Source organism: Ambystoma mexicanum, chromosome 2p (assembly GCF_040938575.1).
Source record: "Ambystoma mexicanum isolate Mex_15411 chromosome 2p, UKY_AmexF1_1, whole genome shotgun sequence".
Taxonomy (NCBI): domain Eukaryota; kingdom Metazoa; phylum Chordata; class Amphibia; order Caudata; family Ambystomatidae; genus Ambystoma; species Ambystoma mexicanum.
In genome coordinates, this window is record NC_090923.1 from 221,489,951 (window position 1) to 221,562,039 (window position 72,089).

At 43.8% G+C, this 72,089-nt stretch overlaps 1 long non-coding RNA gene across 1 annotated transcript; it reads left to right on the forward strand.

The window, feature by feature from the left end:
- Positions 1–13,001: 13,001 nt before the first annotated feature.
- LOC138565863 (uncharacterized) lies at positions 13,002–40,686 on the forward strand. Its single transcript, XR_011301667.1, has 2 exons — positions 13,002–13,061; positions 40,411–40,686. It is a non-coding gene; the product is annotated as an uncharacterized lncRNA (long non-coding RNA).
- Positions 40,687–72,089: the final 31,403 nt, after the last annotated feature.

Below are 72,089 nucleotides of genomic sequence, written 5' to 3' on the forward strand. Positions count from 1 at the left end.
ATCGGACACAGAACTATCTGGTCCATTCAAATTTTCAAATGAAACTGGTGTAAGTTGCTTCGCAAATGTAGCAATGAATATTCTATTTCAAACATGCACTCTCTGTAACAATGTACCAGAGGAACAAATCCCTAATGAGCGATTTGTGTATGTATCCATACCTAATTGTGAATTCATTCAATATCAGCAACTTCTACAAAATGCAAACCATGTCAGATTACGTACTATCTGCAATTCAGATAATCGTTCAACCTTACTGATACAAACACATAGTAACTACATAATACTATTGCTTCTACTGTACAATGCAGATGGTACCAAAAACAACTGCAAGCTGACTGGATTCACACATGGTCAAGTGTCACTTAGTAAGAAAACCTTCACAACAATAGGTATAATCTACCACGCAGGAGCCACAACCAATGCAGGTCACTACACTGCATATATTAAAAAGTAATGTGGATGGTTCGAATGTAATTATAGTAGCATTACTCCAAAACAGAGATTACCAGCAAATCTTACAAATGCGTATTTAATCTTCTTAAAGCCAAAATTTAATAACTAATGTGTTCTTCAACATTAACAGAAATTCAATTAAAAGACTATAAACAGTTAGAATACGACAACAGATATCTAACTGCCCAAGATTGGATAACAACCACACAGATAAATGAATACCACGGATTTGTAACCTAAAATACACAGTTAGAATACGCCAAGAGGTATCTAACTGTTTAAAAAATCTGCAACAAGCCAACATACAGAACATTATTCAGAAACAACAAGTGAACACTCAAAGGGAATAAATAAATAGTTTGCAGCATAACAAAGAAAGGGATTTTTTAATCCGACAAGGATTTATTTTCCCCCAGACCCAATGATTTGAAAAACAAGCACAGAAACTGAGCAAAATGCACAGTACACTGGTTTGTAAACTAAATATGAGGGTAAAAATAAGCTAAATTGTCTATTATGCAATGTAATAAGTCTTTAGAAAATACAAACACTAACATGCTCTTTTCTTTTATTACAGAAATTGAAAATGAATATTTCCTCCAAGTACTAAAGTCATGTAAGAAATATATCGAATCTGAACAAATTAAACAGTAAGTATAATTTCACACAAGACTCTAGGTTCTGCCCACAACCACCACAGCATATCACACCCATGGTGGCTTATAAATCATTAGCACACCCATAGAATGAAACATTTTAACTGCAGCATAGACTCAATTTGCACCCAGGACTCTAGGGCCTGCCCACACCTACCATATATATATTTGATTGTATGGGTGTGATGTATGAATGTGATATGCTGCAGTGGTTGTGGGCAGGGCCTAGTGTCTTCAGTGTATGGCCTATGGCCTACAGCCTGCAGCCATGCACCCAAAACTCTACGTCCTGTCGCAACCACCGCACTATATAAAATGCATGGTGCCTTATAACTGCAGTGCTTATAACTTTGTTCTGGGGTGCATGGCCTCTGGCCATGCACCCAAGACTCTTGGCCCTCCCCACAACCACCTGATCGATGTTCGATACTACGGGTGTATCTATAGCTGTGATATGCTGCGGTGATTGTAGCCAGGGCCTAGAGTGTTGGGTGTATGGCCATAGATAATCAAATCTATGGGCGTGCAGTATATGAAACCCATGTTGGCTTATAACTTCAGTGCTTATAACTTTGATCTTGGGTGCATGGCCTTTGGCCATGTACCCAAGACTGTAGGTCCTGGCCACAACAACCACAGCATATCACACCCATTGTGGTGTATAACTTCACTACGTATAGATTTGGGCTTCTAGGCCCTCACCACAACCACCTGATCGATATGCAATACTACGGGTGTATCTATTGGTGTCATATGCTGCGGTGGTTGTGGCCAGGGCCTAGAGTCTTGGGAGTATGGCCTACGGCCTATGGCCTACAGCCATGCACCCAAGACTCTAGGCCCTGGCCACAACCACCGCAGCATTTCACACCCATGGTGGCTTATAAATCATTAGCACACCCATAGAATGGCACATTTTAACTGCAGCATGTGCTCAGAATTTGCACCCAGGACTCTAGGCCCTGCCGACACCTACCAGATAGATATTCGATTGTATAGGTGTGATGTATGAATGTGATATGCTGCGGTGGTTGTGGGCAGGGCCATGCACCCAATACTCTAGGCCCTGGCCACAACCACCGCAGCATATCACACCCATGGCGGCTTATAAGTCGTACCACACCCATAGAAACAAAAATTTTAACTATGGCATGTACTCAATTTTAATATTTGCTAACACCACGCGTGTCCTTAGAACAGTTTCAAGTTGCCTGCACACAGCACGGACGGAAGTATTATCCTTATGAGACCCCTCATTTTCAATAATTACAGACATCCCGGACAAGGCGGGCATGGCGAATACATCATTAGCACCTGCCGCCTAAACAAATACAGTATTTCACCCATCTCTTACTCTCTGAACCTCCCCAAGCACTCTGACACACCAAAACACTTTCTGAAACAGTATTTTGCCTCTGGTCGCAGACGCGCTGTCAGGGAATCCAAGCATCCAAACAATCAGACGCACATGACGCCTCACTCCAGCCAATCGGCAGACATGTCGTGTGTCCGTGGTCATGACGCGAGCCCCTTAGCCAATTGGTATCTTGTCCGCGGAGCGAACAGGGAAGTATGACCGCGGAGCGGACATAGATATCACTAATTTTTTGAGACATACGTTTGGATCATTTTAAAGAAAACTACTGGACGGATTGGTGCCAAATTTACAAAAGCACGTTTTTCCCCATTCACTCTATGGGAAAAAAAGACGTTTTGGGAAACCCATATAACTTTCCCCCCCTGGACCAAACATCACCAAACTTTGAAAAACAATTCAGAGTGGCCCATACACTTTTTCTGCAAAGTTTGGTGAGGATTCGTCCAGGGGGAGCGAAGTTATAAGCCGTCCAAAAAGTGCTTTTCCTATGGAAACAGCAACTTAACCATATATATATATATATATGTACATATATATATATATATATATTCAGTGAAAAAAACTTTGTTAAAGGGACGTTATGGTTAAGTTGCGCTACTAAAAACCAATGAAATTCAGTGAAAAAACTTTGTTAAAGGGACGTTATGGTTCCAAGTAAAACCGAAAAACCCTTGAAATTCGCCAGTTATGGTAAGCTAAGCAACCATAACTCGCGCCACCACCGTGCACTGCTAAGACTAACACCCAGGACATCAAAGATGACATCACAAAACACATATTCTGTTCCACAAAAACTAAAATGTTGTAAAAGAAAACTAAATCAAACAGAAATGCAACAGGACGTCACTGCAAATCCTCCAAAGAGAGTAAAAGAAACTAATACTTCATCAAGTACCACAAACAAAAAAGAATCAATTAGAGAAAGTAAACCAGGTACTTCTTTAAAGAAAGAAGACAAACTCCAAAAAAAGCAGTTAGATACAGAACTACCTGGACCATTTAAATTCTCAAATATAGTTGGTGTAAGTTGCTATGCAAATGTAGCAATGAATATTCTATTTCAATTACCACCAATTGTTGACAACATTTACTCACACAATGCAGACCCATTGTGTTTGCAAATGTTAGTACTTCACAGAAATGCAGCAAACAATCCTGACAACACATATAGTGTTTTTGGAATAAGACGACAATTGGACTACTGTGCTGGAATGGTGAAATTCACTATAAACTCACAGGAAGATCCACAAGAATTTCTAATGTACTTACTACAAGTACTGGAAAACAAAAACATACCTATAAATGAAATATTTCAGATTTCATACATGTTGAAACATACATGCACTCTCTGCAACAATGTGACACAAGAAGAAATCCCCAATGAACGCTTCATATATATATCAATACCAAATTGTGAATCCATTCCATTTCAGCAACTTGTACAAAATGCAAACCATGGTAGATTATGCTCTACCTGCAATTCAGGTAATCGTTCCACGTTAGTAATACAAACACATAGTAAATACGTAATACTAATGCTTCTACGTTACAATGCAGATGGTACCAAAAACAACTGCAAGCTGACTAGATTCACACATGGTCAAATATCACTTGGTAAGAAAACCTTCACAACAATAGGTATAATCTACCACGCAGGAGCCACAACGAATTCAGGGCACTACACTGCATACATAAAAAAGAAATGTGGATGGTTTGAATGTAATGATAGTACCATTACTCTAAAGCAGAGATTACCAGCAAATCTTACAAACGCTTATTTGATGTTCTTAAAACCAAAATTTGATAAATAAACTGCATTTAAAGTAAATTTGTGTTACAAAAATATACACTGTTAGAATACTCCAAAAGCTATCTAACTGCTCAAAGATTCTACAACAACTAATCAGATAAATGAATACCACTAAATTAGGCCAAAAAGAAACACAGTTAGAAAACGCCAATTGCTATCTAACTGTCCCAAAATTTAACAATATTCAAATAGGTAAATGAAAACCACTAAAATATATTAAAAAAATAGACAGTTAGAATACGCCAATTGGTATCTAACTGCTCCAAAATTTTATAATATCAAAAAAAATGAAGAATCTGTTACTGTTCCAAAAATAATACAACAAAGCAAAGTATAAAGCATTAGACAGAAACAACAAGTGAACACTGAAAACAAACAAACAAATAAACTGTAGCATAACAGAAAAAGTTTTTTTTTAAATCCAACATGGATTTTTTTTTCTCCCACAGACCCAATGATTTTAGCAACAAATACAGAAACTGAGCAAATTGCACAGTACTTTGATTTGTACTCTACTAAATATGAGGGTCGAAAAAAAATAAAAGTATATTGCTTATACAATGTAATAAGTCATTACAAAATACTAATACTAACATGCTATTTTCTTTTATCACAGAAATGAAGAAGAAAAACATGGACTCCCATTACTAGACCAAACAGTAAGTATACAATAATAAGGACAACCATAGCAGCACATCACATCCACAGTATCTAATACCTTTGTTCCTTATACATTTGTTTTTCACCCAAAGTTATAAACAAATATGAATGTGATATGCTGCGGTGGTTGTTGCCAGGGCATAGAGTCTTGGGTGCATGGCCAAATGGCCATGCACCCAAGACTCTATGCCCTGGCAACAACCACCGCAGCATATCACATCCATAGAGTCAAACATTTCAACTATGATCTATGGGAAACTTTTAATGTCCGCGAACAATGTGAGTGTTCTTAGAACACTTTGAACTTGCCAGCGAACAATACGGACACCGTTTTCAGGACACCCCCTACGAACATTTCAGAACAACGCGATAGTTCTTAGAACACTTTCAACTTAACAACGAACAACTTAATACGGACAGCGTCCTAAGGACACCCCCTACGAACATTCCAGGACACTGGGAGTGTTCTCAAAAACGTCTTCAGAACACCCCCATCTTGTTTATTTGCGAACATTTCAGGACACCGCGAGTGTTCTTAGGACACATTCAACTTGACAGAGAACAATACGGACAGCGTCCTCAGGACACCCCCTACGAACATTCCAACACACCGGGATTGTTCTCAAAAATGTCTTCAGAACACCCCCATCTTGTTTATTTGCGAACATTTCAGGACACCGCGAGTGTTCTTAGGACACATTCAACTTGACAAAGAACAATACGGACAGCGTCCTCAGGACACCCCCTATGAACACTCCCCGGACACCGAAAGTGTTCTTAGAAGCGGCTTCAGAACACCACCATCTTGTTTATTTGCGAACATTTCAGGACACCGCGAGTGTTCTTAGGACACATTCAACTTGACAAAGAACAATACGGACAGCGTCCTCAGGACACCCCCTTCGAACACTCCCCGGACACCGCGAGTGTTCTTAGAAGCGTCTTCAGAACACCCCCATTTTGTTTATTTGCGAACATTTCAGGACACCGCGCGTGTTCTTAGAACACATTCAACTTGACAGAGAACAATACGGACAGCGTCCTCAGGACACCACCTACGAACACTCCCCGGACACCGCGAGTGTTCTTAGAACAGTTTCACTTTGCTTGCGAACAAAACGGACACATATTGACTCCTTAGAACACCCCCTAGTCAGTTTATTTAGAAAATTTCAGAACACCCGTGATGTCCGCAAACAAATCGAACACAAAAAGAACATCTAACACATAAAAAACACAACTTTCATCCTATCTCACACACTCCCACCCTCCCCAAACACTCCTACACACCAACACACTCTACAAAATACACATTGGAACAAAGTTTCACCGCGCTGTCCGGGGACGTCCGCAAATCCAATATGGCGGGCACTACCGAAAAATCTGACGCGCTTCACGCTCCACGCCGTCCAATCAGCGAACACTTTGCATGTCCGCGAACATCACGCAAGACAATTGGCCAATCAGGACACTTTCCGCGTAGCGAACAGGGAAGTGTATCCGCAAACCGAACACAGATATCACTAATTTTTTTTGACCTACTTTTTGGTCATTTTAAAAAAAAACTACTGGATGAATTTTCACCAAATTTGCAAAAGCACGCTTTCGGGACCAAGCCGCTGCTCCTGGTCCAAATTTGGTGGAAATCCGTCCAGCGGTTTGGCCTGTAGACGCGAGCAAAATTTTTTCCCATTCAGTCTATGGGAAAAAAAAAGTTTTGGGACCCCCCTATATCTTTTCCCCCCCTGGACGAATCCTCACCAAACTTTGCAAAAAAATTCAGAGTGACCCAACTACTTTTTTTGCAAAGTTTGGTGAGGATCCGTCCAGGGAGAGCGAAGTTATAAGCCACCCAAAAAGTGCTCTTCCTATGGAAACAGCAACTTAACCATAACTACATGGCCACTACCGTGGCCATGTAATATATATGTATATATATTTTTTTTTAAGAATCTTCATGCCTGGGCATTCTGACACACTTTTCCTTTTGCTTTTACATTTGTTTTGGTGTGAGGTGACAGGTTTTCTTTTTCTTTTGTAATAAAAATATGTTCTGACCCCCTGAGATTTTTGCCATGTTGATCAGTGTAAAACTGTCTAGGTAAGAGGATGGCAGGATACATGGGTCATATGGGGCCTAGGTCATGTGCGAGGTAGTAGCGCTGCATGTTGGTCTTCTTCTCTTAAAGGCTGATATTCTATTTCTGTGCTCAGTTATGTTTTTCTTTCCCACAAAATGGCACTAAGCACATCAAATGAATATTGATAATTGCATTGGGTGAAAATGTAGGGTGCATAAAAACAATATATATTATATAACAAAATCAAATATGTGGAACATAGCTATTACAAGAAGAGCATTGAGAGTCCTAAAAAAGTAAATGTGAAGGAAGACATAAAAGCAGCCTCAAATAGTTTATTTTCTAGGTTGATGTGCTGTGAAGTGTGTTGTCATTCTGATGGGGTAATTCTTAAAGTGTTACTGTGAACGAATCCACCATTTCCTAAAAAGCAATATGCTATATATAACTATCATTTTTGGAAAAAGACATATTTCTTCACACACTTAGGTTCAATATAGGTGTTACACAACTCCTATCATAATTGAGTTCCCCAGTCTTTATCATGCACAGTGCTAGAGAAAACCGAAAAAGCGCTAGTAATGATGTGCCATCCTCTGCAACATCGTCATGTGAGTCAGCACTGCAGCAGCAGGAATATGTTCAAAGTCTCTCGCATGTGCTTGCTCTAAATCCTCCTCATCTGGAGCAGTGCATGTGTGCATTAGGAAGTGTTGTTTCATCTTCCGTATCATTATCACTCCTACCTTTCTGTCTAACAGACTTGTCCTTCTGTCTTTAATGATCCCCAAGCTGCACAAAAACATGCTCAGAGTTGACGTTGGCAGCAGGGCACCATAGATATTGACTGCCATCTTGCTTAGCCATAGCTATGATAAAAGAGTAAAGACTTGTCATTGATAGTTAGTTGCGCCTTATCTCCAGGATAGCTTTATTTGACTGTCCTTCATGATAAGGGCATTTGTTCTTTTGCTGTGTTATGACAACAAATTAGGCTGAGCGTTATCAAATGGGTTTCTGAATGAACTTGCAAAGTTCTGCAGAAGAAGACAGACTTGCACTTGTGCTGCTGTGCTCACTGGTAGCTGATACAAACATGGGCAGGGTTAGTGAGTGAGGCAGCAGTGGTGGAATTGGAAGAACAGGGCATTAATCCTGTTCAATATTCTGGGCAGTTGCAAGTGAGACCTCTCTCTTATTTGCTGTAATGTGGTCCAGAATCCATATCTTGCGTTTCCCCATAATTTGCTTTTTGCCACTCTCCAGATGTGGCAAAAGGAGACAACTAAGACCTGTAGAAAGGATTTAGAAGTGTGTCACAGAATGTACTCCTTCAAGCCAACTATCTGTGATGAAATAGCATTTGTTTTTACGCACCAGTGTGTGACATTGGTCACACCCATAGTTTAAAACGCCTCTTCTTCCATTATGCCCCTTATTTTCTGCCCCATCATCATGATCTCGTATTTGAGCACATGAAACAGATAGATCACATCACTGATAGTAGTGTTATCATTGCTGACAGCTTGCACAGCATCTTCAAAAGATTCTAGAAGCTGTATCAGCGAATGCAGGAACCTTCTTCACCTTTGTGTTGCATCCGATATGTATTCACTCATGTCTTTGTGCTGTTCAAAAAGGCATCAAAGCATATTTCGGGACGATTTCCATCAAGTCGAAATCTCCTCCCAGTGACAGAGATGGGCTAGGTTGCAGTCTTCTGAGCACCTTCTGATCTTTCACAGAATGGCTGAAATGGCAACACATTTTGCAGCCTTGTAATTCATGTATGGGATTTAGAAAGTCCAAATCTAGCTGAGAAGCAACATTTCTCTGTACAAAGGGGTTGCACCCAGGCGATTTATTATAAATATGGTTGCAGTGTGATCAGAAACATGTTGCTATTATGTTGACATCCTTTATGTCATTTTACAAGATGGTATGTATTATGATACTTGTAGCTGGTAATACATCACCATGATTCTGCTCCTGACATTTTGAGTTGGTCATCACCTTGTCCTTGGCCCCGGTATTCCTTCTCTTTTGCTTTGGCCCAGGTTGCCTTGCCCTCCCTCCTGACAGTATGCACACACCGCACTCCCGAGGCCATGTTTATCCTCCTATGCTCCGCCCATGGTCCGTGGGAATATCATGGCTCTACTTGGCACATTTAGTATTTAGGATGTTGTAATGAGTGATATCTAGTTCGAGGAAATTTACCACTCACTCCAAATTTCTTTTAGGAATCCAGGACATGCCAAGTTTACAGTATTGGTTCCCTACAACGTCCTTTCAGGACAAGAAATACACAGAGTTGCACAGGGCCTCATTACGATACCGGCAGTATCCCTGCTGGTGCTACGACGGGTTGCCACCAGACTCGTAATATTTTACCACCTCCTGACTTCTGAGTGCCGCCGGGAGAGTTCAAGTACGGCTGCCCGGGAAGTCAGGTGCCAGTAAAATGTAAGTCCCCATTCCCATAGAGTCCTGCAGGACTCTATGGGAGTGGGCACTTGTAAGCACCTGCACCTTTGTTAAGGGTGCCAGCGCTTCTGTGAAGAGTCTGCATACCACAGGGTGAGACATATTGAGCGCAGCAAACACGGCAGGAAAACACGTAGTTTGCCAGTACAGAAACAAGGGTGCTGTGGAGCTTACTGGCACCCTTGTTCCCAGACCTGCAATCTTGTAATGAGGCCCAAGTCTATTAATTAATAAAATAGGAATAATCAAACCAATTGAAAATATTACAATTTTGTACATGCTTTCCATTCTCTATGAAAACTCAATGTCAATGATTACTGCAATGATACATGGTCATATACTGGTTAATTGAATTGTCAAAGCTGCATTTAACCTGAAAGTAGAAGTTTCACACATATCACCACATTTTACATTAGATTTAACCTGAGCCAAATTCACCATGTGCTGAACAGTGAAAGAGGATTCAGGACAACAGTTTTTCATTTGATAGAGTACACAATTAAACCAGAATATTCCACTCTATCTAAAGTTATTTCCTGATACTGCTTGTCTCTGCCCTGTTTTTTCTCTTCCCGTCTGTGAGTCTTGTGAGCACTCTGAGGCCTTCTGGTGTGTGGCACTATGTAAATAACAAAGAGCAATAGAAAAAGAAACCAGCATTGTAGGAAACTCAATTTAAGGACAGGATACTTGACATTCTGGTGTAAAAATCGCTTTCAAAAAGGAAAAATGTCTATTTAACGTGTAGATTTCCTTTATGGTATTTCTATTGCATTACTGTGAAAAAAGTGTTCATTTGTCATTTTTCAATGGGCAATTTCAAGTAGGAAAATAAGTGCAAGTTAAAAGTTCTCCAACTGTTGCCTTGAGTGGTTCAGAGCTATTAACATGACCCTGCTCAGTGATACACTCAGGGAATTAATTGAATTAAATTATTTGTTATAAGTGTGTGCAATGTGAGCTATTATATAGCTCCCAGTGTGTACTTGGCCTTTGTACAGAAAAGGAGTCAATGATCTTCAAAACATACACACCATTCTTTTTAATTAAATCCAAAGTTTTCAGAAGCATTTACACTTCTGAAATATTTACTAATTTCCCAGGATGTACAGTCAGTTGGTTTATCCCCTCCGTACTTTCACAAATAAGAAGGACTGGGATTCAATCTCAATCTATAGCTGTGGAGTTCCCCAGGGGTCTAACCTCTCTCCCTGGCTAGTCAACCAATACCTGGCACCTCTCGCCCACCGCATTGCTGCTCTCTGCTCCAACTTTCAGTGCTATTCCGGATGACACTCAGCTCGTTTTCAGGCTCCCCTTTGCCACCTCTTCTCTTTCTCTCATCTATGAGTGTCTGCTATCCAGGAGTAGTGTGCCGCCAACAATCTCTGCCTTAATGCCAGTAAAACAGAGATTCTCCTCATCATCACACCTGCACCCTCCTTTCCGGACACTCTCTGTCCGGCCTCCCTTGGCCATCTTATTGCTCCAAACTGTGAGGCTAAGAACCTCTGGGTCATCTTTGGCTCCACACTTTCCTTTTCTGCTCACAACTCTGACGTCTCTAAGAAGTCAAACTACCAACTGCACCTCCTCAGAGGTATTCTTCCTTCCCTCTAATTCCCCCAGAAATTCACTGTCTCTAGAGCTCTGGTTCTCTCTAGGCTGGACTACTGCAACAGCCTCTTTCTAAATCTGCCTGCTTCTACTCTCCGCAGTCTGCAACTTATCCAGAACCGGACTGCGAGACTTGTCCTTGGCCTCAAGCCCAGGCATCGTATCTCTCCAGCACTGAAATCTCTGCATTGGCTCCCAGTGGCTACAATGATTAAGTTCAAGACTCTGTGCAGTGTCCACAATGCCTTCTGGGGCCTGGGTTCTCAATACCTCCAACTCTCTCTTTGCAAATACCTTCCTACTCAAGCTCTTTGCTTCTCCACCTCCAACTCAGGGTCCGTCGCTTCTCCAAGCAATGAGTTGATGGTAGAACTATTTTTTTGGGCTGGGGCCTCCCTCTGAAACAGCCTCCCTGCCTCTAATGAAACTTGAGGAGAACCATCTTCAGTTCCGGAAGCACCTCAAGACCTTCCTTTTTGCTTCAGCCTTTTCTCTTCCTCTCCCCTGCTGATTTCCTGTCTGATACTGCACTGGTCACCTGGCTATCCTCTGATTTCAGGCCCAGGTCTGTGCCCACCTAGTTTCACACCCGCACTACCTCCCGGCAACCCTTGCACATGGGTCTGTATCTGTAAGCCTATAGTCCCCCTACTTGCACTTTTGGACACCTGCTGTCTGCACTTACCCTTGCACCCGCCACCTGCTGGCCGCACTTCTTGGTATTGTTTTGATCCCATGTACAGCACTGCCCCCTCCCCTTCCCCTGTCACTTTTCCCCTCCCTCATCCCATGCACTTGCACAATTACAATGTCACTTGGCCTAGTAAGATCTTTGTCTCTGACCTCCCACTGTTCCCCCTTCCTTGCCTCGTCGCAGCTTGAAACACTTGTGTATAGGCACATTACAAATGCCATATCATATCATATAATATAATTATTCCCCTTCAAAGCATAGAATAGTATTTACGCTCGGCATTATACTTACATTGGAATTTCTTTTGGCTGTCCCACGGACAGGTGGGTACCCAGTCAATGACTGGTTTAATTATCCCCATTTAATAACTGGTTTGCATCAGTCAGCAAGATGGGTGAGCCTCCCTCCACTGTTTGAATTCTCTACTGTTGTCTTGGGTCTGGCTATGTCCTTTCCCACTGAGGAATAATGCCATTCTCATCACGATACAACATATGTGTGTATGAGAGATTTTTTATTTTCATTCTCTGATGCTTACACTCAAAGATTATCTTTCCATCTCAGAATAATAGCCTACCCGGCATTGGTCAATAGGATATATGAATCACTGACTTGCAATGTTTCTTTGCAAAAATATCTACATTTGCATAATTTGCATAATTAACAAATATTAATAAATATCGTTTTACATCCAGCTGATAATGTAGTTCATCTTAAAAAGTAAACAAAGTAAGTTGCTATGACATTCCTATCAAAAGATATTATAGGAAATGTGATCCCATATGGATTCTTGGGAGGATAGCTCAGGGGCAACGTGCTCGCCTTGGAAGCAAGACGGTGCAGAGCAACACAGGTTTGATTCCCGTGTCTGCGCTGTGCTTAGAAACCTCTGGGTAGTACGCGCATTATAAATAACCAATTACAATATTTAAAACTGCAATTGTTTTCCTTCCGATATGACTGCTTAAATAAAATATGAGTGTTATATCCAGTTCCTGGCCTGCAACAGGCCATGGGGTATCGGTCCCTTTGAGGCTCAGAGCTGGGCAATTTATGACCTCTGAAAGGGTGGTTGTCATGGGACTCTTTGTCAGAAAGGTCTTTGAAGGTCAGTCGCTCAGAGTAATCACGTGAGCTCGATGTCACAAATGCCAGATTTCATGTTTGAGTAAGTGTAATGGAAGCCCTGAATGATGAATGGTGCTGATTGGCGAAGACCATTGTGAGTACACTTCTAAGGATATATTTCTCTGAATTTCTAGGGAAGTTTTGATAGACCAAGTGACAAATTGAGGTTGTAATTTAGTAGCATTTATTTTCCTTGTTGGGCCTGTTTTTTGAGAACAAACATAACATTTGGTCCTTTTCTGTATCCAGGCAGTCATAAAGCTTACTGCTCAGCCTCAGAGGGTGAGTTTTAAATTCCTTGGGATGACATCTCTCCTGCACTGTGGCTTTAGTCAGATAAAGTATAATTTTGCTTTCTAGCCCAAAATTGCTGGTTTGATTCACAAATGTAGTCTTTAAAGTAACTTTAGTTTCTATGCTGTAACTGGCTCTTTAAACAGGGGCAACATTATAATAGTTTTGCAATAAAGCTCCGTTCAAAGAGTGACACTTCAAATATCTGTAGATTTTAGTTTTATAATGCTGATTCTCAGTGCTGTAAGTAAAAATTCAGAAATAATGAAAGACTCAATTTGATTTTTACTTTACTGTAACATGCTGTGTTTTGTTTTTCCTCTGAAATGTAACTGTTCTCCCTTTATTAAAGGTTGGTGGGAGGATTTATTTTGGGCATTCTCATTTATTGTGGGTAAACACACTATTGTTGGAGATGGCTTGCTCACATCACAATATTTCCTCATATGTATTTCTTTGGAACGTGTTAAATAGGGACCATTGTAAGGAATTGCCACCTGGCAGGAGTGGAAAGCCCTTGCATTTTTGCTTTTTATTAGTACATAAAATGATGCAGATTATTCCATCTCCAAAGGGGTAATCTGCTATCCATACCCCCTTTTGTCGCAACTCCATACCAAAAGGATAGTGTACTTGTGCCCTGCTGCATCAATAGCCTAATCTGCAACACCTGCGGGGAGTAGACATATGTACTGGGACGAGGAGGAGTAGGGCACGGAGCAATTAAGATTTTCAGTGAAATTAATGCATTTATTCCAGACCCCTCTGTTAGTTCCCACTACTTACTCTTTAAGAAATATACCATGATGCTGAAGCACTTTCCACAAAGAACACAAACTTAAGGCAGATTGCACACTCATTTGGGATTTACAAATGTAAAATGAGAGGAGCTAGCGCCTGGCTTAAATAGATCAACAATAGAAGCCTCTCTGACCTCCTCCCAGGAAGCTGTCATCCCCTGAGTTGAGCAATCCAAGATAACAGATGAACACTTCACCTGGAACAAACTGTTTGCATTGATATTTCTATTTTATTGGATTTCTATAGCCCTTGACACCGAAGAGCTTTGACAAAAGAAAATAGATGGTCCAAGAAATACAAAAAAGCCAAATCACATGATTAATTGTGTATGAAAAAGTAAATAGGCCTTGAAGCAAGTGCGGAATAGAGAAAAGGCGGAAGAAGATCAAATATCCAGAGGGAAAGTGTTCCAGAGCTAAGGAACTATAAGTGAAAAAGAAAAAGACCGGAAATGAGATTGAGCTCAGGTGAGATGGGGGACTGTAAGAAGGAAATGGAACTAAGAACGTAGGGAGTGGGATGGTCAATAAAAAGAGATCAGGGAAGAAAGATAGAGAGGAGCCATACCGTGGATACTTTTCAAGACAATACAAGAGGCAGTATTCAAAGAAAAGCCATTGAAGAGATTGAAGAGCAGAAACAATAGAATCACGAGGAAAGAGTCGATAGAGGAGACAAATTCATTAAGCAATAAGCCCCGAGCCGCGGGGCATTACTGAGTCAGATAATGCACCGAGGCTCATAGTTATAGGCCTGAGCGAAGTGAGGGCCTTAACGATGGCCCCGGGGCATTACCTGACTTGGTAATGCCCCGCGGTGAGGGGCTTATTGCTATTAGTACCCCGACCTGCAAGACCGGTGGGTACTAATAGCATTTTTTCTGTTCCAAAATGCTGCAGTGTTTCGGGCCCAGAAATTAAAAAAATGCTATGTAAAAAAAATGGCCACCGGGAAAGGGAAAACAGAGTCTGTTTTCCCTTTCCATGGCGGACATCGGGAGTGGACGCGCTGGGGACAGAAGTGGCCCCAGTGCGTTCGCTCCTGAAAACAGAGAAAAAAGAAGGTAAATGGGGTTGAGAGGACAGGGAGGGGATCATTTGCAGGAGAGGGGAGTGGAAATATTAAAATGCTTCCCTGAATCACTGGCGTGGGACAATGGCAGCCTCCAGCCGTGTGGAGGCTTGGAGCGGGAATCGCCCCATTTCGAGCCTCATTGGCTGATGGGCTGCCACGCCCCCGGCCAGGAACAAAGGATAGGAATCCCGGCCGAGGGATTCCTGGTTGGGTATAGCCCTGGCGAGGGCCAATCAGAATGTTTGTTACATTGTGATTGACCCTCGCCGATTACTAATAAATATACATAGATATGAGAGGAGGTAACTGATAAGGAAGGAGAACATGTAGCAGTGATGAACAGTAGATGAGTCGAGAGAAGATGAGAGAGGAACCAAAGATTGTTATACCATGAAAGGAAAGAAAGGAAAGAGCATGTCTGATATTAGAGCTACTCCTCATCACCGGAGCATATGGATGTCTGCTCCCTCCCTGCCAGACTGATTGGACGCCTGGAAGTTGTGCCTGCTGCTATTCCACTCCGGCACAGAGGTAGGAGGACCCAGAGAGGAAGAAATATCTCACATATTTTTTTTAATTGAATGAAGAAAAAAGAAAACAACAAAATTTAATTTGGGATATACATCTTTTAAAAACTGCAAAATTTTTGCAGCGCCGCCTGGTATCTCTTTCTTGTGCCCAACAACTCCCTGGGCCGTGAGTGCTGGGAAGATCCTAATCTGTTATTCCTTTCTTTGCCATCCTCGTGGCATTTCCAAGATGGTTGCCGCTTTTGCCGAGCTGTAAAGGCTGTTTGAGTGCCTCCCAACTTGCCTCACTGCAAGCCTATTGGCCACCGGGAAGCCTAAACTGTCCAACTGGGGAGTGGTAGGCTTTAGCCAGACCCCTCCTCAAAGTCCCACCCTCTAAGGCCCATTAATGTCTATTTCCCCTGTCCGTTGCCTGGCTGGGTCTGTGGGTCCTCTCCTACACCCCGCTGCCCACATGCACATGGAGGCTGAGGAGAACTCATCACTTTCTAGACACACTGAAATCAATGGAGCATCTAACATTTCTCTGAACACCTTTGTCACGGCGTCCGCCAGAGAGACTCTAACTAATATCCTCTTCTTCGTTAACACACCAGACCTATGGACCCGCTACATAGTTCTCTCTCCTATCGGCTCTTCTCCCATTAATGGTGGCACTCGCTGGGAGGTTCTCCTTGACCTCTTACCCATTTCCAGAGTCATCATTAATGTCTATTTCAATGGAACCTTCATGGTTCAGAGTCCTCAACCCAACCTTCTTCTCTTTGACAGGCTCCTCCCTCGCCTCTCTAACCTCACTCCTCCTGTCGGGCAGACTCCTTTGCCTTCTATACCTTCCTCCTCCTCTGCACAGCCCCCTTGCCTACTGTGCTGTAGAGAAGGAGCTAAGTACCCTCAGCTCAATCCCCTGACCCATAGTACCTATATGTTGGGAGCCAGAGTGTGAGACACATGCAGTACCAGTGAAAATACTGATACCTAGGAGAATATGGGAAGCAAGGTTCCCACTGACGAAAACATACCTGCATACGAGACAGTATGATGGTCATTTAAATGAAATTCCGGAAGAAACATGAAGGTTAAATGACAAAGACGAAGGGTGACGTCACACGAAGCAAGACTGGCGTGCATAGAAGAGATGCAGAGAGTATATAGAATGCAGATATTCTATAAAGGCATCAAGAAATTATCAAAGATATGTAACATTTTGGGCTCAAGATGAAGAGGCTTATGTTAGAGAAATGTTGAAGATGTAAAGTGATTTCACACGTGTACACCTGCAAAGAAACACAAGCAGACAAAGTATTCTTGAGGCTAACTTCATAGTGAATAGATTGTGGCATGCACCAACCTATTGGAGTCAATAAAGAATGAATGTTGCCACTACGTACAATAGCAGAGCTGAGCTAACGAAGGAAGGCCCTCTTTTCCAATATGTCGCAGTTAAAAAACAAGTGAATTAAAAGCGAATCTCAGAAAGGCGAAGGCTGGATGAGCCAAGTAGCCAAGGCCATATGAGGCTGGGGTGAGCAGACATAGGATACAAATCGTGTGAAAGGTGAAGCTCCTGTTCAGGAGGCATGGACAAAAACAAGAAGACGTCGGAGGTCTAGTAGAAAAATCGTATTTAAATACACTAAAAACTCGATTTTGTGGTCTTCAGTCACATGGGGAGAAGAATTTTGACGAGCATGGTGGTCACACCTACACATGAGTGCAGAGCGTGCCTTCACTCCCCTGAATTCTCCAGAGCACAGAACACTCCCAAGGACAAGTTCAAAGTCTTAATTGACAACAGGCCACTGAGGTGATGATGGATGAATATGCTAATTGGTGGGAAGCTATGGTTAAGGCAAGCTCACCAGCACCGGGACGGTCAGCCTGCGTGCTACTAAACGTAGGTGGAAAGGTACTGATGGAGGTTAGAAGCCAACCAATGATAGAGGACCGCACAATGAAGGGTCCTATAGTTGTATAACCAATGGACATTGTGTATTTGGTGACGTTCATAATGTCATATTTTGGGGTAGGGCTTAGTTGCCCCACCTGATGTTAAAAAACCTATCACCTTCCTTCACCCACTTAGACGAGTATGGATCATATACCTAAATGATCCTTTTAGACCCTATCACACTCGCCATTACATTTTTATAGTTTGCCGCGTAGGATGACGTTAGTAATATGTGGGTTAACGTCACCTATGATGGTTTTTTGCTTAATAAGAATGCTTTTTGAGATCGTGATGAGAAACGTCCATTGACGTCTGTTGTACTCCCTGTTTTAGATAATTAATATGAAAACACTTATCATTTGCCAAATGCCTGAGTCGCTTTCTATTATTGATGTTTGAATAATTTTTGCATCCCCATCCATCTCAAGGATATAGCTATCTCATCTTAAAGGGGTGGGGAAACCTCCCGGTTCAGTGCCCTCCTCCTCCTCCTCTGCACAGGCCTGCTTGCCCACTGTGCCTTCCTCCTCCTCTGCACAGTCTCCCTTGCCCACTGTGCCTTCCTCCCCCTCTCTACAGGTGCCCTTGCCTTGTCGTACTGTCCCAGCTCCCTTATTGTGCTTGGCTCGTTCACCTTCCTCCACTATCCCTCTGGCCCTCTTTCCACCCTTGGGGGGACCACCATCCCCTGTGCCTCCCAAGGAAGACCTTCAAAGATGGCAAGCTGCTACACATTGCCACTGTCAACACTCATTCCGTTGTCAAACATTTGTCTGACATCTGCAACCTCCTTGAACTCATGGATTTTGATGTGCTCGCCATCACGGAGACATGGTTCTAGGATAGCTCCATCACTAGCTTTGACACACTCCTCCCTGAAGGCTACAAAATCCTCTCTGTGCCCAGGCCTAAGAAGACAGGTGGGGGGGTGAGGCTTATCTTCCCAGAATGGATACCTGTGTCCATCATCCCTACTCAGGCCTACTCCTCCATCGAGTACCTAGTTTGCAGACTCTTAATCTCTCCTAAATCTTCTCACCTTATGGCCACCAGGACAGTCCACTCTCTTCCTCGCAGAATGGGCTGACCTGGCCTCCTCTCTACTTTCCTTCTCCTCTCAACTCCTCCTGATGGGTGATCTTAACATCCATCCGGACTCTTCTGACTCATCAAGTACTTTCTTCAACCTTTGCGACTCTCTCTCCCTTGTTATCCTACCCTCTGGTTCCACGCACACTACGGGCCACACTTTGGATGCTCTCATCTCTACTGACTTCCCTCTCTCTATCCCTCTCACTACCTCTCTCTCTTGGACTGACCACTCTCTTCTCTCAACACTCCTGAAGCTCTCCTCTCCTCTTGCAGCAGCACACCCGCACAGCCACTCAGCTTCAAAGTCACCAGACCCATGAAAAAAGTGACAGTGGCTGCCTTTGCCTCCACTTACTCTCCTCCACCCATTCCTGCAACTGACTCCCACCCTGACACAGCCCTCGCTAACCTGTATCTTTCTCTTGCCAACACTCTTGATACTCTGAAGCCTTCCAAAAAGTGCAACTCTTGGTACGACTCTGATCTGGCCGCCCTTAAACGCAAATGTAGGGCAGCTGAGTAAAAATGGAATTCATCGGCCGAGCCATCTGACAAACTGGCCTACCGCCTCCTTCAAAGGTCATATCGGGTCTGCATCGGCTCCAAAAATTGAGTCTTTATTCAAGACTGCATCTCCGCGGCATCAAGCAACACTGCTGAAATTTTGTCTGTAAGAAACTGGCCAATCCAAGAGCAGCCTCTCTTCTACCACGCCAACCCAGGACCTTTGCTCAGCTCTGGCTGCACACTTTATCACAAAAACCCAAGACAGCCTTTCCTCCCTCTCTTCCACACCACAGCACACACCACCACAGGATCCTCTCTTGCCCTCCCTCCACTCCACTCTCTACTCTCTCACCTATCACATCCGATGAGGTATCCAGACAAATCTGTCTGAAATCTTCATCCAAACAGGTGGACCCCTGCCCCTCAAAAACCATTAAGGACAATATTGACTTCTACACCCCAGTCTTGGCTGATCTCCGCAATCTCTCCTTTTCCACTGGAATGTTCCCAACTGCTCTTAAAGACCCCCTTGTGCACCCTCTGCTCAAGATACCCTCTGTGGACCCCTCCATTCTGACAAACTATCGCCCGATCTCTATCACTCCTTTCCGAGCCAAATCCTAGAGAGGTATCTCTCAGCTGACCCTCCACACTGAATCTATTGGTTGCTTCCACGACCATAAGTCTGGCTTTAGAGCATTTAGAGGCACGGAAACTGCTCTTATGAACACCCGTGAAGACCTGCTCTCAAACCTCGAGACTAATACTCCCTCGGTGCGCATTCTTCTTTACCTCTCCTCTGCCTTTGACATGGTTAACCACAACATCCTGATCACACATCAGGCTCTGGCGTGGTTAAGCTCCTTCCTCTACAACCACTCATCCCAGGTGGAACCCAGAGTCTTTTACTCGACTATTGCTCTCTCTACCTGTGGTGTTCCCCAGGGATCTAACCTATCCCCCTGGTTCTTCAATGTCTATATGGCTGCCTTGGCACGTGTGATTGCCACTTTCACCTCCAGTGTTACGCAGATGACGTGCAACTATCTTTCAGGGTATCGTCAGCTGCCTCCTCTTCCTCGCTCATATCTGATTGTGTGTCGGCTACTCAGTCATGGTGTGCAGCAAATTACATTTGCCTTAACGCCAGTAAGACTGAGATTGTTTGCATTGGGACCCCTGCTCCCACCTTCCCATTCTCATTCTGGCCAGCCTCCTTTGGCCCTGCGCCCGCACCCACCTGCGAGGAAGAAAACCTTGGGGTCATCTTCGACTCCACTCTCTCCTTCTCCTCTCACACTTTGGACATCTCTAAGAAGTCTAACTATCAGCTACACCGTCTCAGAGATACTCTACCTTTTCTCACTTTCCCCCATTGGCTCACTGTCTCTAGAGCCCTGGTTATCTCTAGGCTGGACTACTGCAACAGCCTCCCTGCTTCTGGCTTGCTCCCTCTGCAACTCATCCAGAACAAAACCGCAAGACTTATCCTTGGCCTCAAGCCCATGGACTGCAACTCTCCAGCACTGAAATTCATTCACTGGCTCCCCATATCTGCAAGGATCAAGTTCAAGACCCTATGCATTGTCCACAAGGATTTCTGGGGCCTGGGACCTACCTATCTGCAATGTTGCCTACCTTAATGCTGTCCTTCCCGAGCCCTCCGCTCATCTACCTCCTGACTTCTGCTATTGAGCCGGTTCTCCAGGCAGAGATTTGGAGGGAGATCCTTATCCTCAGCAGGTGACTCACTCTGGAATAGCCTCCGTGCTTCCCTCCGTCTTGACCATGATCTTCTTAAGTTCCGGACACTCCTCAAGACCTTCCTCTTCTCCTCTTTCTTCTCTCTCCCTTTACCCTGCTAAGCTACCTCTCTGCTCTTTCCCTCGCCCTCTCCTCTTCCTCACAGCTGGCTGGCTGCCTGGTGTACCTCAGAGTCTCACAGGTCCTGGGAAACCCCACCAGTCCTCTCTCGCACTTGCATCAGGGCCCTGAACTTGCCCAACCCACACTGCATTTTAGAAATGACCCAAGAGAGTGGCTCTCTCTGCACTTACCCCAGATGCCACTGACTGGGTGAACTTGGACCACTCCTCCCTTTATCCATCTGTGCACTTGCATGAACCAAATGTACTGTGCCAGGAGATTTTCTGTCTACTCTCCCCTGTCTTCACCCCATAATTGCACTTGGTAAAACTGCAGAGTCACCGCCAGGCCTATTTGCTCTCTCTAAACTGTAATTGTATTAGAAGCACCTACTCTGCCTGTGCAGACTATTATCGTCTCAGAATTTCAATGGCTCTGATTCTGCTGTTGTCTTCCCCATGTTCCCACCCTCCTTGAGCACCTAGAAACACTTGCCTGTGTATAGGTGCTTTATAAATAAACATTACCATTACCATACCATTACCATAGAAAGATAACAGCAGGAATGAGCAACAGAGGAAATATGTGAAGAAAAGGATACAGTGGGGTCCAGAATGACTCCAAGATTAAGCTACAGTCCAATGAGATGGTATCCCTGAGACAGCAGCTAATAGTAATAGGGGACATCTTCCTACCCCACCCAGAGGCCCCAAGGCAGCAAACAGGCTTTTGGACACTCTAAAGTCTGTCATTCTAACCATTCTAAGTGCTTTGAAACACATTGTGTATAGGCCCTATATAAATAAATTATCATATCATATCAAGTAGTTTAGGAAAGCTGTGTCACATCCAGGAATGCTAGCTCAGCCGCTTCTGTTTCCGAAAGGTCTGAGATGGACTGAGAATTTCCAGCACCATGTGAAAAGAAGATACCATGTTTGGTCTACAGGAGGGGTTACGTCTCAAAAGAATGACTATAGGGTAAACTATCAAATAGGGTCAGGAACAGAGCTCAGCCTCCAGTACACCATACTTCTGGCTGTGGTGATAGCTACCGGGCACTCTTGAATGACAAATACTGTAGATCCACTGAAGCTATGGGTTCAAAGGGGGCCCCCTGAAGAGCCTAAAGGACAGATATAAGATCCCAGGCAAGAGCCATAGACCTCACTCTGTGGTGGCAAAGGGCATAACTTATTAGCCACAACTGGCTCAGCATTTCCGACCCCTCTCCAGAGATGCCTAAAATCCTGATGCCAGAACATCGTGCCCTGCGGGGTGAACCAGGCACAAGTCAATACTCTCCTGAAGGAACTGGGAAAACTACCTATCCTGCAGTCCAGTGGTAGAATATCCTGCTTCCCACACCACTTCATAAATGTATCCCAATGCCTAGCATAAGATTTGAGAGTGGCTGTTTCTCTAGAAATATTGCAAGGAGGGGAAATCATTCTTATGAACCCCTGCACTGGTGGAGGGGAAGGTAGCACCACCAGGCAGAAGAGCCATTAAATAAATCAGTGAGGAAAGTAGGCTCATTGGGGCAAGAAGAGTTCCACCAAGATTGGCTATGCTCTGTCCTTCCTGATGATCAGAATTACACTGACTGGAGGCGAATCCTGGAAAATTATAACTGGAAAATTATAACTTAAAGGCGGGGAAATGTCACCCAAGCACCAGAACCCTGGACTGTGAACAAAAAAGGGGAAGAGAGGCATTCTGAGAGGATACAAATATGTCTATTGTGGGCCACACAACCTGTGGCTGATCATTCTGAATGCCTTTTTGGCCAGACACCACTCTGAGGAGGATGGAACAGATCAGCTCAACAAATCTGCCTCTGAGTACTCTAGCCCATGGAAATGGATGGCTCTCACAGGTGGGATACTGGCCTCTGCCCAAACACCCTGATCCCTTGCAACCCGCCCAAAATCTCTGTACTTTGTCCACCCCTGGTGATTGATATACACTAGAGCTGAGGTATTGTCAGTCAGGAAGAGAAAAGACTACCACAGGATTATCTATGTTAAGAACAGCAATGCCTGACAACATGCCTTCAACGCCCTACAGTTTGATGACATTTCCTGGTTTGTCTGAGACCAGAGTCCCTAGGTGGAATGAGGACCAAATAAGGCCCCTCAGCCATTCCTGCTGGCACCCATTGTAATAACTACTGAAAAAGGGGAGTCCAGGGGAAACCATTTCATGTTATTTTCTAGTGCTAACCACCACTGCAGCTGCCTTGCCAAATTCTCTGACTTCGGGAATCCCCCACTTGTGCAAACTGGAATGGAAGTGGCTGTAGATGTAGATATTCCCAAAGTGTGGCAAAAACATTTCACATCATCAGACCCTAGAACCTCAGCCACAAACATGCCAGAGACTGATAACAAAGATACAGACACTCCCTGGACTATCTGAGCAACATTGGCCAGTCCTTTGTCAAGGAATTGCAATCTCTGGGTTGGAATCAATCTGATTTCTTTTGATTGAGCAGGAGCCCAAAGTCTGTCAACACCTCGCAAGTCCTTTTCACAATTTCCCCACCTCCAGACAAGATGAACCCTGAATCAGCCGGTCATCCCGAGGTAAAGGTAATGGGGATCCCCTTCTTGTGCAGGAGACCTGTCAGAGGTGCTAGAACATTGGTGAAACTGTCAGAGAAAAGTGTTGCCCAAAAGGCCACGCACAGAATCGAAAGCGGTGGTGCACGTCAGAAACATAAATGACGCAGGGTGATTTGGGATATAGATATAGCCATCTTGGAGGTCCAAAGAAGCAAGCCAATTACCCTGATCCACCAGTGGAATAATCCTCTGAGAGGTCCCCCTTTTAAGGTGATCTACCAAATGAATCGATTCACTTTCTTCCGTTTAATGACTAGCTGAAAACTTCATGAAACCTTTGGGACCAAGACGATAATGGAGTAACATCCTCACCACTTCTGATCCGCAGGAACCCTCATGATTGCCTCTTTTATAATCACAGCCTGAATATCTAATTGATAGGCTGCTTGCAACAATTGGCTTTTTGTTAAATGCAGTTGCCACTGTCCCTGTTTCTACCCAAGGATCCAAAATCCCAAAAATATCCTTGTCGGACAAGGTCCAACACCAGGGGTTGGAGGTTCTTGTATCCTAAACCTGAAGTAATAGCAAAAACCTGGCCCCACCAGAGAGAGCCCGGCATAGTCAGGAGCATTGCTGCTTGGCAGGAGAAGCCTCAGGCCTAGAGACCGGAGGCCTTGTATACTTCACCCTGAAGACAGGCTTACAACCCCTTGAGGTAGTGAGGGCAAGTAGAGATTTCCTTTTTTTTTTTAAATGGTATGGTTTAATTTTTAAACTTTTCATTTGTCTCCCGTTTTCCAGGGTTTCTTTTTAACTTATTACAGGTTTGCCAAGACTTAGAATTTCTTGTAGAAATTGGCATATTGTCAAGATAAGTTTTTGTGATTTGCCGTTGAGCATCTCCACCATCTTTCTTCTGTCTCCAATATTTGCTCTCCGATCTTATACTAGCTGCCGAATCTAGATCTTTGTTCTGAGAGATCGTTGCATTCCATTAGTAGGTGGAACAGTGTTTCAGATTTTTGAGTATCTGAGCAGAAGCGACAAAAATGTTCTGTTGGAGCGATTTGTCTGGTTTTGGCGAGATAAAAGCGTGTTGGTATGGTGTTCATTCGGACTTTCAGATATATTGCATGCATTTTAGCATCAGGAAAGATGATCAGGTAAGCTGGTAATTCGTTAATGGATCTAATGTCTGTGCCACATTGTAGGTTGAGGGTGTATTTTGTTTTTTCCTCAAGGGTTTTTATCCAGTAATTTTCCATTATTTTTATTTTTGCATGTTGAGGTCGCGTCATGAGCATTTCATGTGAGATTTTTTCTGTTTGCATGAGTTGATCCAAGTTGCTTTTCCACTTAGCGAGGATTGTGTTGTTCATTGCTCCGTCGTGGAACTTCAAGATTTGAATTGCTGGTGTTTACTCATCGGTGAGGACCTTGCGGTATAGGTCTAGTTGTTTCCATAAAACAATTTAACTGATGGACTGTAGTGCTATTTCGTGTCTGATCCTAGGCATGGGAAAGGAAGGTGGCAGCTGCAAGATCTTACGCCAAAAGAGGGCTTCTAGTTTCGTCAAGCTATAGTCCGTTGCGTGTATCATGGCTTCTGTTCCATAGACTATTGTCGGAATCACCTTTTGCTTGTAGTATGTGGTTATTGGTTTGAAAGAGTATTTTACGAATTTGCGCTGGATCATGCAACCTTGTCTTGCCAGAGATTGAATCCGTTGTTCCAGTTTCAGAGTCCACTCTTTTTCGGATTTGGATTGGTTTATGTGGATGCCCAAGTATTTAAATGTTGTTACTTCTTCGAGCCGATTGTCATTTAAATGGCTTTTTAGTTGTTTTCCGTTGTTATTGGTCGGTCTGGACAGTTGCATGATTTTTGTCTTTTTTGTATTGATGGTGAGTTTGTTAAGATTCATATAAAGGCTTAGTTGGCTGAGGCTGTTTTGTAGACCTGATGGTGTCTTGTCCAGGAGAATGATATCGTCTGCATATGTCATGATTGTTACAGGTATTGAGTTGATCTTTGGGGGATTAAGGGCATCCCACTGTCGATGGGTCTCAATGTCTGCAGTAAAGAGATTATACAATGTGGCTGCTAGAGGGCATCCTTGTTTTAGACCATTTTCGGCTTTTATTTTTGGTGTTGTATGGCCTTCTCTTGTAAGTCTTATTGCTATGGTGGTGTTTGAATAAAGTTGTTTGATTGGGCCTAGTATGTCATTAGGGCATTCCCATTTTTTGGGTTTATTCCAAAGTGTTTGCCGGGATATCCCATCAAAGGCTATCCTATGAAAGCCACGTAAAATTTTGTTTTGCTGTGAATTGCTTCGTGTTTTATCAGATTTAGCAGTAGTAAGTTGATGTTTGTCCCGACATTTGGGGTGAAGCCAGTTTGTCTTATTGCGAAGCGCTTTGTGTCAGTTGCCCACTAGTTAAGTTTTTTCAGGAGAATCGATGCGAACAGCTTTCCTAACGGATCCAGTAAAGCAATTGGGCGGAAATTTGTCGGATCGTCCCTCGGACCTTGTTTATGGATAGGAACGATGGTCGCAGTTTTCCATGATGTTGGTATCTGGTTAAGCTTGATAATGAGCATGATGATATTTCTCATGAGATTGGCCCATGAGTGTGGATCTTTCTTTATCATTGCGTTCAATGTTCTGTCAGGACCTGGAGCACGAGATGTGTTGAGTTTTTGGATCATCTCAAAAATGTCTTGATAGCTGCAGTTTACTGTCCACTTTATGTTCTGTCTTTGTGAATTTTTTCCAGTTTCTGATGGTCGGGCTTTATATATTTTTGTGTAATGTTCAATCCATCGATGTTCAGTCACATTTCCTGTCCGTTTTTGCTGATGTGCTGCGTTATTGTTCAGAAGATTCCATAGGTCTAGAAGATTGTGTGTTTTGTAAGTTTCTAAGACTGCTTCTGCTTGTAGTAACATCATGTTATGCGTTTTAATCCAGTTTCTGTAGGTTTGTTTGGCTGCTTTTATTTTGGCGAATGATTCCTTGTCCTTTTTTTTTCGTCATTTGCCGCACTGTGTTTCTCAGTGCCCTTTTCCTTTCAACTAGCTCCTTGTTGTATGAGTGTTGGTGAGTCTGTAAGGTATGCTGTTTGGTTGGTTTGTAGTGAGGTTGCAGTAACCAACCGTAATTTAATTTCTGGTCGTCAGGTAAGGTGGTTTGGATAAATTGTCTTGTCAGTGAGCTTGTTACTTGTTGGGTTATGCAAAGTTTTTTACTAGCTGTGCAGACTTCTAGCGGGGTAGGACGATTAGGCTGAGGTTGGCGTGGCATGTCTTGTCCTTGTACGGCAAGTTGGTTATGGTCGCTCTTTGTTGTTGCAATTATGCTTGTAGTTTGTACTGCAGCTCTTAGCTCTTTGGACAGATAAATGTAATCAATTATGCCAGGTGATTTGCCTCGGGACCAGGTGGAAAGGGGCTTGCCTGTTTCGTCTTTAGGACAATCATTGGATAGTAGGTTACGGATGCTGGTTTCTTTGATCAATTTTTTTGCACAAATTGTTAGTTTTTCGTTAATAGTTGGTTGTCTGTCTTGCTGCCATAGATGTAGGTTTAGGTCGCCACATAATATGAATTCAATTCTTGAATGTTTGAGAATGAGGTTGTCAACTGTTGAAAGACACCGTCCCAGAATGCTTCATTTTTGATTGCCACTGGATTCCAGTACAGATTCATGATTGCAATTTTTCTTTTCTTTCTTGTTTGGGTGTTTTTGTAGTAGAACCTAGGCCTTCATTTGTCGTTATTTTTATGACTGTACTTTGTATCCACGGATTGATGTTTGTTGTGTGCAGTATTGACCATGTGGGGTCAATCTTGAATAGCGTTAGTAAACCAGATGAGGGTCTTCCTTTGGTTCTTGTTAGAGCTGGATTTAGGAAGGCTAGAAAACCGTCGCAGCATGGAGTATTGGAAAGCCATGTTTGTTGAAAACAAATGATCTCATATGAGTCGAATTCAGGTGATGGGTCATTAAACAAGTGGGAGTTTCCCCGTGTGTTCCATGGGCACAGGGTCCAGCTGTGTAATATGTTGATTGATGGTTATGAGATATTGCTCAGCTCTGTAGACTCTGAGAGGTTTAGGCTGTCTTCCGATGCATACTGACGTCTGATTGGACGATCGATGTTGTAGCTCATCCTTGTTTCATCTTGGTTATGTATACTGTCTTCTAGGGTATACTGACATCTGACTTGGCGATCGCCGTTGTTGTTGGTGGGGTTATTTTGTTCAGTTTTAAGGTTATGGCCCGCGGTCTTCCTCAGGTGGTCAGACACAGTTGGAAGGTTGCTTAAGTGGTTTTGTCTCTCGTTTGACTGTTTTCTCTGATGTTCTTGGTTGAGATTGATGCGAAAGCGTTTCTGGGGTTTTCCCTTCTGATGATAACTTCATATTTCGTTTTGATGTCAGGCGTACAGCTAAAATCCAGCTTGTGTAGCGCGTATTTTGATGTTAAGATTTGCTCCATAGTTGTTTTGTTGTGTAGTTTTAGCAATATTTTGTCATTGGAGTTTTCGTCTACAAAGATGACTAGGTCGATGTCTCTGGAACCTACTTGGATGAGGTTTGGGATTGCTTGGAAAAGGATTAGAATGTTCGCTCTATTTAGGACCAGTTTGGTAGGCCTCGTAATGATGTTTTCTATTTGTACCATGTGGCACTCTGTTGACTGAAATGGGTTCAAAAATATTGGTTCAGATAGATCTGTGCATTCTCTCGGGTGATGTGATCCAGGGTTTTCTTGTGTTGGATGAGTTGGGGAGTGCCTGGTTCCGGTGCTAATGCTTGTTTCATTGAGAAGCGAGGTTGAGGAGATTTCGTCATATGTTGACTGTTTACTAGGAGCGTCAATTGAATTGGTCATTGATCTGTCTGAAATTTCTTCACACGAGATTGTGTAGATGACAGAGTGATTTGGTTGGTATTCGTCGATGACTATTAGACTTGAGTCATTTAGTTGACTTTTCGTTTTCATTTTTCCTTGTGTTGGTGGGTCCTCATGCATCGTTAAGTTGAGTAGATCGTCTGATTCCGCGCTTTGGTCCTTGTGTATTAGCGCTGTCGTCGCTACTGATTTTTTGTTTGGCTTTGGTGCTGGTGGGTCCTGGTGTTTCGTTATGGACTTTTTGGATTGATTTTTAGGTGTTTTTTCTGTGGTTGAATTTTTAGATGTTGTTTCTGGAGCCGGCTTTGGTATTGACAGGTTTCGGAGAAATGCTTGTGACACTGTTTGCTTTTGAGTGTATTTGGTGGGTTTCTTTACTGGTTCTTTGTCGGTTTTCTTTGCTGGACCGAAGATCCCGAAACTATCATTGCCGATCACGGTTTGTGAGCCGTTTATCAGCTTTGTTTTCTCTTTGCACGCGTTTGATGGGTTTGTTATTTGGGTTGATGAAGACGTTGAAGGTTTGTTTGGTGTAGATCTAGCTTGATCAAGGTTTAGTTTTTCGGGTATCATGCAAGGTAGTGTGTTTTCTTTTGGTGTGTTCTGTGGTAAGGGCACTTGTTGTTGTTGGTTTCTAAGTAAGGTCATAAATTCTGTTGTGAGTTGAATCTTTTCTTCCTTATCGCCTCGTGCTATCTCAAAAAGTCTTTGTTGCCAGGTATGCGATTGTTCTGCTTTAGAGTCTAAACGTTTCCCAATTGAATTTATGAAGTCTTCTGTGTGTATTTGCTTAGTGTGAATCATTGCCAGGAGAGTGGCTGGGTCTTGTATGTTGTCTTTTATTGCTTCGTGAAGTTTAAGGAAGGGTACCATGGAATGGGACACCACTGCTAGCAGCATGTTTTGTAGTTCTAACATTGATGTTGGAAGTCTGTGATTTGGATTATCATCATTTGGCGAAAGGTGTTTTCCTATATCTCCAGATATTGGGGTAGGGTAGTTTGTGATATTTCCTTGCGCCGGGGTATGGAAGGATTCTTCAGCGTCGTAGTCAAATTGGGTAGTTATTTGTTATTTTTTCCTATTTCATCTTTTGAGGATGATAGCAAGAGCTTTTCTTGAGTGTTCTTGCATGTTTATATTGCTTGTTGGTGTTGTTCACCTTATCCTCCAATTCATACCCGAAACCTGAAAGGTGAGACGAGCGCCAGTGTTTTGAACATTTTCAATATTCCAGCCCCTTACTTGAAGGTGCCTCTGGCTGAGACTTCAGATCCCATGGTCAGTGCAGCACATCTGACTGAATCGTAAACCAGGTCAGAAAGCAACTGGTCTTCAATACTTTTATTCCCTCAATTAAACTGGAGCAGTCAGTCACCTCCTCCATGTTATCTATACATGTCAGAAAAGTCGTCCAATAGAGATTTAGCCATATATGTGGCTTATGGAACGGATGGAATGATGGAACTGATGGAGTGAAGGAACAGATGGAATGGTGGAACGGATGGAATGATGGAACAGATGGAGTGATGGAATAGATGGAGTGATGGAACGGATGAAACGCATAGAACGGATACGCATAGAACGGATCAAACTCATGGAACAGATCGAATGCATGGAACGGATCGAACACTTAGAACTGATCGAACACATGGAACTGATGGAACACATGGAACTGATGGAACGCATGGAACTGATGGAACACATGGAACTGATGGAATGCATGGAACAGACGGAATGGATGGACTGGATGGAATAGATAGACCGGATGGAATGGATAGACTGGATGGAATGGATGGAGTGGATGGACTTGATTGAGGGGATGGACCAGTTCGAGGGGATGGAACTGATGGAATGGATGGATCGGATGGATCGGATGGAGTGGATGGAATGGACGGAACAGATAAGAGGATGAAGAGGATGGCACGGATGGAACGTATGGAGCAATTGGAACGGATGGCGCAAATGGAACGGATGGAACGGATGGAGTACATGGTACGGATGGAGTGCATGTAACAGACAGAGTGCATCTTACAGAGGGAGTGCATGTGACAGATGGTGCGGACTCTACGAATGGTGTGTACGCTATGGTTGGTGTGGACGCTACGGTTGGTGCAGATGCCTCGGATGGTGCAGACACTTCGGATGGTGGTGACGCTGCGGATGGTGTGGACGCTGCAGATGCCACGGATGCTAAGAATGCTGCAGACACTGCGGAAGCTATGGATGGCGCTGATGCTACGGATGGTACAGACGTTGTGGATGCCACGGCCGGTATGGATGCTGCGGCAGATGGTACATATCTGTATCTCCTATATTTACTATGTACCTGCATCCCCATGTTATCTGTGTCACATTTTAACCCTATCCATCATGTCGCTTTATATACATATGCCGCTATTTACGCCCCTTTGTCCTGTTCTCGTACCTGGTCACAGGCGCTTTACTGATAACCACCATATCACACTACTACGCTTACTCTCTCCTACACACCATCACTCAACTAGAACACAGCTAAACCATGGTAAATTCGGGCTAGCTGTTCTCATACTAACATGACCCCACGAACACCCCATCATCCTAATAAAACACAGCTAGCTGAGCACATTCCGGCTAGCTTAGGCATCTCCTCAGGCCTAACACAGCAGGAACTCAGTCTGGGTGTCCACCCTCCAGACTGAACACATCCAACTGAATTCCCCAGCACCACACCTACCGATATGAAGCAGCTATCATGCAACAACCACACCAGCTTCACACATATCCGGTGCGCCCACACACCATACGACACTCCCTCTCTCTACTGACTTGATCTGCGGTTCCCGAGGGCGTTCAACCAACGAGCGCTTTGAGGTCATACCAGTGATATATAAGGTGCTATATTTATTTTATTTTATTTCATTTTGCATTTGTAAAGCACCCAGCAGCCGGGGGCATCGAGGTGCTGTTTAAAGGAAGTGTCTTAGTTACAGGGGTGAGGTTGGTGCAAGATTACAATAGTCAGAACAAGGTTACAATGGTTGAGTGCCTTACATTAGTCCGTACATGGTTACCGTAGTAGAGTGCTAAACTTGTTGGCAAGACGAGCACAGACATATGGGTAATACACACATGCGGTAAAAGGTCCAATGTGGGGTTTACACAAACAACATGGTTTTTATTGCTTTTCTGAAGACCAAGTGGGACTCAATGCCTCTGAGAGAGGGGGGTAACAGGTTCCAGTTGGTGGCTGCAAGCACTGGGAAGCTAGAGCCGCCTGCGCTAGTTCTGATGCTTTTAGGAATGGTTAGTCGGTTGGTGTGGCTGGATCTGATGGGTCTGTTTGAGGGGGCACAGAGAATCTTTGTGCAAGGTAGCGAGGTGCTGTGTCTTGGCAACATTTGTGGGTGAGTGCCAGTGACTTAAAAAGGATATGTTCCTTGACGGGTTGCCAGTGGACGGATTTCCTGGTGGCCGAGATGTGGTCTCTTTTTGATACTCCGGTGACTGCTCTAAGTGCATTGTTCTGCAACGTTTGAAGTTTTTTGATGTTTTTCACAGAGGTGCCTAGTAGGAGTGCATTGTCATAGTCTAGGTGGCATCCTATAATTGCTCTGGCGATGGTGAGGGAGTTTTTCTGCGATAGGAAAGGCCTTGCGCAGTGATAAGTTTTGAGTGATAGGCAGCTGCTGATGAGATTGCATTAACCTGTCTGGTCATGGTGGGGTTTGAGTCCAGGTATACTCCCAGAGTTTTGACTGACTGGGATACCGGGATGCAGGAGTTGTCAATGAGAAAGGAATCATATTGGGATCCCATTTTTTGATTGTGGCCAGGGACCCAATGATAAGTAGTTCTGTCTTTTCACTGTTGAGGCAGAGCCAGTTTTCAGCCATCCATGTCTGGATGGTGGTGTAGATGGAATTAAGAGTTTTTTGGTCGGTCTCATAATCGCCTGTAAGAGGGATGAGGACCTGTGCATCGTCCGCGTAATTGGTGTATGTGATGCCCATCGAGTCGAGATATATGAATAGTGACCTTGTGAATAGGTTGTACAGTGTGGGAGATATGCAAGACCCCTGAGGGACACCACACTTAATTAGTTGAGGTTGGGAACACGCTTGGTCTGGAAAGACTTTGATTTCTCTACCCCTGAGGAAGGATGCGATCTATGCAGTGGCATCTGATGAGAAGTTGCCTGCTGTTGAGAGGGGGTGGCAAAGGGTGTCATGGTCGACCAGGTTGAAAGCCGCAGAGTCTCTGAGGTCATCGATTTGGTTCTTGAGATGCAATAGTGTGGTTTCTGTACCATGGTTGGGGCGGAAGCCGGATTGCCAGAGACCAAGCAATAGAGGAGCTTCTAGGTATTTCTGTACTTGAAGGTAGGCAGCTTTGTCCAGAATCTTCAGAAGGAAGGGAACCGTCGTGATGGGCCTGTTGTTCCCTGGTGAATTTGGATCTAGTGTAGGTTTTTTCAACAGTGGGCGCACCCATGCTTCTTTGAGGCAGGAAGGCACTTGATTTGATTTGAAGGAAGCGTTGATGAATGCTGTGAAGAACAGTACCATTGTGGGGGCACTGTCCTTGATGAGCTGGGCCGTGCATGAGTCGCCCTTACAGTTGCAGGGCTTGATCGAGTTGAGTATGGTTAGGACTTCCTCTTCTGTCATCTCCTGGACTGAGAAGTCTGGCATTTTGGATGGGATGTTCTGGTGTAGGTCAGATAGTTGTAGAGATAGGGCTTTTTGGGGCTGATGATTTTTTCTTGTAGGGTGTTCAGTTTATTGAGCATGGCTTCTTGAATGTCGTTACACCATTCTTTGTCTTTGTTCAAGGGGTTAGAAGGGGGAGTGGGAGTCTCCAGTTCTCTGAAGATTGCGAAGATTTCTCTGGATCCAGATTTGGAGTTGGCTATCCTGGCATTGAAGGAGTTAGCTTTGGCTGTGATGATTGCGGATTTGTATTGTTTAGCAATGCTTTTAAAGGCATGTTCGGTGGTGTCACTGGGGTTCGTTTGCCATACTGAGAGGGCTGAACGTTTTTGTGAGCGCAGTTTCAGGAGATCCTGGGTGAACCATGAGTTGGTTTTTCTGATGGGTTTGGCTTTCCTTTGTGTAAGTGGTGCAATGGTGTCTATGGCTTTGGTGATAATGGAGTTGTAAATTGCTGCGAGGGTGTCCGGATTGTTGGAGAATGGGTGTTCGAGTTCGGGGACCTGGAGGTGTGGAAGTAGTCTTTCCTTGATGAATTGCTTAGCACTCTTGGTGAGGGTGAGTGGCAGTGTTTCTTGGGTGGTGTTGGGAGTTCTGGCATAGTTGAGATCGAAGTGGATAACGGACTGGTCCGACCAAGGAATGGGGGTGATGACTGGGATCGATAACGGACAGTTGTGTTGGGTGATACAATCCAAGATGCGACCTTTGTTGTGGGTTGCTTCTAACACTGCTTGTTTGAAGCCAAGTGTAGCGAGGGCGTTATTGAGGGAGGTGGCATTCCCATCTGCGGGGTCATTGAGACCGAGGTTCATGTCACCGAGGAGGATGGACATGGTGGTTTTCTTGAGGTTGTCGCTGATGGCAGGTAGGAATGCTTCTTGGAATTCTGCTGCTGATCCTAGTGGGCGGTAGGTGACGTGGACGGTGATGGTGCAGCTAGGTGAGGGGTTGATTTTGATGAGTATGTAGTGACAGTTCTTTGAGAGGTTTCCTTTGATTCTTCAGACAGTGGTGGATTGCTTCGCAATGAGTGCAACCCCCCCTCCCTTTTGTGAGTTCCGGTCTTGTCTAGAAATTGTGCAACCATCGGGCAGGGCAAGTGCCAGTGCTGGGCCGGAGGCTTTGTGGAGCCACGTCTCACTAATCAATAGTAGGTCGAGGTTGAATTTGCAGAGAAAGTCATGGATGTCTAGAGCGTGCGCAGGAAGCAATCGCGCATTGATGAGGACACCCTTGAGTGTGGATGGCTTGCTTGGGCATGCCGAGTTGGCGGGTAGGTGCGGTAGGAGCAGTGGGCTTGTTGTTTGTGACAACACCAACCTCGGGACATACATTAGGAGAGTTGGTATTTATAGTAGGAGCAACAGTGGTTGGGCTGGCAGCGTGGTCAGAGGCGGTTTTGAACGCAGTGGCGGTAGAGTACAGGTCATGATCAACAGTAGTAGTTAAGGCAGCAGCCTTGGTCAGAGTGGTGGTGGCGGACACATCATGTTTAACAGTAGCAGTGCTGGGGGTGCATATATCACGTTTATCATTAGCAGTAGTCATGCATTATGCATACACCATGTTCAACAGTAGCAGTGCTGGGGTGCACATATCGTGTTTATCATTAGCACTAGTCATGCATACACCATGATAAACAATAACAATAATGGGGGCGCCTACTAGTGCAACATTGGCAATAGCGGTTGCATATATGTCATGATCAGCAATAGTAGCCATGGTGGTAGTAATGGTGGGGCATACATTGTGATCCACAATGGCAGTAGTGGAAGTGCACACATCATGCTCAGCAGTGGCAGTAATGGTGGCTGTAGACAGGAGGTCCATGTTGGCAGTGATACTTGTGGGTTCGGAAAGTCGCACTGTTTTTTGAAAGTTCTGAATTTATGGCCAGCGCCCTGCAGGGAGACACAGTTTATCCCGACTGGGAATCATGCAGGAGGAGGCTCCTGTGCTGGTGTGTCTCCTTCGGTGGGTAGGGGTGCTGGGGGCCTCACCGGTGGAGCGAGGCCATGATGTAGTGGGGGCGGGGTGGTGGTGGTAGATTGGGAGGGGAGCAGATGTCCGCAAAAGAGTGGTCGGGACATGACGTGCAGCGGATCGGAGGATTAGCCTGGTGCACAGGCGGTCGTTTCTGCAGCGACGCGACAAGGGAGCAGTGCGGCCAGGCGGGACTCCTGTGTGGGCTCGTAAGCGGGATAGCCGCACCTATAGTAGGATGGTGAGCGGCTGAGGGGAGGGGCTCTTACCTTACGTTGTTAGGCGCACCCTCGAGCAGCAGAGAGCAGATGAGATCTCCGGACGTGGCATTTTCCCTGGGCCTTCGCCTGCCGGTCACCTCCCTCTTCCCTTCAAGCAGTAGGGGAGGGGCTGGCAGGCTCCACGAGCCATGGCGGTGATGTTCCGACGGCAATCTGTGTTGTTGTAAGTTGCTATGGCAACAGGAGCAGCCATTTTGGTATGACCAGGCTCCTTGTGGCTCGTAGCAGGAGATCTTGATTTAAATGCTGGTATCATCAGCTGTGAACTCTCCGGTGCCATTTCCACGGCTGGTGGGGTTCCTCCGCACCTAGGCTGATGATGCTCTCGCAGCAGAGCAGACGAGAGCTGCGGACGTGGCCTTTTCCCTGGGCGTTCGCCCTGTGGCTTCGCCTGTCGGTCAGTCCCTCTACCTTCAAAGCATTAGGGGAGGGGTTGGCAGGCTCCACAAACCTATTGGTGCTTCGGGCCACAGCGCTGATGATCGTGCAGCAATCTGCGTTATTGTAAGTTGCTATGGAAATGGGGGCAGCCATTTTGGTACGACCAGGCTCCTCGTGGCTCGTAGTAGGAGATCTTGATTTAAATGCTGGTATCATCAGCTGTGGACTCTCCGGTGCCATGTCCACGGCTGGTGGGGTTCCTCCGCACCTCGGCTGATGATGCTCTCGCAACAGAGCAGACGAAAGCTCCGGACGTGGCCTTTTCCGTGGGCCTTCACCCTGTGGCGTCCGTGCGAAGGCCCAGGGAAAAGGCCATATAAATGCCAAGTAACATAACATAACATAACATAACATGACTCTGCCCGCAGGATACATGTGCTCCTGAAAAGGCTTTCTTTAGAGAGGAATCAACTTTGCAGTTTAATGGATCTCTAGCCGCAGCCACCTCTGAAGACATGGAAGGACTTCCTGTTAGGCTGGAGAGAAAGGAATCGACTTCCAGAGCTGTAGGTATCTTGGCATCATCGGCAAAGGATATATCTTTTCCATAAAATTGGGAATTGATACCCTCTCAGGGTACTTCCATCTCTTAACAGCTGTTTCTTGATTTCTTGATCAGCGACATGCCCTTTGTCGCTTCCTCTTGAAACTACTGTACCGTAAAATTTGCCTCTTATCCAGTATATCAGGTGGTCCCTTAGGGTTTGCATTTCCCTTGGTACTGTGTTCCAGTGTTTGGCCTCCATAGTGCAAAAAGTGCAGCTTCCATGTCATTTTCTCTGCAACATCTTCTGGTTTCTAAGCGTTTTTTTTTCTCGATTTTAGGTCTTTGATTGATTGATAGAGTGAGATTTTGGTTTGATGGAACTCTACTCCATAACCATCAAGTGCTCTGTAGGCAATGGAGTGGGTATTAAACTGTATCTTTTTATTGATTGGTAGCCAGTAGTATGTTCAGAGAGCCGTTGTTTTTTTGTGTTGTTATTGAGTCTGAGCAGGAATCTGGCTGCTGTGTTTTGGATCCATTGAAGTTATTTTGAGAGGTAGTCTGGAATACCAGGTTAATGCTGTTTGTATAGTCAATTCTTGAAAGAATCAGAGGGAGGATGGCCAGTATAGCATTATGCTTGCAAAGGAGAAGTAGGGCATAATCTGTCGGACAGAGCAGAGATGTTATAAGTACTTTTTGACTGTTGCATTGACTTGGTGAGTCTGTTGTCCATCAATGAACCTAGGTTCTTGATCTCCTGAGATGGTTTAGGGCAGTTAAACATTTCAAAAGGACATTCTAGCAGTCTTTCAGGTCTGGTGTGACGTAAAATTATAATTATTTCTGTTTTGTCTGGGTTGAGTTTTAGGTGGTTGGCCGTCATCCATTAATTTATTTGTTTGAGGCAGTAACTGAGTTAGTGCAGGAATTTCTGATGACTGACATTTTGTACATGATTTGCATATCGCCCTGATAGTTGTAACAGGTGAGCCTATAAGCTTTTATGATGTTCATCAACGGGCTCATATAGATATTGAAAAGGAGCTGTGAGATGATTTATCCCTGGAGGAATCCCCAGATGATGGGTTATGAGTTCATATTGAAAAGTGAGAGCCAGAGGATTTCTATTCTGCTCATTAGAAACAATCTCATAATCGCATTCATTGTAGAGTTGCATGGTGGAGTCCAGTTTTTTCAAGACTCCTAATTAGTGCACTGTGGTTAACAGTGTCAAAGACAGCTGAGTGTACGAGTGCTGCAGTAATGTTGTCATTTAAATGCCTGGATGAAATTATTGAGACCACGATAAATGGTTGTCACATTTGTCGAAGCATCTCCAGACAGGATGACATGAAATATTGTGCAGGACCCCACCACATGGAGACATTTAGCAGTAAGTTGACATTGACTTGATGTTGGTCCTCTTTCAACTATGGTAGTTATTGATTATCAATGGTCCCCAGAAATTCAAGTAAATTCTTCTCCTGCAGCGGTAGAGATCATTACTGCGATTGTCAAGATTTTCACGTTTCATAGATTTTTATGGTGGTTAAGTCTGACAGTGAACCTTCCATCACATGCTAAGAGTGCAGTTCATTTCCCCAAAATGTTGGTTTTCACCACAGAAAGATCGCACTTCTGTTTTTCCTGCTCAACGATCTGTTTGACGTATTCATGAGCAATGTCAAATAATTAATCCAAATATGTCACCTAACCAAGAGTTCAGTGGCTCAGGCACTTTGTCAGTTACTTAGGGATCATTGCAACACTCCACATGACAGCGCAAACAGAAATCCCTCAGAACTGATGTTTGGTCGCACAATTGGAACACACATCCCATGTTTCCTCACAGAGGCTCAACTCACTTGGACTGCATCCCCTCTTCAAAACTAGGAATATCGGGACAAAGCCAAGATAAACAAATATCCTGATCAATGTCTAAGAGTGGTATGTCCAAATTCGAGATTGGGGACTGGAATTTGGTGAATGAATATACCCCAAGGAAGGACAAGACAAATTTTGATCCTCATGCCCTCGTGGTAGTGGACATGGAAGGATCAATTATTACTGAGGAAAGGAGAAATAAGACGATTAACATAAATTCATCCCATTTCAAAAATGATGATCATTCTAAGACATTGATGATGAATTCTCCCAAGATATGACAGGAAACAAACAATAATGGTATATTAGTAGATGAAGAGCTTGCTGAGTAACACCATAGTGGTGAGGAGTCCAAATCAGTCAGATCCCAGCAAGCTGTACAGTGACCAAAAAGGTGATTTCAACAAATGTGAAAAGGGAATTCACTTCTCTTTTTAAGTTCAGGGGAGATGATGTCTCCTCTCTATGCTATGTGCTGCTAGATAAAGTGCAACCAGATGAATCTATGTGTTTTTCATGCATGCTGCATGTCAATGTTCAAATCCATCCATACTCTCTTGTCCTTGCCCACTCGCTAAACTAGATTCTCTGATTCTGTTGTTTTCCCATGTCACAGCTCAGCATTTTATTTTTTGCTTCTCTCCACTAAATTAGCATACCTGTCTACTCACCCGCTCATGATATGTAACAGCCATCATAGAATCTCTTCACTCACCCATCAATCCCCTTCCCCATTCAAAGGTGTTAATGGAGCTGTCATCCACAAATACAAAATCCTCTTCTTTAACGCGCATTGGCAACTCAAAGGGTTGACAGGTATGAATGTGGGGCTCTGACCCTTACCTCCCTTCTTTCAGAGCCCTCCATGGCCAGCTTTCAAAGGGTAAGTTTCATCCTCAATTATTCCTTCTGCCATTCCTTCTGCTACTTAGCCCAGCCTCCCATGATCGCATGACCTTTCCCCAGGGGTTGGCCCTCTACTGCCCACTTGAGATTTCTCCTGTGGCACCACACTGATCCCCCACCCCGCCTCCTTCCTGTTCCTTTCACAGGAGGTACTCCTGTACTGGGGGTGTGCCAACAACACATAATACAGCCTGCAGAGACCCCATTAGCACCATGCATGGAATCTATGAGCGGATAGTTGGCTGTCTCTGGTAATCCCAACAAGATATGTCATATTGTGCTCAAGGGTAAAACCATGGGCGTAACAGTAAAGTTAAGAAAATACTGGATGAGATGCTGCTGCAGCACGCTGACTAAAGAAGAAATAAAGCATGTAAAACAATGCTATGTTTGTGTGAAATCAATTATATTTAGAGGGCATTACAGAAAGCTATCCCAGTTCTGCATTCCCTCCACAATGCTGCTTTCACATATACTCCATTGTCCCAATCTGCTAATTCTTCTCAGTGAGTTCATTCAATCCATTGCACCACTTTCACCCTTTGAGTTCTACTTGCTCAGATTCAAATTCCCCAGTGGCCTTTGTGTGTCTCAATGCTCCACGCACACTCCAATATACCCCTAGTTCTCTTTGTGAACCAGAGTTGCTTGTATACGTGTGCGCCCCCAAGCCCTTTGTACCCCCAGTTCCTTGCACCCTTCTCACTCCTTGCACGACACAGCTGCAAGATGTGCCTTTCCCAGTGTTCCATGCACCACCCACCATGATCCTAAGGATCCCCCAATACTTCTTGTGTCTTCTCAAGCTCCTTCTACCACCAGCGCACCAGCACTGACACCAGGCATACTGTGTTTAACACAACTCCCATTGATCTACTGCCAATTGGCCCAACCAATCCCCCTATGGTCGCCTTTCCCCCTGCCACAATGGACATGCCAGGACACGTAATAGTTAATGTAGTAATTGAGTCAGTAATGAACAATTCAGTGCCTTGGCATGTCCCACACCCGCACGCCCAGTGCCTCCTCCCCTATTGTTCCCACTAGGCCGAGTCCACCTTTCTGTAATCCCACTACTCCTGCCAAAACCACATACACTTTTAAAAATCCATCCCTATTATCTTTGACTTTGTTTGTTTATGTTATGTTTATTGTAGAGTGCAAAAGGGATAGAAAGGACAAGGGCTACTGGATGCAAGATGCAGTCGCACAGAGAAAGCAGATGGGTTGTGCCAAACCGCAGAGAGAAAGGGAAGACTTGTGTCAGAAGAAGAGTGTGACGTAGAGCCGAACTTCTTGTCTACCTGCCCAGATTGAAAAAGAATCCACCGTGCAGATATTCGCACCCCACCCTAGCCCGTTATATTAGCAGACCATGTTTTACTCCCTTAAGTTATGCAAAAACTTCCAACAAAGAAAACAGGTGTAAAAGATATACAGGTATTTTCCCTATGTTGCTGCTTACATTGTTGTGTTGATGTGTGCAGACCAGGTGCATCGACAGCTATGCTGCGCAAAGGACCTCTACTCTTGTGTTAATTGATCTGAAGGGAGCCTGTAAGATTCAGAATAAAACGAGCAATTGATAGACACAAACAAATATGGGTCAAAGGTGAAATAACTATCTTTTTAAAACTAAACTGTATTTTTACTTCTCAAAAAAACACCCCAGTTGACAATGAGAACTACTGGATTACTTTATGAAAAAACTGTATTTTTTTCAGCTTCCAAATATAGGGAGTAAACTATCCCACCATAAAAATCTAAGCTGGAGTTCTGAACAAACCCAAACCCCCACGCAGTGACTAACAGGACCAATCTTTCAGCATGGACGGTGGCACCCTATTTGCGACATGGGTGACTTGTATCACCTCTCCTCCTGCAGGGACAGATATATTCGCTCCCCTTCCCTCCCCCATTGCAATTGACAAACTCCAATCCATCCTTCCACAGCCCCTGCAATCCCCCCACACCCCCCCTCCTCCTTTCCCGGGAATGACATTACATGTGAAATTCTGTACAACCCCCTCAGGCAGTGAAAAGGTTGGGGCTGGCCTACTTGAGTGTACTTTACCTAAATTCCCTCCAAAATTGGTTGAGACAGGCTGTCACATGGAAGAATCAGGAGCTCCTGATGACCTCATTGCTTTTTGTTTGGTAGCAAAGAGAGGCGAACCCGTTCCCTTGAAGTGATGGGCAGACATAATTAAATAAGCAATGCAATTTAAAGCAGCTAGGAAATAAATTAACGCTGCTCACACATTTAAAGTCAGTAAAAAGAACACATTTAATCAAGCTAAAGTTTAACAAATAAACGTGCCACAACAAGAGACGGTAAACTAACCAACCCTATAATAAACGTATTCCATTTGCAGTAAAAGAAAAGCAGCATTGTTCAGTGATGGAAAGATGGATTGAATGCAGCAGTGAGCAGAAAAAAAGTCGAACGACTCATAACCAAGCAGTAGTTTGATCGGCAGAATATACAGAATACTGAAGAAATATCTTTGGCAGTTTAATTTTTCATCTGTTTTCACAATCATCTCCAACCTGCAGAAGCTTTTCTCATTAAGTCAGGGCTCTGCAAAATATGGTTCGCCAGATGATTTGGACTACAACTCCCAGAAAACTTAGCCAGAATCAGAGGGTAGCCAAGATTGTCTAACAAGTGGGGCCTGAATCTAATATCGTTGGGCCACCGCAGAGACATTAACAATTGTAAATGCCCACACAGTGCTGCTTAGTGGGCATTTGCAGATTTTGGGTGGGCCTTGCCCGCTTAGGCCCTACCCTGTCCACGCCTCTGACCAGAATAGTCAAATGTGAGGGATCGTAGGCGTCATCGTCCAAAACGTTTGGCGAGCCACAGGCTTCAGATTCCTACTTTAGTTATAGTGAGATCACCAACTCTTCTTATCCAATGTCAACCGATCAAGTACACAAAGGAACAGATTCTCAAAAAGTGATACAAATGAAAGGAGCACAGAGACTGCACTCATTTGATTTGCGCTGCTTTTAGAAATTCTCAGTTCACCTTATTATCAACCGTGAACTGCAAGGGCAGGACAGTAGCGCAAAGATGCGCTGTATAGCCCCTATTCATACATTAGTGTCGGAAACGTATGATCCGCACTGAAGGTGATGGGAGAACATTTCACAGAGACAGTCTTGTCTTTGTGAAATGTTTATTAAAAAAAAGCATTTCCATCCCTCTTTAAGAGTGGGAAATACAGGGGAGACAGTCACGATTTAAACTGCGGCTGTCACACTTCAAGAAAAAATTATACATTTGTCAGAAATCACCCAGTCATTTCTGCGCTTTTAAAAGCACATCCCTAACACAGCTTGGTATCAGCTCTCCCTTCTGCAAAAAGTCAAGCCCTTCCTGCCTCTGGAGAGCTTTAGATCCACCATTCAAACACTGGTCGTATCCCACCTGGATGGGGGCAATGCACGCCTCAAAGTTCTCCCGTCATCCTCCTACAATTCAGAAAATAACTCAAGACCCACCTCTTCAACTAGTCTCTCGTCCTCAACATCTATGCCATCAAGTCGCCCTTCAAAACACCTCACTCGTTAGATGCCGTCCATCCCTATTCTCCCTGCCACCTTGTACAGCTGTACCCCTCCTCTGTCCCCCTCCGTATCCTACGCCTGCTGTATATCTGAATTGAATTGATTTGATTGATTTGGAATTTATATAGCACAAATCCCATGGGGGAACAAAGCATCAAGCCACATCTAGGCTCTGACCTTACATACAGTAAATTGAACCATCATATAACCACTCACATGATCTTACTCAAATGAACATTTTTGAGCTGTTTTCTAAAGACTTCCTTACATAAGGCGCTAAGCAATTCCATGCTGGAGGGCCAGCCACCAAAAACCTTCTATCGCCCCAATGAACAAATGCGGAGGTGGGAACCACCAATTGGTTTTGAGACATAGATTGCAAATATCCATTGGGTGGTGTAGATTTGAATATTAGCAGATAGATAAGAGGGTGCAAGGCCATGTACACACTTAATGACCAGGCACAGGAGCTTAAACTGGATCCGTTGATATGATTGGTATATGATGTGATTGGTTATTTATAACGCGCTTAATACCCAGAGGATTCTAAGCGCGGACCCGGGGATCGAACCTTTGTTGCTCCGTGTCATCTTGCTTCCAAGGCAAGCATTTTGCCCCTGAGCTATCCTCCCGATCGACTGGATACCAGTGTTGCTTCTTCCTGAATTCTGAAACTGACTTTTTCTAGGATGAGGAAAACACCACACCTACTGCAGCATTTTGTGCCACTGCAAGGCGCTGCAACCGGTATTTAGGGCATCCTACCAGGAGGCCATTGCAGTAGTCCACCCTAGCATTAACAAGTGAACCCACCACTATTGCTGGGTCACCTTCTGGTTTAAGGGGGACAAGTGGTTTCAATATTTTCAGATGGAAGTATACTAATTTAACCATTTGGTTCACATTCCGATTGTATCCCAGATCTGACTGCCACATACACCCTAGGTCCTTGACAGATTCTGTCCTGTTGTTACCAGTGCTCCGCTATGTATCTGTATTGGTATATATGCTATGTATCTGTATTGGTATATATGCTATGTATCTGTATTGGTATATATGCTATGTATCTGTATTGGTATATATGCTATGTATCTGTATTGGTATATATGCTATGTATCTGTATTGGTATATATTTCTGATACGCACTCTGTTGCTTCTCGAAGCTAGGTCCAGGCTAAATGAATACCATAATAATAAAAATAATATTAACATCCCATTTGTGATTTTGGATGTGGTTTAAATGTGCAGGATTGTCCCCTGGTGCAGAAGGATGAAAAAAGCCATCTAAGATGTACTCATTGAGATGCCCTTTTTGAATCGGACAGCTCTTTTTTTTGGTGCAAGTGTGCATCACATATGCCAAAAAGGTTTGTGTCTGGCCCAAAGTAGTTGTCATGTACTTTGGAATAATGTCCCTTTCTTATATTTGTTTGTTCCTGTTGTGATCTCTTCACTGGCATTCTGGCCCATCTCCTCAATAACCTACTGTCTGCATCACCCTGTAATATGGCACCTTCACAGATTTACTAGGAAATTGATCTTAGCTGTGTTCTTCTGCTGGCATCTGTCTGAACTGTTTGCTTATTTTGACTTACCAATTTCATTCCTCTTACTTCTGGGATTTTCGATTTCTGATTCGTTCTCCTTATCAAGATCCTGTTGCCCCTTAATTTAGTACCAGACATGTGCTACTGTTAGACTTAATGTTGAAGCGTGTCACTGGGCAGATCCCTGCGAACATGGGATGCTTTTTCTCACAAACATTTCTCCTTGGAAGGCACTGTCTGGACTATGGGCATGCTTGAGGTTGCTATTTAGGTTTAAGAATGGTTGATTACTCCCTCTTTAGGTATTGTTTCATAGTGGGGGCATGGTAGAACGATGCACTTGAAAATCCTTGTTCCCTGCTCCTTCATCCATGTGGCATGGGGCTATTTTGTCAGAAGGAATTATTTACTCCCTCCTTGTGACTCAGAGGTATTTTGAAATTTAATACGCCCACCAGAGCATCATCAGGAGGTTTTACAAAGTCTGAGCATGTGTTGGCAATTGCACACTTGCTAGCAGAGTACCCTGCAAAGCTTATATTCACTTCGTCTTTTAGATGTACTAGTTTGTATGATGGATCATAGTAAATGAAAGGTAACCTTCCATTTGCTTGCATGAACGTGAACAGACATGAGAGGCAGTTTAAATCTGCATTGCTTCCTGTTGTCAGTTTGTAAATGGATGTATTTTCCCCAACAACAGCTAAACAGATTAGAAGGTGCTTGCCAGGAGTATCTGAGAAGCTGCCATTGGTGACTTGACGCCTAGAATGGATCCTGAGAGGGGAGTTGATAAGAGCTTGAACAGAGATTAGCCAATTATAGGGGTATGTAGAGAAGGAGTCACTGCTTGACCCTTTAGAATCTGGTTTTAGACCTAAATCTGGGAAAGAGACAGCCTTACTGGTAGTGCAAGACAACTTGCTAGAGGATGCAGATAGAGGAGATCTTACATTATTGGCAATGTTCGATCTGTCTGCAGCCTTTGACACAGTTAATCACTCGATCCTACTTAGAATCCTGAGAGAAATTGGTAATATCTCCAAACATACAATTAGATGGTTTGGTTGGTTCCCCTCAGGCCCATGTCAACAAGTTAAATGGGGGGCTTTCTCTCAGTTCCTGTTCATCTGGACTGTGGAGTTCCACAAGGATCCGACCTGCCACCCCTGCTTTATAATCTTTACCTTCAGCAATTGATGGACATCCTGGGGAGTCATCAGATTCATTTTCATTACTATGCCGATGACACTCAGGTGTTCATCAAAATAGGAAATGTTGATGAAACATTCTTTAGTGTCTGACAGTGTCTCGATGAAGTCAGCCTTTGAATGTCGGAAAATCAGTCGCATCTTAATACTGCCAAGAGCAAGGTTACCCTGTTTGGACTGAAACATCTTCTGGATGCAGATAAGCGACCCCCACATTTTTGCATTGTTGGGGCGGAATTAAAATTTGCTCGCAAAATTACAAATCTTGGGTTTATTTGGCAGGACAATCTTAGCAACGAAAGTCAGGTCAGTGCCAAGGTTCATGCAGTGTTCTACTCTAACCAAATTTTACAAAAAATGTTGCTGTTAATTCCAGATGATGATCATGCCTTTGCAGTGGGTCCTTTAGTGAATCCACATCTGGACTACTGCAACAGTCTTCTTGCTGGAATACCGGCCAACCAAAGTTAGAGATTGCAAAGAGTACAGAATGCTGCCGTAAGATTGGTCTGTCTTTTCGGCAAGTTTGTCCATATCTTGGCTGCCCGCTGGACTCTCCAGTGGCAGTGGAAGATAGAATACATTTCTAGGTGGCCTGTCTGATCTTCAGGAGCTTGAAGGGCTCTTGTCCTTTTTATTTGAGAGATTAACTCAGTCAGTATCAACCAACTAGGACATTACGCTCAGGGGACCAATTGTTGTTGAACATTCCTCGATCCTGCTGTGTCACAAAGGGGCACAGAAGGTTTTCTGTCTATGGTCCTAAATTGTGGAACAACATCCCCTGAGAAATCAGAACCTTGTAATTCATTCACCAGCCTTGAAGAGCCCTCAAAACTTTTATTTTTAAATAAAGAGCTCTCTTTGTGGGTTCTTAATGTTCCCATCTCAATAAATGTCCTGCTATGCCTCAAATTCAATTCAAATTCGTATGTTATTGTGCATAATATAAGCAAATGTGTTTATCTTCACTTCAACAGTTCAGACGGAGGACAGTTCCATGATTACATTCCGGAAAAAGACATGCTCCTTGCCATCGCACACAGAGCATTTGGTTTAACAACCATTACTGCTCAGCAACGCATTCTAAATTGACTATATTACAATGTTGCACCATTGAAACCAAGATAGATTAATTTCATTAAAGACGCTTTACTCGTGAACTCGATAATATTTGGCAAGACAGTTGAACTTCAAAAGCATAGTTAAGTGTATAATGGTTCAAGAGCCCTGAAAAAAGCAGAACTCGTAACACATGTAGGCTTGTTTAGTTTTTTGGAACCATACAAACAAGAAAGGATTTACTGCTACCAAAGTTTGACAACAGGGTAGGCTATATTGTTTGGAGCCTAATTGGATGAACCAGTAATTCAAGTGGAGCTATTAGTCAAATCATTCATATTAGGTCCCAGAAAGAACACACGGACCAATCAAGCAATGTTTTGGGTTAAAAAGAGTATATTTCTTCTTTTTACAAACGGTGTGTGCCATGAAAACACAAAGCTTTTTGGAACCAACCAACGTAATGGCATAATAAACCACAGATGATATACTCCACAAACAGAATTGACTTTGGATTCATTGATAACATGATTGGACTGTTGAAGTGAAGATAACCACGTCTGCTAATGTTTTGCACACTTACATAGGGTAGGCGCTTTTAGAAACCAAACAACTTGTGTAAATTCATGTGCTATTGAGAGGCCTTTGGGAAGCGCCTTTTCCTTTTTGGATTCACTGCGACATCCAACCAAAAACCATAAGTAGCATTTGCCTGTAGGTCTACACTTGACAGAGCACCCAGGTCACATCCATGTGTTGGTGAATGACCCAAAAGCTGAACTATAAAATAACAATTCCATGTAGTCTAAATAATCAATGCACCGTTTGCAAGGAAAACAAAGATTTATTACATGCAAAAAGTATTACCCGGTCCCGTACAACCGAGCCAACACGGAGCTCACCCCATCCAAAGGAGTTACATAGAGGAAAACAGCAAATTAAGAAAACTATGCATAATAAACAATACAACATAATCCTGCACTCCCCATTGCCTAACACCTATATAAAATTCAAATCTTCCCCTATAGTCCATTACCCTATCGGTCACCCATTATCTAAAGCACATTCCCCTGAACGCGTACTACATCATCACTACAAAACAGAGGTTAATTAACAGCCAGGTTCATTGTTGTCATACTACATTTCTCTAATGATTAAATATTCCTGACCATCACATTATGTGCACCCCTTCGTCAGAGCCTATTGAAAGTGTGAGTAGCGAGATCAAATGTAGTTGAATAATAAAATGGGCCTTCTCGTTATACCAGACACTGTGGCGTGCACGGACAGCTCTCTGCCCTTGTAGATAGATGTATTGGCATCACCTCTACCTCTCCCATCCCATATCATGGTACAGCCCTAGCACGTCTCTCCCCTTATCTCTCTGAGAACCGAAATGTCCATGAATAATGTGATCACGGCCCCACCATTATGTTTGAATTTTGCTTATTTATTGATCCGTAGTGTGCAGTGCTGGCAGTTCAAATAGGATAATCGCTCTTCGGGTGAGGGTAGTAGTGTTATAAATCTTCATCAGGCCTCTTGTCATCACAAAATCCCCTGCCCTGCTCACATGAACTCAACCTTCAAAAGGTGCATCCCCACGTTTCCTCCCAGGACCTAAAATTCCTTTCACAGCTCCTCCGAGCTCTGCAGCTGCACTTAATTAACTGTTATCAGCACATTGTGGCTGCCTATATCCTTGGCGGCATAATTTATCTCTTAGGGATGGAAGGGAGGCTCGTCTCTGGATCAACTGGACAAAGACTCAGCTCCACATTGGGCCTGTCTCTCGGACTTTCACAAATTCATCCTATAATATGCCTTAAAATCCTAAATGGCAGAAGTCCTGCTACCTTAACCCCTGGACCTCCCCTTTATCACAACACATCTCTGACTCCATCTCCCATGCCTACCTAGGTCAGCTACCCACTATCACATCTCCTAAAACATAACACTGTATACTACAGCTATATACAACATACAACACCCTGTCTTTAACCTCTGTAACTGCAACGTGAATACATTGTTGCTCTTTCTTTATTGCTATATGGTGTTTTTAATATGTACCAAAGCTAATTTCAATTGGATATATGCACATTCTGCCGCGTTCAACAAAAACTGATAGCACTAGTCTACCTGCTAATATTTTTTATGCCACCTAAATTACTTCACCTGTCTTGGACATTGAATCAATATCCCAACCCTCCTCCTTTAGTTAATACCCCAATAACTAACCCAGCAGCTTCCCTTCTTCTATAATCATCGTCTTTAGGCACCCACGCTTTGAATATGTGGTGTAAACTTTCCTCCATACGGGCATATTCTTCTGTGGTGCACGTCATAAAGCAACATCCCCCATTTCCTTCCAAATCTACATAATGCTCCATGTAATTTTCTGGATCAGGTGGGGGGGAAGACAGTGTCCACAGGGGACCCACTGGGTGTTCAACTCTTCCCATCCTGTCCACAATAGTAACCAGGACCTTTAAGGCTATTCGCAACCAGGACGGGACCCATGAAAAAGTCATATTGAACCAGTCTTCAGCACTGAATCCAGCTTCCTTTTCCCTGGCAATCCACAAATTATGGAGGGCCCATGTGGCATGGGTTTAAGATCCATTGTCTGCATAATTTGGGGGATGGATGTGCAGCCATAAGCTACTATCTTTTTGCACATGCCCACTTCCATTTCTGTAAATTAATTCAGAACATACCGGTTCCGGGGGGTCATGAGATGAAAAGCTTGCAATTCTGCTTTTATTGAATTCATACCCCGATCTGTCTGGTTCGCTATCTGGAGCACCTCCACCTGGTTATTCGTAACCACTTGGCATTAGATGCAGTTTGGATACCAAATGTAATAAATAAAAAAATACCAGGCACGAGGAGGGAGGTTATTCTTGGCACACTCACTTTCATCTCTGATCATTTTTACTGCCTGGACTGTGTGTCCTTGAAACAGGCTTTGTATTCTGAAAAGGGTCATGTGCACCAAACATTGGGCTAAAACTGGCATTTCTTGCAGGATAAACGGTTTGGGCGGGCCTGTTGCATGAGTTATGACTGCGCAAATGAAGCAGCTCTCATTTGACTACACTCTTCCCACCTCCCTCATGTGGCTGTACCACATATTATCTGTTTCACAGTGGTGCACATCAACAACTGTATCTAAGATTAAACCGTTATATTTTTTATACTCTATTTAATGTTCTATTTTCCTTTTATTTCTTGCCATCCCTATTCATATTGTTTCTGTCATTGTCATAACTATACCCACCCGTTATATGAACAAACCATATACAATTACCTACAATAAAGGAAAGAAGAAAACAGAAACAGGAGCATCCTATATATAACAATATAAAAATTGCAGTATTTTGTAATGTTAAACACTGTGGGAATGAAGAAAACATATTTTTATGGTGCCCCTAGGGGTGCAACTGTTGCAAGATTGTCACTAGAAAGGTAACTACATTCATTTTTTAATGTGACTGTTCTTGACGGCCTATAGGATCTGGTTCTGTACCAGTTGCTTTATGCACTTCAAAGAGGTGGCTCCAATACCGCAGTTCTTTCACATACACAGCAGATGGGATGGCATAGATGACTTTGATTGGGTTTGGTAGTGACAGTCATTCCATTTTCTCACAACAGAGCATACGTAGACAGAGTCTCTGGGCTAGAGATGATGTGCTTGTAGAGATGGTGTGTCAACCGGAGGTGTGGCAGCTGTTTCTTCTCTCCTGGGGCAAACTGTTGGGAGATTACTTTTATAAATGTTCTTAAATCCCTTGTGCGTATCAGTTGTAAGTGTTGTGTGCAACCTTCTCCCCGTCACCATATCATGCACAAAAAAGTGTTATTCCTTACTTAGCTGGTTCCTAAGGCTGAACAGAGCCAAAGGAAGACAATGCAGCCAGTTCCTCCCTAGCGTATGACATAACTTTGAACATTTTTGTTTCAACAGGCCATTAAGGCATTCCACAATCCTGTTGGCTCATGAGTGGTAAATTGAGCACAATTTAAGTGAAGACACCAGTAGGGATGTGACCTCATTAAATTATTTGTTTAAAAAGTGAGTCCCATTGTCTAACTTTAGGACATCACATATCCCTCAGCGACGAAAGACCCTGCATACTAAAAATGTGTCTGCTGATTTAGCATCTGGCTGGACGCAAGTGCCTGCCTCAAACCATCAGGAAAATGGACCACAACAATAAGATAACGATAGTTACTGCACCTGTTTATCATATCCACATAGTCCATGTGGAGCTCCCGAAACGGTCATGTTGGATAGGGCAATGTGCCACACAGAGTCCTGAGGATATGTCCCGTGCTAGAGGGGTGGCAGGTAGACCACTTTTCCATGAATTTAGCAACATATTGTTGAAGGTTGGGGACAAGCCAGCCCTCCAGAATATCCGCTGCAATATACTGTTTAGACATATCCGTTGGATAATGCAGTTGCTAAAGAGCAGCCATAAGCAATTCCTGCGGCATTACTACTTTACCTGTAATGTTTTGTGTCCAGATAACATCTGTCGGTGACACTGAACACCCCCATTTCACCCACACATCCTTCTCATCTTGGGGTGGCTGACCATCTAATTCAATTGACATAGAGTTGCAGTGTGTGCAGCTGACCAGTCTGTTTACTGTGTTTGTCCCCAGAGGAGGAGCCAGCCTTGAAAAACCCTCTCCCGACGTGGGGCAGCCACAGAATTGACAGAGAGTTGCAGTCTGTGCAGTTAACTTGTCTGTTTACCTTGTTTGTCCCCAAGGAGGAGCCAGCCTTGGAAAACCCTCTCCCGCTGCAGAGCAGCCGCAAAGTTGATGGAGTGTTGCAGTCTGTGCAGATGGTGGCCAGTAGCCGGCAGCTGTGGGAATATGAAGGGAGTCATGGTCTCCGATACCCAGAGTAAGTCTTAGGCTTCTTCTGGTTATGCCTCTGGATCCACCACACCAACCGGGATACCAGAGGAGGCATCACTGACCAGTCTGGCATCCAAAACAAGCAGGAGAAGCCAAGTACCCTCAAGTCTTGAGGTAGGTCCATGACCTATTAAGAACAGTGAGCCCACCAATGACTGTCAACTGCTTGCTTAAGAGCACGCGGTTTTGGGTGAGGAGGTTTTCCCATTTGACATTCATGTGAACATTAGGGCCAGCACTGGACTTAACTTTGAGAACTCAAGTGCGTCCTGCATTATGGATGAACGCACTGCTCCTAGCAGTAATTATGTCCACCCTGATGATCTTGCTTCTAAATTGGCTTCAGTGAATCTCACCCATCAGAGGGGATTCACTGCTGTTACCAGGGGCTATGATAGACATAACAATTGTCTCACAACGTTGTGAACATCCAACGCCAACCACTAGTGTGGAATCTTCGACCAGTATTGAATCCCTTTCGTCAAGCCTTGAGGGCATGCTCTTCCATGACACAACCTAAGACCCAGGAGGTAGGGGTACAAGATTGCCCTCAGATGGAGGAGGAAAGCCTCTCTGGCCGTTTGACAGCAAAACCCCTACACCTCCTTCCTCTACCGTCTACCACTTCAATTCATCTAACAGAGGATTTAACATCTCAAAACATCTCAGAACATCTCAGAACCCGATCTGGCAGGCTCTGACCAACCATTACCTATGGTCCCCTCAAAAAGGTCAGCAGTCTTTAAACTCTTGAAATACCAATACATATCAGTAAAACCTCTGAGCAATCTAAAAAAAACTAGGGAGCCCAATGAAGAGTGCATCTGGAAGCCATCATGCTTGACGTCCATAACCTTGTTAGCAAAGCAATCTTCCTATCATAGGAAACCAGTAGCAAACTGCTACCAAGCATCCTCGGCTCACTCTAACTGTGACAGTGAAGAGCCTGGCATTCGGGGAGATGTTTCAGACTGTGCTATACTGGAGAGTACCTTGTCCATTGACCTTGGAACTGCCTCTCCCTAGGGCACAAGCATCATAAAAGATGATGCAAGGGCCCATCTTCATCTTGAGTCATTAGGGGCAAGTCAACCTGTCAACACCACTGAGAGGGCAAACCTTCCATGTGTGAACAGTGCCTCTCAGAGAGCCGAGCAAGTAACCATCAATAGGACAAAAGAATCCTTAGAGACGTGGACAGCTGATTTAGCCTTGCCGTCTCTAGGGAACCCTGATCAGGCATCACACATTCAGGCATCTTTATATGGCATCAAAACACCAAGATGGTGAAAAGTCTGAGCAGTACCACAAAGCTCAATGGGTCTATAAAAGATCAAGGGTCATTTCGAGAGAGGATAAATTGATAAACTCTCCACCAAGAACAATTGACTGCGCTAACTTTACTGAGCTGATGCTGCCAGGCGATCCGGCTCTGGTTCAAACATCTGACAGCTTCCAGGTCCAACAGGGCCTAGACACTAACACAATTGCTGCTTTATCCACTACTATGGCACCTTTTATGAAGCTATACTAAAATATAAGCAACCAATTGTAGGATCAAACCACAATTATAGCCATGATGCATGCTAAAATGTTGTTCGTTGAAGGATTCAATACGGGCTTCCAGGACAACTTGGATTGGTCCCTATCATTAAGGACACAGATAATAAAAGAACGTCAGGTACGAAAAGAGTAGACCGAATTCCTTAACGACTAAACTGACAGGTCCAGAAACACCTCAAAGCTGGACAGGATGCCGTTGGGTAGAACATTTAAGGAAGACCTAACTATTTCAAGCATGTCACAGAGTAGCGAGTCCGTGCTGACTCAACCTATAGAATTAAACACAGCAACAGCAAGAAAATCAGAGGAATCAGGATGCCCTTAAGCAAGACAGACTGTTGCTGGAGGACTGGCAATTTCCCTATTGCTAGATGATCGCATCGATAGACCCGAGGTTGATGCTGTCAGCCCTAAGTCCATGATGAGGGGGCTGCAAAAAGGGACAACCCTGAGTCAGAGAAACAAAAAGCAAAAGAATTTGACACTTTCAAGAGGACCCAATATGGAATTGGGGCTACACTAGGGACACCAGCTAAACCAGCACAGAATCAAAGGAAGACAGTGTTCAAACATATAAGGACACCACAGATCAAAGAGATTCTTCAGAAAAAATAAAAAAATAAAAGTGCCCACCCTAGCCAAGATCCAATGGAAGCCAGTCTTTTATCAGAAATCTTACCCTCCCAAAATGTGAGGAACCATTACAGTTGAGAAATCCTCCAGATCGATCACTTCCCGGCAAGACCAATGTTTCTAACTGCACACAACAATCAGCGAAGAGGGCAAGAACAACATCATAAGAAATTGTCATGGCTACTGTGACGGAAGGAGAGGTGACATACAACTCTACTGAGGATGCACAAACACATATTGACATGGATTCCACCTCTGATGATGAGAGAGAGGCCAAGGAGAATGAGTCCGGCTGTGACAAAAGCGAAGAAGTACTAAAATTTCCCCCTCGCTCATCTGAAGACCAGAGCATGGGAATCCTGTCATTGAAGTTAAGAGCTGTGAGAGTGTATCCATCCTGCCCCCCAGAGGCAACAAGAAATGTAGGGTCCATGGTAAACCTGAGATTCGCACCCAGGATACCACCGATACTTCATATCAGGGACCCACCTACACCAAACCTAGTGCAACAGAGATACAAGTGATAAAGAAATCACGATATACAGATGAGTGATCCATAAACCTTCATGAGAAGCCCAATGAAGCCTGGCCAGTAGCAGAAGAAGGTATTCTCCTCGAAGATCAGGACTCGAATACCTCATCAAGAATGGGGGCAAGGCTTCTGTAAACTGGGGAAGCGACAATGCAAGGGAATCTAGAGAAGTCCAACCCCCACCCTTTAAAACAATGGAACAAAGGGGAAAAGAAGCACTCGTGAGATGCATAACTGTGACACAGGTTGAAAACAATGCGACTAAAGATCAGAGATCAACCAAAGATCGAAAAATAGCACTGTGTAGAGTCCCCGCCAAAAGACACAATTGTCTACTATTGGAGAGAACACTACAACTGAAAGACGGCTTGATCCTAAATCAAGTTAACATCCTAAGACTGTTCCACCATGTTCCAAAAAAAAGATCACTGCCAACCTATGACCTAGAAATCATCGAGTTTCCAGAACAAGAATGATTAGACAAGGTGATTGTCTACCTTGCCTTGTCGCTGGTCAAAAAACTACTGCTGGATGAATCCCCTCGTCTGTTACCAGGGGCTTTGACCTGATGACAATTGACATTTACCTGCACTGTCTCAGGAAGTTTCAAATGAAAGCCGTGTAATGTGGGAAAAAAGTGACATACCCCCGAAGGAGGATAATAGACCACAAGATCTTAATAAAGACAACCTGCCAACAATGACAATTACGGTGGAGGGCTACAGAAGGGAGACAGACCGCAATGCTGACTCAACTGCAGAGACCCAAAAGGGAGAGGAAGAAAACTGGAAATGGCTAGCAGGGATCCTGGTGGACAAAATCAGTAAGTCATAATGCCATGAACCCATTGCTACCAATGTGTTTGTCTTTGGCAGTTGGAATACACAAGGTTTTGCCCACCTGTTTAACACTGGGGAACTACATTTTGAAACATTTGATATAATCTGCCTCCAGGAAATGTGGCTCCAGCCTACCCCTGTATTAGACGGATTCACTGCCTATCTAAATTCCGTCAGTAAAAGGATCAAAAGGCAGGCAGAGGGCAGGTCTATTAACTGCCATAAAAAAAGGCAGCAACCTTACACTATTGTCAACAGAAAATCCCAATTCCTATATTAAGGTGATAACGTTAGAGGTGAGACCAGGGGAGGCCAGAAAGTGAAGAACTTTCATAACCTTCAATCTGTATTGGAACCCTGAAACGCTTGAAACTCTGAATTTACCAGCAATCATAACAGACATACTAGATCATTAATCGGAGCGGTGGATGGACCCCTGGTTCATCATCAGTGGTGACTTGAACATTCATTGCTTTGACCAAAGCCGCAACCTGATCCAAAGTACAGACTTAGTGGCAGGTCCTGTGATAAAAAGAGGTCTAAAGTGGCGCCACATCCTTGCTATGAGAAATATTGACATTATAAATGGACACACTGAAGGAGACATTCCCGCTCAAATCCCCAGAAAAAGAAAAGGAATGGGCAAATCCTAGATTCCATCTTCATATCCCGAACATGATAGCCATCGTAAGTCGGCTGGAAGTGAAGGACGTGACGATGAGTGATCATAATCTGTTAAAACTCACCTGTTTACCACTGAGTGCGCACCAAAGAGAGTTCCAATCGGGTGAGCTGGGAGTGACGCCTGGAAGAAATAGGCTCATCCTTAACCAGAAAGAATCGGCCGTTTGACCATCAAATTAAGATCTCAAATAGAGGATGCAAGCAGGGACTTAGTTGAACAACCGATTAGCTAATCCATGATGTTGAAGGACTTTGTGGAACACAAGAACTTTAGTAATAAGAACATCATTTGCCATCGCCACAACTATGACCAAGACTGGTCAAAAGGAAGAAGACTCTTAACTTAAGCAAGAATATCGAAACTGGGTGGACTCACACAGGAAGATGATGGTTAAGCGAATCTCTGAAGCTACGTTAATCAAAATTGCATCAAAAAGGAGTGGGGGAAATTTGGCAAATAATCAACTCAATGCATGCCCCGCAAGATGCCCTAATTACAAATGTGGTTGCAGGCGGTCAATGGGTAGACCATTTTGCCTTGCTCTTTGAGTGCACCAAAGAGGATTTGAGCCGAGATACACCACCACATAATATTCTGTGGAGCTTTCCCACAGACAACATAGCTATTCTGGAACTTATAAAGAAAGCCAGCAACTCAAGGGCAGCGGGCCCTGATGGGATGTCAAATGCCATGTTAAAAAAAGACCCAGAGCAGTGGGCTACATTTCTACACAATATTTTTGCCCATGTTAAAAAGTCTAGATGAGCCCCTCTGTCATGGAAGTCTTCAGTGGTGGTTGTCATCTACAAGAAGGGGGATAGGTCAGATCCTAAGAACTATGGACCCATTGCCCTGTTGGATGTGGCAGGTAAAATATTTGCGTTGTTGATCTTAAATGCCCTGTCATCTTGGAGTGTTTCCTCGGGTCATCGGAACACATGGCAATCATGCTTCTTTAAGGGTGTCGATACATCTCTTAATGTGTTCATGATCAATATCCTGAAGGTTCGTGCACTGAAAATAAAGGAGGCGAAAAGCTATAGGGCATTCATCAATTTGGCACAAGCCTTCGATTCTATAAGCCGGCTCAAGTAATGGAAGAAACTGGAGGAATGGGGCTGCACCTGCTATATCAGAGATGCTCTAAAAGATCTACGGGGGAGCAACTTTAAGGGTCAGGTTAGATAGGAGGGGACTCTTATCTGACCTTATTGCAAAAGGCAGAGGTCTCAAGCAACAGTGTCCTATTGCACCTGAGCTGTTCAATGTTAGATCTTAGATGCATTTCAGACGCAAATGAAGCCATTGGTAGACTGCTCTATGTGTACGATGTTGTACTAATGGGCCAAACGCCCATAGGTCTACAATGTCAGCTGGACACTCTACCAGGTTATGTGGGGAAAAATTGACTAAAAATCAATCCCAAAAAATACAGGATATTGACATTCAGTGGGTAAAATGGTGGCAAGCAGAGAAAGAAAAAATCCTTGTGGTACATCAGTGGAGAAAAGGTGACTGATGTAAATTCTTTTACTTACCTGGGTGAATGTTTGAACACCAGCAACAGAGATGTCACACTCTTAAAGAATAAAGGCAAAATCCTTGGTGCACAGGGAAAGATCCTCCTTAACAAATTCTGTGGCTTCTCATTGATGCCTTTGATTTCATTCTACTGTATGAAAGTAGTCCCAATCCTTACGTATGGAGCAGAAGCTTCCTTCGCACTACCAAATGAGACCTGCCAAGGATTGAAGGGCTGTTTTGGAAGAGGGTCCAGGGCCTGACAAAAAGCACCCCCATCCAAGCAATCAGGATGGAACCTGGCCTGACATTGCTAGACGCGATAGTGGTGTGGAAATCTCTCACTTTATACCGCAAATGTAGTTTACCTAATCTCCCAGGTGGTTTATCAGTGTTAAACAAAGCGCTACATGAGAATTTCGAGAGAATTGTAGACGAATGGAGGAACATCTGACAGGCAATTTTGACAACCTGGAAGAAACAGAGAGTGGCAAGATCGCGCAACAGGGGGACCGATGCATCTTGTAGACTGTGCATAAACAAAGACTCAAGGGAAACTCTGAGACACTTGGTTTTATTCTGCCCAGCAATACGAGATACAAGGAACAACATCCTGGGCATATAAATCAAAAAAATGGCAGCTGACGATTGGTGGACAGCGTTTACATAGGGAGAAAGGATCTCTGTGACACTCGCTTTCATCAGGCTTCTAAAAGAGATATTTTCCAGGATTGAAGGGAGCCAGCCCAAGACTGGTGGGTTGCCTACTGGACAACTGTCATTGACCAGGGACTAAAAATTATAATTGCGTTGAGGGAGGGAGGAGGGAAACATTTTGTTTTGTTTGTTTTAAAATGTTCAAAACATTTCATGGTATAAGGTTTTCTTTGTAAAACCAAATACTTTAATAAAAATGTTTAAAGAAATATCTGAGTGAGCATACGGCTGTGTAAGGTACTGCTAGCTGCAAATATTGTATAGCCTATTTATTTTTATATGCATTTATTTATTTAGCTATCTCAGGCTATGTTGTGACATCCGGCACTTCTAAATATGCGGCTTCTTTGGTGGCACTGTCTGCAGCATAATTACTGAGTGAAACAAAGTCTGTGTCCCGGGTGTGGGTGGTGCATTTCACCACTGCTACTACTGATGGGCGGGATAAGGCATAAATGAATCTTTCTAGGAATGTTGCATTCTGTATAGGCGTCCCATCAGCCCTCTTGAACTCTCTCCTTCACCATCTGGGCAACTCTGAATATACTGTGGATGTGACTACACCGAATCAGAATATATTGTTACTAGACACCCTTGTAATGCTTCTAGTACTTCAGTCAGTGCAATGAGTTCTGCTGTATGTGCAGAATAATGGATTGGTAACCTCTTTTTAACTGCTACTTCATACTTCCCATCTACAAGGCTCGCTACCACAGCACCTCTATGTCTCCTGATCAATCATTGATGACCCATCAATGAAGAGCACCTCCCCTCTTCGATTACATACTGCCTCGCATTAATTAAGTCATCCTTGGGACATTCACATGTGACACAATCAAGCATCTCCTCCCCTGGCTCAACGGGTACTGCAATGAATGTAGCAGGGTTCACTGAGCGACATTTTACAATGTGAATTGGGGGATTCGATAATATGACCTCATGAACCAATATTCTTTAAGTAGTGAGGGTTGATTTGGACAGTTCCAGAATGGTAAAAACCTGCATGCTCCAAATATAATTACTGAGCACCCCATGGTTATTGTGGATGTTTTTTCAATTGCAAAAGCTGCAACTACTTACACCTACTGATATGATATGAAATGCTATTTATAACGCGCTTAATACCAAGAGGTTTCTAAGCGCTGACCCGGGGATCGAATCTGTGGTGCTCCGTGACCTCTTGCTTCCAAGACGAGCATGTTGGCCCTGAGCTATCCTTCCGAGACCGGTTTGCACGGGAACTGTCCCTGCATTACTGAGTCTAATATCCCACTGCAATAGACCAAGGGATTGCGTCCCATAGATATTGCCTGAGTCAACACTGCTGTCATTACTTCCCCATTAGAATGTGAGAACAAATAGAATTCCTTAGTGTAATCAGAAGTTGCTAAAACTGAAGCTGTACATATCCTTAAGATTTTGCAAACATGTGATCATTTCTCCTGTCCATCTGAGTGACCCTTTAGCTTTCTGCACTTTTCTAAGGCCTTGCAACAAGGGATTTGTTTAGATAAAGTGGTAAAGAAATCCTACACAATCCTAGAAACTGTTGTATCTCTATCGCTGTGGTAGGCTGTGGTGTGTTCTGCACTGCATTTTGACTTTGTCCACTTTGTATCTCTTTTCTCTAAGTAATGTCAATAGTGCCACTGAGTCCTCTCTGCACTGCTCTTCAGTGTTACTGCAGACTCAGAGGTCATCTACATACTGAATGATAATAATCTGAACGTGTCTGTTACCTACTCCATATGTATTACTCTCTTAAGAATACTAGGGGACTCTCAGTACCACGGAGGGAGACATACGTGTTGAAATTGCTGCCCGCAATATGTAAACGGGTGAGATACTGAGAATCAGGGTGCAATGGGATGGAAAAAAAATGCATTTTTCAAATCAATTACAATAAAATAGGTAGCCTTAGTGGGTATGTTACAAAGGATTGTGATGATATGATATGATATGATATGGAATTTATAATGCACTTGTATACAAGTGTTTCTATGCTCGACAAGACAAGGAGGGGGAAACAAGGGAGGACAAAATAACGATCTTACTAGACTTTGTGTCATTCAGATCGTGCAAGTGCACTGAAGTGGAGACGTGCCAGGGGGGAAGCGATGGGAAAGTGCCGTTAACTCACAAGCGCAGCCAGCGGGTGGCTCATAAGTGCAGGGAGAAGGGACTGTAGGGTTGCAAATACAGACCCTTAAGTGCTGGGAGCCCGGAGGCAGTGCAAAGGCAACTGGACATGTGTGATCCTGGGCCAGACCTCAGAGGGTGACCAGGTGACCAGTGTGTGGAGCAGTCAGGTACATCAGCAGGGGAGAGGAAGAGAGAAAGCGGAAGTGGAAAGGAAGTTCTTGAGTTGCTCCCGGAACCGGAGGTGGTTTTGCTCTCAAGTTTGAAAGAGGCAGGGAGCTGTTCCAAAGAGAGGCCCCAGCCAGGAAGATACATCTGCCCACAACACTCTGCTTGGAGAAGCGTCTGGCGCTCAGAGAGCTCGAGAAGGAAGATTTTTTGGAAGAAAAATTTGGAGGGAGAGCGGTCCCAGGTGTCATGCAATCCCCCGCATGGAGATTGTGGCGGCGGTTCCGATGGAGTGGACATTAGAGAATACACAGTCTTTGCACGTTTCTCTACATTGTGACGTAGCCATTGCCGGAAGACTTACTCTGTGTCTTCCTGGCAAACGGCGCGTTCCAACTGTGTGTTTTCTCGCTCTTGGTTGCTGTACGCTGTGTTGTGTTTTCTTACTGATCTCCCTGCTCATTACGACCCCTGTCATTTCCCATTTTCCCTGCCTCCACTATTCCTCCATTTTTCCCCTTCCTCGCTCATTTCCTCTCCGCTTGTTTCCCAGCTACGGCTCTCTGGGTCCCTTCCGGACTCCACTGCTTTCCGCGATCCTCCTTTATTGGACCACAAGCTCCCGGCGCTTCCTGGATTACGACTTCACCTCTGCTGCCTACTACTTGGACCATCAAGAGGGGTTTTTTGTACGCCTTTGGCTTTTTCCCCTACTTTCACCCGCCTGCGGTGACGGGGCCGCAGAGGCCGCTGTTCACTAGCGACCGCTGTGGCTTCCCACCGCGGTTGGGATACCGCCTCCGCCGACTACCATTATCGTGAGGCTCAGCAATACTCTACAGACTCAAGCTCATCAGGTGAGGAGTCAGAGGAGGGAAGTGGGACTGACGAGTTTGAAATTCAGATTGTTAATACGGAATCTGACACCAGGCCCCAGAAAGCCTTGTGGACAATGCAGAGGGTCTTGAAGTTGATCCTTGCAGCCACAGGGAGCTAGTGAAGAGATTTCAGAGCTGGATAGAGGCCAAGGACAAATCTCGCAGTCCTGTTCTGGATAAGTTGTAAAGGTTGAAGAGTAGAGGCCGGGAGTTTAGGAAGAGGCTGTTGCAATAGTCCAGCCTAGAGAGGGCCAGAGCTCTGGAGACAGTGAGTTTCTGGGGGAAAGAGAAATAAAGGAAGAATACCTCTGAGGAGGTGCAGCTGATACTTTGACTTCTTAGAGGTGTCAGAGATGTGAGGAGAGAAGGAGAGGGTGGAGTCAAAGATGACACAAATGTTCTTAGCCTCACAGGAAGGAGCAAGAAGAGGGCCCAAAGTGGGCATCCAGAGAGAGAGAGAGGAAATGAGTGACTAAGTGTCCCAATGAGGAGGATCTCATTCTTACTGGCATTAAGGCAGAGATTATTGGTGGCACACGATTCCTGAATGTGGGCCAGACAGTCCGGTAGGAGAGAAGAAGTAGAAGTGGCTGAGGGGAACCTCAAAGAGAGCTGAGTATCATCTGCATAACATTGGAAATTGGAGAAGAAAGTAGTGATGCGGTCGGCAAGAGGTGCGAGGTAGTGGTTGAAGAGCCAGGGAGAGGTTAGACCCTTGGCGAACACCACAAGTTGAGAGAGAGATACAAGAGAGGAAAGACCCCAGTTGGACCTGAGAGATCGGTCAGTGAGAAAGGAGGTCAACTAGGCCAGGGCCCGATCAGTAATACCAAGGTTCTCCTGGAGACAACTGAGCAGGATGGCATGGTTGACCATGTGAAAAGCAGAGGATAGATCAAGAAGAATGAAGGATGGGATTCAGTACTACCAGGAATTCTGCTGCCAAAATGTTGTTCAAAGGGCAGAGAGCCTGTGTTATTCTCCAACTTGAATTCTTCGGTTTCTTGACAGGATATATAGCTGTGTTGCAGGGAGATTGTGATGTAATATTATGCCCCGCTGCCATAATGCCACAATGGTGTCATCAATTCCTTCGCCTGCCTCTCTAGATAATGGGTATTGTCATACTCTAGGTAATATTGCATCCTGCCTCAACCATATGCGAACAATCCCTATGCTCTTCAATACAACTACATCGAGGGGGTTACTAGTCCACAAAGTCTGGGTACTATTGCCATGTCTTCCTGTAAGGGAGAGGGTACTGGTCTAGCAATTACTATGGTGTGTGGTACTTCTATGTGCTTCACCATGACCTGACAAGGGATACATTTTAAAAATAAAATCTCCATCATCGTCAACATCTTCAAATAACTCCTCCTCAGAAAACCCCCTTAATGACTGTGTAGAATGTATACACAAATATTTTTGCCGCTCATCTCCTTCCGCATCCGTCCCTATCAATATCACCTTATCCTTTTTGATTAGTGCTGCCTCTAAATCTAGCATGATGATGGTACCAGGGGTGTGTTCTTGAGGTACTGCTGGCCTAAAAAAAAGTTCCCCTAGTTCTCTCCACGTTTTATCTTTCATTCCTGGCACCCATTCCATCAACACTGTTACTCCATATAGGAACACATCTGGCTGTATAGGCACCCTCCTGGTAGTGACATCACTTTAAATTGCTTGTATTATCAGAGCAGCTCTAGCATGATATATTCCTGGTGTTGATCACACTACACCATCTTCAGTAAATGCAATAGTCATGTTTAACTTGCTCAGGAGGTCTTGCTCAGGGTGGTCTCCAGAGTAACAAATGAAATCACACGAGATAGGCAGCGCACAGCGTAGCCACCATTCTTGGATTTTGGAACAATTCAAGGCGGCAAACTCAAAACAAATTGAAAAAATCCTTAAGAATGTAGTGAGCACGTAACATACCGAGCACAGAACGTACCAGACAGTATAATTGACATAAACAAGCACTGGCAGCTACACAGACATGTGCAGCAGGTTGCACATTGATATGAACCAAGTTCATATAAAGTAGTGGCACACGACACAGCCATCATTCTTGGATTTCTACACAATTAAAAAGACAAATTAGAATACATTGCGTCAAAATCCATAAGAATGTGCCGAACACGGAGAGTACAAGCTAGTATTGTATTGTATTGTATTGTTTATTTATTTATAGAGCGCGCCTGGCCGTTAAGCAACTGGGCGCTTGCAGAGAAATAAATCTTGGGTTACAGGTACATGAATACGTTACATTTCTTAGGTTACAGGATCATATATTACAGTAACAATACATTTCTTAGGTTACAGGATCATATATTACAGGCTCATATATCAAGCATTGCTTACAAGGCATTTTTACTTACAAGAGAGATATGTTACATTTATCAGAATCTTTTGTGTAGCACTGTCGGATGACTTACAGTATAGATAAGTTACAGTTACAGTGTTTGCAATGAATATACAGAGTATTTGGTATAGTTGGGGCATTTAGCGGTCGTTATTTTTAAGCCAGAGTTTAGCGTTGGCTTTGAACACATGGAAGGAGGGGGTGGCTCTAAGTGCATCTGGGATGGAGTTCCAGAGCTGCGCTGCTCGAACCGGGAAGCTAGACCCACCAGTTCTTTTCAGTTTAAAGTTAGGGACTTTGATGCTATTTGAGAGGGCCTTTCTGATGGGGCGTTCAGAAGTGTGCTTTGTGAATTTTTCTGACAGGTAAGCAGGAGCTTTGTTGTTCAGACAGTTATGTGTAATGTTCAGAGTTTTGAGTTTGATACGGTCATTGATGGCCAGCCAGTTGAGGGCTCTTCTGTGGGTAGATATGTGTTGTCCTTTGGGTATGCCTAGGGCTGTTCTGAGGGCATTGTTCTTCAGGGTTTGGAGTTTGTTAGTGTTATGTTTACTGGTACCTAGGTACATTGCATTTCAGTAGTCTAATTTGAAGAGGATGAGGGCTCGCGCAATGGTGGTGCAACTATCTATGGAAAGGTATGGTTTGCAGGCATGGATAAGTTTGCAGGTGTAGCTGGTTGCTGAGGCAGTGGCATTTACTTGCTTGTCGATGGTGAGAGCTGAGTCTAGGTAGAAGCCTAAGGTTTTAACTTCCTTAGTTACCTTTATTTTAATGTCGTCGATCGAGATGGAATTGTAAAGTTGGGGTAGTTTGTTCAGTTTATTGGTAGAACCAATGATTAAGAGCTCGGTCTTATCGTCGTTAAGACATAGGGCCTCATTACACGGACGGCGGTAAGGGTTAACGGTCACCGTTAATGGCAACGGTGACCGTTAACCCTTACCGCCGTACTACGAGGTCCCTTAGCGGGTTGGTGCTTTAACGCCTGCTTTTTGCAGGCGTTAAAAACCAACCCGCTAAGGGACCTCGGAGCTAATTACGGCACCGCAAAATTGCGGTGCCGTAATTAGCGCCTTCCCCATTCCCATAGAGCCCTATGGGGCAGAAATGGGAATGGGGAAGGGCAATGGCGGAAGGGGGATTTACCGCCCCACCGACCTTGGAATGGGGCGGTAAATCCCCTTACCGCCAAGGCGGTGCCGGTAATTTACCGGCATGGTCCAGGGTGCTAATAGCACCCTGGATCACCGCCTTCCGTGTAATGAGGCCCATAGACCATGTTTGGATGATTTGGTAAATTTTGTTTATGAGTCTGGTGTCTTTTTCATAGTCACCTTGGATTGGGATAAGGATCTGGGTATCATCGGCATAATTGGTATATGAGACCCCTAGCTTGTCCAATATATCAAAGAGAGGCTTTGTAAAAATATTGTATAGCGTGGGGGAAACACATGACCCATGAGGGACTCCGCAGGGGATGGGGACTGGATCCGCTGCTGATGAAGGAGAGAAGACTCTTATGGTTCTCTGGTCCAAGAATGAATTTATCCATGCCGTGGCTTTTGTGGAGAAGTTGGCTGCCGATTTGAGGTGATTGCACGAAAGCAGCTGGTAGGTCTAGGAGTAGGAGAATAGACACATCTCCTCTGTCTTTACGCTCGTCTAGCTGGTTTTTAAGATCAAGGAGAGCCGTTTCGGTTCCATGTCTAGGCCTAAATCCAGATTGTCTTGACCCTAGTAGATTGTTGCTCTCCAGATAATCTTGGATCTGAAGGTATGCGGCTTTATCTAAGATTTTAAGGGGGAACGGGACAGTTGTTATTGGCCTATAGTTTGTTGGGACGTTGGGGTCCAGGTTAACTTTTTTTAGTAGAGGTAGTATCCATGCGTCTTTAAGGTTTGTTGGCACAGAGCATGATTTAAATGAGGAGTTAATGAATGATGTGACGAATGGGGCTAGTTAATGTGCAGCCTCTTTAATAATTGGGGCTGGACAGGTGTCCCTGAGGCATCGGGACGGTTTCAAGGACAAGATGATGTTCTTAGTTTCTGCAGTAGAGATGGCTCTAAAGCTAAATTGGTTAGGGGGTTTAGTTTGGTTAGTGGCAAGTTCCTGGAGGATGGTTTCTTGCATAGAGAGGGCGATGTTGTGGAGGGCGGATTTTTTAGCTCGGATTTTGTCTTGTAGCATTGTGATTTTATTGCATAGGGCTTTTTGAATGTTAGTGCACCAGACTTTGTCTTTGGTGCAAGAGTCTATGGGTGCAATTGGGGATTCTAATTCTCTCAGAAAGGAGAAGATTTCCCTGGTGTTCGAATTGGCTTTTTTGATTCTGTCATTGAAGGTCTCTTTTTTAGCCTGAATGATTTGTTTTTTGTAGCTGTTAGTGAGGGCAGTGAGAAGGTCTTTGTTGTGGGAGGAGGGGTTTTTTCTCCAGCAGGCTTCTGCATGTCGTTTCTCTTTGCGTAAGGCTTTTAGCGCAGGGGTGAACCAAGTGTTGAGATGGGCCATAGGTTTTGATTTAGTGGGTTTCAGTGGCGCAATGGCCTCGATCGCCGAGTTGATGGTGTTATTGTACAGGTCGACTAGATCGTTAGGGTTAGAGTGGAGTGGCTGGAGTGATTAGTGATAGGTTGGAACAGGGGGAGAAGATTAGCGAGTGTTATATTTTTTTTGCAACGGCTGAGGGCAGGTGGAGCATGAAGTTTGGTAGATTTAGTTTGTGGGAGGTCCGAGATAGTCAATGAGATCAGATGGTGATCTGTCCAAATACAGGGTTCAATTGCCGTTATGAGGGAAATGCAATTGATGTCTGTGACCCAGTCCAATGTGCAGCCTTTAGAATGAGTAGGGCCGTTATTTCGAATAGTGAGGCCTGCTTCCTCAATAGTATTAGCAATAGTGGAGACATTAGAGTCTTTTGGGTCTTTGTAGCCTAAGTTGAAATCGCCTAATAGGATGATTTGTGTTCCCGGGTTGGCATTAGTATTTAGTAGGGTGGTTAAGTCCTCTTTAAAGGTGCCTAGTGGACCAGGGGGTCTGTAGATCAGGTGTATTGTGATAGTACGTGTGGCAGAGATTTCTAGTTTAAGGGAGAGTAGTTCAGCTGACGGCATAGAGAGGCTGTCTATTTCTTTGATAGTGAGATTGGCACTGTAAATAAAAGCTATGCCTCCTCCTCTGGAAGTTTCCCTGTCTTTTCTGAAGATGGTGAAGTTAGGGGGTATGGCTATCATGAGGGCAGGGCCAGCGGCTTTGTGAAGCCATGTTTCGGTAACTGCTAGGAAGTCAAGTTGGTTACAGGTGATGATGTCAGCAATTTCCGATGCATGAGCTATTAGGGATCTAGCGTTGATGAGACCACCCTTGAGGTTTTGAGTTATTTGCGATAATTGCGTTTATTGATTGAAATAACAAGAACAGTAATTCACCATATCAAAGCCACTAGGTGGCATATTGATACTAAATACATGTACAGCAGGTTGCACATGGATATGAACATAGCCCATACAAAGTAGTTGGCACATGGCACAGCCACCATTCTTGGATTTCTACACAATTAAAAATGGCACAGACAAAATAAAACAAATTGGGTCAAAATCCATAAGAATGTACCGAACACACAGAGTACAAGCTAGTATGACTGAAATACGAAGCCCTGGAATTGACACCATGATGTGCACTAGGTTGCGCATTAATACCAAATACCAATTAATGACAACCCACTACGGGCAATGGTAATATAACAAAACAGGCAAAGTTCTAAGTCTGGCAAAAAATTATAAAATTTAAAAATGTTAAACTTTTCTCGAATTCTTAGGAAATTATATATATGTTACCTACAATCAGTATCCAGACCAATAGGCCAAACCTGGCAGAGATCAGTTTTTGACTGCAAGACTTTGCAGGATATTCTACCTAAACAGGACCCCACATAAGTGAAAAACATCTACCTAAATTATATGTAAGCAATGCCCTACCTAAGCGCAACCTACATTTAGTAGAGTTAACCAGTTGCTGGTATTTCTTCATACACCAACTATTATCAGATTAACCCAAATCTCCTTTCTCATCTAACTCCTCAGAACCACAGAAATGTGTTCATTCAGGAACTTGATAATAAAGGAACGAAGAACATTTTGTCTATACATTGATGAATGCAAATTTCTATACTATGTAAAAATTGCACTGTATTTATTAAAAAACAAACGATGTACTAAACCACTGTACTAGTGCCTTGAAAAAGACAAGGAAGGGCGAAACACATGGACATGCCTCCTAGTGGAGTTATGTTGGCACAGGATCGTTATAAAACATGTGAATGAATACACTGAAACAAATGAATTAAACCAATACGTTTATTCAATAATTAGTGTCCATTGGAAATTATTGGAGAAAGGAATTTTGTGAGAACTGTATACATCAAAGCACACAGGCTAACATAGAAGCATAACCTCCTACTTAAACCTACAGACCGGTCAGTGAATACTGGTCTCTATGTAGCCATGTAGCCACTGACCTCCTCATAGCTTGTAATAGTCAGAAACTAAATTAACCACTAGAAACAAAGAAGGGGATAGAGCACACCAACTAATATAATTCAACAACCTCAAAGAAAACATTCCATTGTTTTGGCTTCAAAATCTGCGGTAATGTCTGACTTCAACTTTAGTTGGTTCAGGAGTTTCTCTCTGATGGAGAACAGATGGTAAATATTTGTTAATTTACTTCAGAACCCATTGAGCGAGGCTGTGGTGTTCCCCAAAGGTCCCCTTTATCGCCACTGATCTTCAATTTGTATTTGTAGCCCTTGATGAGTATATTACAAAAGTTACAGCTTCAATACTACTCATATGTGGATGATACTGAAATCTTTGCCAAAGTTTATGGCACTTTTGACACATGCACCACACTGGTGGAAGGTCTAGCCAAGTTATATGACTGGCTGACCAGCAATGGCTTACAACCCAACTGCAGTAAAACTGAGGTATTACTTCTTGGCTCAAAATCAATGTTTAATGACTCTCACTGCACTCCCAAACACCCTTCAAGATGTTGCAGTTCCCAAATCTTAGGCCTCACGTGTGAGGAATCTGGGGATTTTATGGGATTGCGATTCATTATTCTCATTACAAATCAACAAAGTATCTGGAGCAGCTTTCTTTCGCCTGTGGCTACTGAAACAAGCCTTGCTCTATATCTCAAAGGAATATCGGCATCTTGTCACGAGTACCCTGATTAACTCTTATATTGATTACGGCAATGTCTTATATTCAGGTTGGCCAATTTAGCAATTACTCAGACTCCAAAAGATCTAAAAACGCAGTGGTATGCCTTATTTTCTGGCTCCCTAAAGCTACCTCTATCACACACTACTGACAAGAACTTCACCGACTTCCGGTCCATCTGAGGATACACTTTAAAATCCTGTGTTGGGTCTGTAAAGGTGAACCAGGTCTGACCCTGTTTTACCTAAGCTCACTTTTGAAGTGGTATTGCCCTGCAAGGTGCTTAAGGTCAGCGCACAGTAATTATCTGGTAATCCCACACACAGGTTGCTGTTCCAGGGGTGACATATGCTTTACAGTTAATTGGCCCCACATTGTGGCACAAACTTCATATATAGTTACGCAAAGCTGACACTCTACTGACATTCATGAAACATTTCAAAACCTTTCTCTTCCGCTGATTCATTCTGCGGTCTTCTACTTGGTTAACCTATTTGATATCTGCGCCAAGAGACAGGTGCACCTGTCTGGTTTCTTATGGATTAGCATGCTATGAATAAACCAATTCAATTCAATTCAAAATTCAAAGACTGTCAGACTATGGGAGAATTAACGGGAAATAAAGAGTGCATGAATTAAAGTGAGAAGTGCTGAAAAGTTGCACTTCTTCTTCAAGTGTGACATGTAGATTCAAATGTTTGAAGAAATATTGCACCGATCAACCAAGTGATTAGGTGCTGCCTTTTGCAATGGACAGCCCCTATCACAACACATAGAGACTGTCTCAATGTAAATCTACAGACACCAAAAGAATGCATCATTTTACTCAGTAACAGTTTCAACAGTCACTTCCTTGAGAGACTGAAAACAGGAGCACTGTATCTGCTGCACTAATTTGAGTAACAGTAATATATAATCTTGGGGCAATTGGTAAGAAATAGTGCAATATGTCAACAGATACTGCATATTGTCTATAAATAATGGAACTGCATTTTAAAAATGGAACATGGCCTATGCTATAGAAATCGTCATTCGAAGTGAAGTTTCCCTGGTATATCTGAAAAATGAAGCCAAAATATGATGTGTTCTGGCAAACACATGTACAAATAAATTACAGTGATATTCTATAAATGTATGTGGCGACCTAAGATAATTATAAAAGTTGTGCATTTGAAATGATTTAAACAGAGACTACATTATGGTAAATGTGTAAGTCATCAATGTTTATCTCACATGCCATTGGAAAATGCATGTGTTGATGTGTTCATTTCAGTCTGATATTGTGCTGACATCAAGTTGACTGGGGTTTCAAATCGGACCACGTTAGCCCCCTCTGCCCACTACTTTTCAGAGTCTTCCAGGAGATACTGTTATAAAAACAAACTTACATATCAACAATATGAAATCTGTGGTCTTCACAGAAGATTAACATCTAGAGTGGCCAGATGGTATATATATGACCCAGCTTCAAAAGGCAATCCAACATTGACTGTCACCTTTTGACCCTGCAATCCCATTTGCTGGGACCACTATGATCAATGCAATGGAGCCTGTCAGAAATGCCAGATCAATCATTAATCAAGGACTAACAAAGAGCTGGTTACATAAAACTCATGAGCTGAGCTCGAGGCACCAAGCATGATTTCATGAAGCATAAAACATGTCTTTCCTTTGGTATAAACAGCACATGTTCTTTACCATTGACCTTATACTCAAAAGTGACTATTACTCATAAGGCTGGAATAATAAGACTTACAAACTTGAGACAACAAATGTGCATTTTATACATTAATCAGGAATTATTAAAATTAGAAATAGTAATAACTTTATGAAGAAATATGGCAAATAGTTATGCGCATGTCTAGACATGTCCCTATGCTGAAGGATTTAGTATTTCCGGTTTCATTAAGTTAGCATGTTGCTACTGTAAATGATGGATCAAAAATGAATTTAGCATGTAAAATGTTAGGTTTATAGTGATACATTTGAATGACATTATGTCGAAAGTCATAGGGCCACATTACACGGTAGGCGGTGAGCCATGGCGCTATTAGCGCCATGGCTCATGCCGGTAAAATACCCGCACCGCCTTGGCGGAAAGGGGATTTACCGCCCCATTCCAAGGTTGGAGGGGCAGTAAATCCCCCTTCCACCATTGCCCTTCCCCATTCCCATTTCTGCCCCATAGGGCTCTATGGGAATGGGGAAGGCGCTAATTACGGCACCGCAATTTTGCGGTGCCGTAATTAGCTCCGAGGTCCCTTAGCGGGTTGGATTTTAACGCCTACAAAAAGCAGGCGTTAAATCCCCCAACCCGCAAAGGGACCTCGTAGTAAGGCGGTAAGGATTTACCGGTACCAGTATTTTACCGGTACCGGTAAATCCCTACCGCCATCCGTGTAATGAGGCCCATAATGTCCCAAAAAAAAAGTCAAAAATAAAAATCGAATGTCTGTTTTTCATTGCTTTTTGTTCGAAATGGGGGGGTTCCCCCCCGACCCCCCTTTTTTTGTTTTTTTGTTTTACCCCTTTTTTTTACTCGCGGAACCCAAAAAAACATGTAAAGAAAAAAAGAATACATTGAACAACAAAAAAATGTCGACATTTTTTTTTCTACATTATGGGCCTCATTACACGGAAGGCGGTGAGCCATGGCGCTATTAGCGCCATGGTTCATGCCGGTAAAATACCCGCACCGCCTTGGCGGAAAGGGGATTTACTGCCCCATTCCAAGGTTGGTGGGGCGGTAAATCCCCCTTCCGCCATTGCCCTTCCCCATTCCCATTTCTGCCCCATAGGGCTCTATGGGAATGGGGAAGGCGCTAATTACGGCACCGCAATTTTGCGGTGCCGTAATTAGCTCCGAGGTCCCTTAGCGGGTTGGTTTTTAACGCCTGCAAAAAGCAGGCGTTAAAGCACCAACCCGCTAAGGGATCTCGTAGTAAGGCGGTAAGGATTTACCGGTACCAGTATTTTACCGGTACCGGTAAATCCCTACCACCATCCGTGTAATGAGGCCCATAATGTCCCAAAAAAAAGTCAAAAATAAAAATCGAATGTCTGTTTTTCATTGCTTTTTGTTCGAAATGGGGGGTTCCCCCCCGACCCCCCTTTTTTTGTTTTTTTGTTTTTTTGTTTTACCCCTTTTTTTTACTCGCGGAACCCAAAAAAACATGTAAAGAAAAAAAGAATACATTCAACAACAAAAAAATTTCGACATTTTTTTTTCTACA